This window comes from Erpetoichthys calabaricus, chromosome 4 (assembly GCF_900747795.2).
Source record: "Erpetoichthys calabaricus chromosome 4, fErpCal1.3, whole genome shotgun sequence".
Taxonomy (NCBI): domain Eukaryota; kingdom Metazoa; phylum Chordata; class Cladistia; order Polypteriformes; family Polypteridae; genus Erpetoichthys; species Erpetoichthys calabaricus.
The window spans coordinates 311,648,809-311,710,696 of NC_041397.2; the positions used below are offsets into that span (position 1 = coordinate 311,648,809).

A 61,888-nucleotide genomic window follows, 5' to 3' on the forward strand; every position below is an offset into this window, starting at 1 on the left:
TCTGTCCTCGTCATCTTGCTCTATTACACCCATCACCTGCATGTCCTCTCTCACCACATCCATAAACCTTCTTTTAGGCCTTCCTCTTCTCCTCTTCCCTGGCAGCTCTATCCTTAACATCCTTCTCTCAGTATACCCAGCATGCATCTCTCCTCTGCACATGTCCAGACCAACACAATCTCGCCTCTCTGACTTTGTCTCCCAACCGTCCAACCTGAGCTGACCCTGTAATGGCCTCATTTCTAATCCTGTCCATCCTCGTCACACCCAATGCCAATCTTAACATCTTTGACTCTGCCACCTCCAGATCTGTCTCCTGTGCCACCGTCTCCAATCCATATAACACAGCTGGTCTCACTACCGTCCTGTAGACCTTCCCTTTCACTCTTACTGATACTCGTCTGTCACAAATCACTCCTGACACTCTTCTCCACCCACTCCACCCTGCCTGCACTCTCTTTTTTCACCTCTCTTCCACAATCTCCATTACTCTGTACTGTTGATCCCAAGTATTTAAACTCATCCATCTTTGCCAACTCTACTCCCTCATCCTCACCATTCCACTGACCTCCCTCTCATTTACACACATGTATTGTCTTGGTGGTCCTACTGACCTTCATTCCTCTACTCTTTAGAGCATATCTTCACCTCTCCAGGGTCTCCTCAACCTGCTCCCAACTATCACTACAGATCACAACGTCATCAGCAAACATCATAGTCCTCGGGGACTCCTGTCTAATCTCGTCTGTCAACCTGTCCATCACCATTGCAAATAAGAAAGGCCTCAGAGCCGACCCCTGATGTAATCCCACCTCCGTCACTCCTACCGCAGACCTCACCACAGTCACACTTCCCTCATACATATCCTGTACAACTCTTACGTACTTCTCTGCCACTCCCGACTTCCTCATACAATACCACAGCTCCTCTCAGTCACTCTGTCATATGCTTTCTTCACGTCCACAAAGACGCAATGCATCTCCTTCTGACCTTCTCTGAACTTCTCCATCAACATCCTCAGAGCAAACATCTCATCTGTGATGCTCTTTCTTGGCATGAAACCGTCCTGCTGCTCACTAATCATCACCTCCCTTCTTAACTGAGTTTCCACTACTCTTTCCCATAACTTCATGCTGTGGCTCATCAACTTTATCCCCCTGTAGTTACTGCAGTCCTGCACGTCCCCCTTATTCTTAAATATCGACACCAGTACACTTCTTCTCCACTCCTCAGGCATCCTCTCACTTTCCAAGATTCCATTAAACAATCTGGTTAAAAACTCCACTGCCATCTCTCCTAAATACCTCCATGCTTCCACAGGTATGTCATCTGGACCAACGGCCTTTCCATTTTTCATCCTCTTCATCGCTGTCCTTACTTCCTCCTTGCTAATCCGTTCCTGATTCACTATCTCCACATCATCCAACCTCTTCTCTCTCTCGTTCTCTTCATTCATCAGCCTCTCAAAGTCCTCTTTCCATCTGCTCAACACACTCTCCTCACTTGTGAGTACGTCTCCATCTTTATCCTTTATCACCCTAACCTGCTGCACATCTTTCCCAGCTCGGCCCCTCTCTGTAGCCCACCGGTTCTTTTCTCCCTCCTTAGTGTCCAACCTCTCATTTCTTTAGCCTTCACCACCTCTCTCTTCACCTTCCACCTTATCTCCTTGTACTCTTGTCTACTTTCTGCATCTCTCTGACTATCCCACTTCTTCTTTGCCATCCTCTTCCCACATGCGCCCCCTTCAGGGTGGCACGGTACTGTCTGTCTGCCTCACCTCGTGCCTTTTCACTGCGTTTTTCTTTTTTATTAAATATGCCCCACACATTCATTAGAGATATTAGCCCGACTGTGTTAAGTCAGGGTGTATAATAAACGTATCTGCACACATTATACTGGCGACACACAGAGAGACAGCGGCAGGCACGCGTGTGTGAGGGAGAGCGCCGTCCGAGGCTCAGCTTGTCTCGCGTTTCTTCCCTGTGTTGCACAAATTCAGCGATTTTGACTGCAAAAATTATCAAAATGATTGGAATCATACAGAAAATAAATTTATAGCACAGACCAGTGGGCACATTATTATCATTATTAGTTTTTGTTTTTACTTTTCATGATCAGAGCCCATGTTCTCCCTGTGTCTGTGTGGGTTTCCTCCCACAGTCCGAAGACATGCTGGTTAGCTGGATTGGCGATCCTAAATTGTCCCTAGTGTGTGCTTGGTGTGTGTGTGTGTGTGCCCTGCAGTGGGCTGGCGCCCTGCCCAGGGTTTGTTTCCCCTGTGTTGGCTGGGATTGGCTCCAGCAGACACCCAATGACCCTGTAGTTAGGATATAGCAGGTTGCATAATGGATGGATAGATGGATGAAATTATTTCTACCTATATAGCACCTTTCACACAAATGGCTGGTAACTCAGTAACCATAATGGAATGGTCTGTAGCCACTACAGCGCCACACAGTGGCATGTTCTAGAATTTAGAGACCATCTCTTGAGTGACCGTCTCTTGGTGGTGCCTCACAGTAAGGAGACCTGAGGTTCTCTTCCCGGGTCCTCCCTGCGTGGAGTTTGCATGTTCTCCCCGTGTCTGCGTGGGTTTCCTCCCACAGTCCAGAGACATGCAGGTTAAGTACATTGGCGATCCTAAAATTGTCCCTGGTGTGTTTGTGTGTGTGCCCTGCGGTGGGATGGCACCATGCCCGGGGTTAGTTTCCTGCCTTGCGCCCTTTGTTGGCTGGGATTGGCTCCAGCAGACCCCCGTGACCCTGTAGTTAGGACATAGCGAGTTGGAAAATGGATGGATGGATGGATATAATACATTTGTTTATGGGTGGCACAGTGGGTAGCGCTGCTGCCCACAGTAAGGATGCCTGGGTTCACTTCCCAGGTCCGCCCTGCGTGGAGTTTGCATGTTCTCCCCGTGTCTGCGTGGGTTTCCTCTCACAGTCCAAAGACATGCAGGTTAGGTATATTGGCGATTCTAAATTGTCTCTAGTGTGCGTGCCCTGTGGTGGGCTGGCACCCTGCCTGGGGTTTGTTTTCCCTTTGTTAGCTGGGATTGGCTCCAGCAGACCCCCATGACCCTGTAGGTAGGATATAGCAGGATGGATAATAGATGGATGGATGATCAGAGCCTCTCCTGACCGCACGTCCTTGAGTCAGACAGATGTGCGTTTTAGGTGCTTCACATATTGTATGGGAACGCAGCCGATTGACTGATTCCCACCGACCTAACTTTTAAATCACTTTTGACAAGCCGACAGCTTTAAAGAAACGAAGAGAAAGACAAAACAACAAGAGACGAGCCCGCGAGACTGGCAGCTCTCAACAGGTTAACGTGCCCCAGGCGTGCCCCACCACCTTCGCTGCTCTTTATTTTCCTCTCACACATCTGGTTTGTGTTGCACAAAGTCAATTTCATGGAGCGGGCCTGCTGCTGCTGCTGCTGCTGACCTCTTTGAAGTTGGCTCCTCACTTCCGAGTATTTCACTCAAAGCACAGAGCGCTGATCTGCCAGGAGTGCCGCTGTCTGGTATAGGAAGTCGGCCTCCTCTTTTTGAAATTTGTGCTGGAGATTAAGACGCTGGCAGTCCTTGCAAGGCCATAACACCCCCCAAGCCCAACCCCGGGCGGCCATAGTCCCAGGGAGCTACAGTCGAACCTTACAGCATGTCATGGCTGACACGTCACATGACCCGTAAAGGGAGAATCCAAACGGCGCCGATCTGCGGTGGAGGTCTCCTGATTTAGAGAAGACCCCCCCGTGCTGCACTCTGATGATTTCTGTATTGCAGTTAAACCTGCAGCCTTCGGTGGACTGAGGGGTTAATCATTTAGAACAGCAAAGTTTAGGAAAGGGGCGGTATGGTGGCGCAGTGGGTAGCCCTGCTGCCTCACAGTTAGGAGACCTGGGTTCGCTTCCCGGGTCCTCCCTGTGTGGAGTTTGCATGTTCTCCCCGTGTCTGCGTGGGTTTCCTCCCACAGTCCAAAGACATGGAGGTTAGGTGCATTGGTGATCCTAAATTGTACTTGGTGTGTGTGCCCTGCGGTGGGCTGGCGCCCTGCCCGGGATTTGTTTCCTGCCTTGTGCCCTGTGTTGGCTGGGATTGGCTCCAGCAGACCCCCGTGACCCTGTAGTTAGGATATAGCGGGTTGGATAATGGATGGATAGATGGATGGAATTATTTCTACCTATATAGCGCCTTTCACACAAATGGCTGGTAACTCAGTAACCATAATGGAATGGTCTGTAGCCACTACAGCGCCACACAGTGGCCAGTTTTAGAATTTAGTGACCGTCTCTTGGGTGGCATGGTGGTACCTCACAGTTAGGAGACCCGGGTTCTCTTCCCGGGTCCTCCCTGCGTGGAGTTTGCATATCCTCCCCGTGTCTGCGTGGGTTTCCTCCCACAGTCCAAAGACATGGAGGTTCGGTGCATTGGCGATCCTAAATTGTGCCGTGTGTGTGCCCTGCGGTGGACTGGCGCTCTGCCCGGGGTTTGTTTCCTGCCTTGCGCCCAGTGTTGGCTGGGATTGGCTCCAGCAGACCCCCGTGACCCTGTAGTTAGGATATAGCGGGCTGGATAATGGATGGATGGATGAAGTTTAGCAAAGTCAGAAGTCTCCATAAACTCGCTTTCTGGCGCCTCCACAGATGTTCTACTAACTAACTCTCAGTTAGCTCAAGACGTCTACTCAGTGCTGGGCAAAAGTCATTTTTTCCCCACGATGTTCAGAGAGCTCCGAGTGTTTCTCTTTTTATTATCACAATTCCAGTGGGTCACAAGTTTACAGACACTTTATTAACTGGGCCTTTAAACAGCTTGGAAAATTCCAGAAAATGCTATCAAGCTTTTAGTCAAATAGACAATTAGCTTAGCCTCATTGGAGTCAACATGAGGTTGGATGTTAAGGCCGACCATCAAACTGCCTCTTTGCTTGACATAATGGGAAAATCAACAGAAATTAGTCAAAAAATGATGGACCTCCATAAATCTGGTTCATCCATTGTGAACAATTTCCACATGCCTGAAGGTTCCATGTTTTATCTCTACCAACAATAATATGCACGTATTAACACCATGGGACCACCCAGCCATTATACCACTCAGGAAGGAGACGCATTGTGTCTCCTATAGAGAAGAATGGACTTTGACACGGAAAATGCAAATCAATCCCAGAATTACAGCAGAGGACCTCATGAGGACACTGGAGTGTTGAAACAGACGAGCATCGATATCCACAGTAAAACAAGTCCAACATTGACATCACCTGAAAGGCTGGAAGAAACCACTGCTCCAAAGCTGCCATCAGAAAGCCAGACAGCAATGGCAAATGGTTTCAAAGATCTGACCTCGTTTGGTCTGATGAATCCAAGATCAAGCTGTTTGGCCATAATGACCATCTTTATGTTTGGAGGAAAAAAGGGTGAGGCCTGCTAGTCAAAGAACACCATCCCAACCATCAAGCATGGGGGTGCTTTGATGCTACAGGGACTGGTGCACTTTATATAACAGATAGCATGATGAGGAAGGACCCCCTCGGTCAAATGTTCAGTTGCAAAGTAGTCTTGCTTGTCCGTATGGTCCTAGAGAGCAACTATGCAAAATGTGGTGCTGATTGGTCAAAGGGTGTAGGATTGTAATACTTAGTCTGAACCAGCAGATGGCACTGTTGTGAAAACTGTAACACACAGGGGGTGAAAAGAATAGACTGGGACTCCCAGGGTCAACATGCTGGGTTCAAAAGAAGTCAGTCTAATCCATGTGGTCCTAGAGAGCAACTATGGAAAATGTGTCCAGATCTGTCAAATTGTTGTTTAGGAAGCAGACAGACAAACAGAGAGACAGGGAAACAGGCAAATAGTGAGACAGACAGACAGACAGACAGACAGACAGACAGGCAGGCAGGCAGGCAGACAGGGAAACAGGCAAATAGAGAGACAGGCAGACAGAGAGACAGACAGTCAGACAGACGGATGTAGAGACAGACAGACAGACAGACAGGCAGGCAGGCAGGCAGACAGATGGACATGGAGACAAACAGACAGGCAGGCAAACAGGTAGACAGACAGAGAGACAGACAGACAGGCAGACAGGCAAAGAGACAGACAGACAGACAGACACACAGACAGACAGACAGACAGACAGTTGGACATGGAGACAGACAGACAGACAGACAGGCAGGCAAAGTGGTAGACAGATAAACAGACAGACAGTCAGACAGGCAGACGGACATGGAGACAGACATACAGGCAGACAGACAGGGAAACAGGCAAACAGAGAGACAGACACACACGCAGGCAGACAGACAGGCAGGCAGACAGACAGACAGATGGACATGGAGACAGACAGGGAAACAGGCAAACAGAGAGACAGACAGACACGCAGGCAGACAGAGAGACAGACAGGCAGGCAGACAGACAGACAGGCACACAGAAAGACAGACGGACAGACAAACAGGGAAACAGGCAAACAGAGAGACAGACAGACAGACATGCAGGCAGACAGCCATAGAGACAAACACACAGACAGACAAACAAGTAGACAGACAGAGAGAGAGACATACAGTCAGACAGGCAGACGGACATGGAGACAGACATACAGGCAGATAGACAGAGAGACAAACAGATAGGCAGACAGACATACAGACAGGGAAACAGGCAAACAGAGAGACAGACAGACACGCAGGCAGACAGAGAGACAGGCAGGCAGGCAGGCAGACAGACAGATGAACATGGAGACAGACATACAGGCAGATAGACAGAGAGACAAACAGACAGACAGACAGACAGACGGACAGACGGACAGGGAAACAGGCAAACAGAAACACGGACACACATGCAGGCAGACAGAGAGACAGAAAGACAGACAGACAGACAGACAGACAGACAGACAGACAGACAGACAGACAGACAGGGAAACAGGCAAACAGAGAGACAGACAGACAGGCAGACAGACAAACAAGTAGACAGACAGACAGGCAGGCTGGGAGACACAGAGACAGACAGACAGACATTCAGTATATAGACTGGCGTCCTGCCCACAGCCCCCGTGACCCTGTTCAGGACTAAGCGGGTTAAGAAATGGCTGACAGACTGATATCCTCACATACTGCAGATTAGCAATCCTGCCTTTCTGAAATGACTGGAGTGGCAGACTCAGGCCCATTGCCCTTATCTCGTATTTACTGTGCATTTTCGATTCCTTGCCACTGTGGTTTACTTTCTGCTCTTCTGTGCCACCCTGGCTTGGTTTCTCCCTATTGCTCAGTGGTGTCTGATCAGCCTTTGAAGCCCCCCCATGATCTTTTGGCCTAACATTGAGAGGTTCTGAACTGCCTTTGTATTTTTACTACCAAAGCACTGAGTTGACGTAATGTTACATCCTCTAACCCAGTCAATCCAATTTAAGGCTGGTGGTAGATTTGGCACAAGCTAGGATGGGGCACCAGTCACTCGCACTCATGTAGGTCCAATTTAAAATGTCCCATCCATTGAACCCATTTTGCGTTTGAGATGTGGTAGAAAAGACACAAAGGCCAGAGAGAGACCCACAGAAATAAGTGGATGAGTAAAGGGACTGCGCTTCTGTCTCATAGCCGGGACGGTGCCACTGCTAGGCATCAGCCCAAACTACTGGGCCACCCCTGAATAACAGTGTCCATCACTGATCATTTTGACTAATTCAGACTAATCCTCGCTGTCCTCGCCCGCCTTTCTTTATACAAGACGCCAGTCCCAGGGGGGAAAAGGAAAAAACAAACCACCCCACCAGCCTGAGGAGATCCTGCCTCCGTTTAATGGCTGTCTGCGACCTCCGGCGATCAGCAGCGGAAGATTACCCGTGACCTTTGGCAGGCCGTGCGAATGAAGTGTCGGGACTTGAAAAGACAGAGTGGCGGGTTCAAATCCCACCCACCGCCGGCTCACCATGCGGCCCTCCACTTCTGGGATAAAGAGATGGATTCCTCTGCTCAGGGGGCGATACGTAAAACGTAAAGATTTGCTTTCCCTGTGACTCGAAGCCAGGCGCACATCTGGCCCGCGTGAGACATCTGGCCCAGGCTCCTGGTTCTTCCATTGGTCAGGAGACGCCTCATAAAACTGCCTGGGCTCTTCAGTAAAGGCAACTTTCCCACGGGGCGAAAGGACATAATTGGTTTGCACCTCTGCTGGAGAAGCAGACGCGAGGGAATTAGGAGGCTTTGATGTTGTACCTGACGGGACGTGTACTGCACAAGCGGCGCTTTCTCTCCCCCTCTCTCCCCTCTACAAATCACCCCCCCCCCCACAACTCCACCACTTTGGGCAGGCTGTGACCTGCACCCTTCACGCTCACTCAGAGATCACCCACAATGCATTGCCAGCTGGACAGGTAACAGTTACAAATGGCCGGGCAGAGGGGCCGCTTTCTGGCCGAAAGGCTGCATCCTGCCAGTGGTCCGGTGTTGTTTCAGATGGACATGTCAGCAGAATGTGCAGGTGGGCGGGTGAATTATACTGCGGATGCCCGCCCCACCAACCCTTTTATTTGTTAGTGTGCCCGTCCATTGATAAGCATGTGTTTCTTTTAAATAGTACCTGTCAGCGGGGAGCACAATGTGTGTGTGCTTTATATGAAGTGCGTGTGTGTGTGTGTGTGTGTGTGAGCGTCCTCGTCATGCATAATAAATGTCCAAAAACTGGACTGCCTTGAATCGCCAGCGATAACCTGGGGAGCAGCAGAAGGCGACCCTCAGGTCTAACCAACAGGACGCCCACCAAGTTTACTGCCGGGGTCTCAGCTCCACGTGGCCAAACGTTTTGAGAAGGACGCCAATATGAACGTTCACAAAGTCTGCTGCCTCCATTTTTATGATGCCAGTTTGCATCGACTCCGGAATGTTCTGACGAGTCATCAGATGAATGGCAAAGTCCGTCTGTGCCATGAAAATGAACTTCATCCCCAAAAACCCACTGCATGTCAGCCCCACCACCAAAGGACCTGCTGACGTCACTTCAGTGACAGGGGTGAGAGTGTCGACGAGGACGAGTCTGGAGGTCACTCTATCACGCTGACTGATTCACAATAGCGAGGTGAAGAAGGCTTCAGGGTGCCCAAGAAAGTCCAGCGAGTGAACAGGATCATCTCCTAAAGGTGATTCAGCTGTGGGCACCGCCAGGGCAGAGCTTGCTTAGAAATGGCAGCAGCCAGGTGGGAGGGAGGTGAAGACTTTTAGAAGATGGCCTGGTGGGTGTCAAGAAGTGGAGCAAAGAAGCCATCAGGGACGGACTGAAATTCTGGGATTGGACTGTTGGGGTCAAGTCGTTGTCTCAGATGAATCCCCTTTCTGATTGTTTGAGAAGTAAAGGTGAGCGGCGCTGCCATCAGTCCTGTGTCATGCCAACAGTAAAGCATCCTGAGACCATTCATGTCAGCCAAAGCAGTGCAGGGCTCACTCACAATTTGGCCTAAGAACACAACCAGGAATAAAGAATGGGACCACGACATCCTCCGAGAGCAACTTCTGCCAACAGCTTGGTGACCAACAATGAACAATCCAGCATGACGGAGCACCAGGCCATAAGGTGACAACTAAGTGGCTCAGGGATCAAAACATCAAAATTTGGGGTCCATGGCCAGGAAACTCCCCAGACTGTCTTAACGCGTGGGCACACTGGGCAGTTGCCCCCCACAAGCCCTCATGCTAATCTATGTATGTTGTGACTTGCTAATTGTTGTTTAGGTAGGAGGTCCCAGTGCACTGCTTTGCTCAGGGGGTTCTATAATGCTGTTAAGACGGCACATTGAGAATCCTCAAGAGGCGGGTGGGCAAACAAAAACCCACCAATTCTGATTCTGCAAGAATGGGCAGCTGCCATCAGTCAGGATTGGGCCCAGAAGTTGATTGCCAGCCTGCCAGGGCCAATTGAAAACGAAAGAAGGGCCAACACTGCAAATATGGACTGTGGGCACCAACTTCATGTCGTTGTCAGTCAAAGCCTTTGAAACTTCTGAACTGCTTCTCATTCTACTTCAGTCTACCAGAGAAACATCTGACACTGAAGACGCAGACTTGGTGAACACCAACACTTGGGTCCTTCTCCAAACGTCTGGCCACGACTGTACAACACCGGACAGAACACCCAGGAGTGGTCCTTAGAAGCCAAGGGTCTTATCCGGCCACACCGCCCGTTATTTATTATTACAAGACAAACATCGGTGTGAGCCGGAGGTCACTGCAGGTCCCTCGGGGAGTCGACGGTGCGCAGTGAAACGCTTCCTTTGGGCTTTCCGCACCACCACTGGATGGTCACATCAGCGTTTAACTGAAGGCGTTCTGCGGTGGACCGCCTGGCATTGCATGGAGATGCACACAGAAGGCCCACCTCAGGGAAAGGAAAAGAAAGCAAGTGGGTGGCGTGGGCTCGGGTTGTTCTGCCTTTGGTTTTGCTGCTACTTTGTATTGTTCCCTGTGATCATCCATTATCCTACCCGCTATGTCCTAACTACAGGGTCACGGGGGGCCTGCTGGAGCCAATCCCAGCCAACACAGGGAGCAAGGCAGGAAACAAACCCCGGGCAGGGTGCCAGGTTCCCTGTGATCATCCCTCACTTATTTGTTTTACGTCTGCCATTTTGATCAAACTGCAGTAACCTCCATGTTGTGTAGGTGGGGGTGGGCAGGGGGGGTGCGATGGGGGTAGCCATCCCATTTAATGCAAAGCACCAAAAAAAACAAGCACTCAGTGGACACAATAGAAATCAGGCTCCTCAAAAGGCAAGCGGGTCAGGTTTGGGGGGGCTCCGTCATGTCTGACTTTATAGGAAGGGACAGAGCTTCTCAGGGTGGTCCTGGACGGATTTGGTTTCCCCTCATTGAGTGTCTTCTTGGCAAAGTGCTGATGGAAAAACAGAAGAGACTGTTAGTGACAGCGCCCCCTCTCGTCCCAGAGTGGTATTGCAGGGCTTAGCTGAGACAGCCATGCATGACTACTTATACAGGCTGGGGGGGGGGGGGGGGGGGGCAAAAGTAGGTTTACAGTTGTGAGTACGCGAAACAAAGCCTAGTTTTGCATTGTTATTCATTTATTAATTCTTGTATTATTTAATGACTTGTCTCCTTATTTGTCATCCATCCATCCATCCATCCATTATCCAACCTGCTATATCCTAACTACAAGGACACGGGGTTCTGCTGGAGCCAATCCCAGCAAACACAGGGTGCAAAGCAGGAAACAAACCCCCGGGCAGGGTGCCAGCCCACCACAGGGCACACACACACACCCACACATCAAGCACAATTTAGAATTGCCAATGCACCTGACCTGCATGTCTTTGGACTGTGGGAGGAAACCCACGCAGACACGGGGAGAACATGCAGACTCCGTGCAGGGAGGACCCGGGAAGTGAACCCAGGCCTCCTTACTGCGGGCAGCAGCGCTACCCACTGTGCCACCCATAAACAAATGTATTATATCCATCCATCCCTCCATTATCCAACCCGCTATATCCTAACTACAGGGTCACGGGAGTCTGCTGGAGCCAATCCTGGCCAACACAGGGTGCAAAGCAGGAAACAAACCCTGGGCAGGGCACCAGTCCACCGCAGGGCACACACACACCAAGCACACACACTAAAGACAATTTAGAATCGCCAATGCACCTGACCTGCATGTCTTTGGACTGTGGGAGGAAACCCACGCAGACACGGGGAGAACATGCAGACTCCGTGCAGGGAGGACCCGGGAAGTGAACCCAGGCCTCCTTACTGCGGGCAGCAGCGCTACCCACTGTGCCACCCATAAACAAATGTATTATATCCATCCATCCCTCCATTATCCAACCCGCTATATCCTAACTACAGGGTCACGGGAGTCTGGTGGAGCCAATCCCGGCCAACACAGGGTGCAAAGCAGGAAACAAACTCTGGGCAGGGCACCAGTCCACCGAAGGGCACACACACACCAAGCACACACACTAAGGACAATTTAGAATCACCAATGCACCTAACCAGCATGTCTTTGGACTGTGGGAGGAAACCCGTGCAGACACGGGGAGAACATGCAAACTACAAGCAGGGAGGACTCGGGAAGCAAACCCGGGTCCCCTAACTGCAAGGCAGCAGCGCTACCCACTGCGCCACCGTGCCGCCCCTTATTTGTCATCTTCTTCATAAAGCTATTCAGTTAATAAAGCTATTGTAATAATCATAACCTGCATGTCTTTTTCCATACGAACAGCTGTAATCCTATATTTGCCCACCCCTGTATATACTGTATATAGATATATATTTATATTTATATGGGAGGGGGGGGCTGGAGCCTATCCCAGCAAGCAAATAACACATACGTATAGTACATTTAGAAGATGCTAAGACCACTTGACTTTCAACTGTAAGTGCCAGGGAGGAAGAACAGGCAGCCCTGCCAGGCTGGAGGATGATTTCTTGCCCGGATTGGGGTTGGGGGGGGGGCATAGTGGAAGGATGGAGGGAGTTGAACCTTGACCCAACCAGAACACCTTACATTGTTCATCCTGGCACAATATGATGATTGGACTGGGTGAATGTTAATGCCAGAAGGAGTTCGTTCCCCACCCATACAGCAGGTGGCAGTGTTCCTCCAGACTGAACCCAGTTGAGATACCCGCAGGGTGGCATGGGAGTCGGAATCCAGAAATACAACCCCGTTGGGAGTCTTTGGGTGCCACCAGAGGACGCTGCGGAGGGAGTCCTACCTCAGTTTTGTACCGGACCCAGAACTGGTCCCCATGACCAATGCTAATGCCTGGTCCGGTTTAAAGAACCCCACAGTCGCGAGGCAGTGGTGACACTCGTCAAGTGGACGTACGGAGGAAGACCATCCGCTTATATTTGTGTATCTTGGCTGGTATGTAATTAGAAAAGCATCGGTGGCAAATAAAACCTTTAAAGTGAACCCAGAATTGTGTCTGTGGTATGGGGCTTAGTGGCGCCCCCTTGTGGTTGCACTACATACTTTACTGTGAAATTAATCCATTTGTCATTTGTGCCCATCCATCTACACTACATAACCCATTACGTCAAACTGAAAACATGTTGTCACAAATATCTGCAAATGTAATAAAAATCAAACACCTGAAATCTCACCTTCCTAGATGTTTTCAGACCCCCCCCCCCCCCCCCCCCCCCAATTGGGCTCAGGTGCCACCTTGTTTGCTTTAATTTCTCACTGGAGTTCACATGTGCTCAAACTGGACCAACTGGGCAGCATTGAGGATGGCACACACACACGCACTCACACCTCCCTTCATGAAGCATGTCAGGACCTCAACCAGCCCTGAAGTCCACAGGACTCCCTGGAGACCACTGCCATCAAATTGTGGTGTGGCACAGAGCGGGTTTGGGGGACAAACCGCCTCCAGTAATCCAGTAGGACTTGTCGTAGAGTTGGCCACCTGGCCAGAGTGAGGGCCTTGGTTAGGGAGGTGACCAGGGTCCCAACGGCCCACTCTAAGAGACCTTCCTGGTGAGACAGGAGAACCTTCATCTCAGCAACCTCTCCATCAATCAGAGGGACAGACAGAAGACCCCCTTGAGTAAAAGGAGCAGGACAGTTGAGACGACACGCTGAGGGTGGTGGGAAAAAAGATTCTTTGGTCTGATGGGACAAAAATTCAAAAGGTCTGGCAAGGAGCTTCAGGGAAGGATGGTGGTGGCGGTGGCATCACGCTATGGGGTTGCTTCCAATCGGGAGTGGTCACAATTGAAGGACGATACAGAGGGGTCCTTGAAGAGAACCTGCTGCAGCGTGCAGACCACCTCAGAAGACAACGAGTCGATACATGCAGGCCAGACAACGGTGGAGTGGCTTCAGGGCAGGTCACTGAGTGTCCTGGATTGTCCCCGACGGAAACAGCTGTGCAGGGACCTGGAGAATGCGGCTTACGAGTTACACGGCGCCATCAAGAGTATGAGCCAATCAAAATGACAGACGTACACAGCTGGCAGACGATTGGTCCATGATGGATTAACCCTTCGGCTTCGTTCCTGTCCTTACTCCTCCCTCCCATCACCATGGTGACACTTTGACCTCTTTTGACCTCATGATCTCCTCCACTTGTACCTGTACAAACCACTAGGTGGTGCTAGAGACCTCCGTCATTCCTTCCGATTTCTGATTTGTATTTTATTATTTGCTGGCCTGGCTTGTCTCAGCCTCACGTGTAATGGAGGGTCCCGGACAGGACAAACACTTCCAGTGGTGGATTTTTCCGTTTGGGCAGCTGGCTCTTCGGTTTCCTAGAAAGACGTAGGCGGCGAGTTGGGACTCTGCAATGCTTTGAAGTGGATTGGGGTCCCTGTGTCTCCGTCTGTCGAGGAAAATGGAGAAACGCCAAGACGCCACCCGAGGCATCGTGAGGTCTGAATAAAGCCACAGACACGTCGAAATAAGTGGCACCAGGTAGGGTGGTGGACAGGGGGGGGGGGAGAAACCACCGGTAGTAACCCACTAAGCCAAGAAAGGCTTGGACTCAGGGCCATCTTACCGCATAGGCACGCTGGGCAGTTGCCCCCCATGTGCCCCCATGCTTATCTCTGTATGTTGTGACTTGCTGAGTGGTTGTGTTGGTAGGAGCCCCCCAATGCACTGCTTTTCCCGGGGGGGGGCCTGGGTGGGGGGGCCCTATAATGCTGTTAAGGTGGGGGGGGCCCTATAGTGCTGTTAAGATGGCCCTGCTTGTTGAATGTACGCCATGAAGAATTATGACAGTTAAGAAGGCAAAAAGGGGGTCCAGCCGGGTTGTACCTAATAAAGTGGCCGGTGGGTGTTTCTGTGCTCTGTAACACACTGGACTGAGGTAAAGCAACTGAGAACAAGACGGGACAGCAGGGCTTTAATCTGATGGAGTGCAGACAGAAAGTGAGTTTGGGATTTCGGAAGCCCGGCACATTTTCTTTTCTTTCCCACCTCTCTTCCTAATGGACGTTCTCGGAAATTCCAAAGTACGTTTGTCATTCATCTAAAGTTGTAAATGAAGCTCACAAGAGCGAGTGACAGTTTGCAGTACTTGAGTGAATCTGATGATCCCACCTACAAGTAGTACAAAAAAAAATCATCCCCACTTTCCCCTGTTACTGTACGCCAAAGTGAAGGGACTTTAGAGAAAGGAACATCGGACATGTTCAGAAAGTGTTAAACCCCGCAAACCCCCCCCCGCAAACCCCCCCCCCCCCCACCCCATTCCGTCGTCGTATCGATCAGGACGATGGTCTTGAGCTGTAGGGGGGAGCGAGGGGCTTCAGAGAGGAGCACTTTCTATTTGTGTTCCTCTACCATGGAAAGGCGTCTCCAGAAATGACACAGCGGACCGACTCTGGTTGGCTGGCTGATCTGTCAATCAATCAGGATTTACTTTAACTACAGAAATGAAAAGGTGTCATTTTGGATTTGGCCAGAAGAGGGCAGCAATGACCTCCTAGTGTTTAGTGGAAGCAGACGAGACTCTGAGGGCAGACGAATGCTGATCAGGGTTCCATCCATCCATTATCCAACCCGCTATTTCCTAACTACAGGGTCACGGGGGTCTGCTGGAGCCAATCCCAGCCCACACAGGGCGCAAGGCAGGAAACAAACCCCGGGAAGGGTGCCAGCCCACCACAGGGCACACACACCCACACACCAAGCAAAATTTAGAATCGCCAATGCACCTGACAAAAAGTCAGTTTGGTATAAGAGTGAAAGGCGCTATATACAAAGAAAGAAAGAAAGAAAGAAAGAAAGAAAGAAAGAAAGAAAGAAAGAAAGAAAGAAAAACTAATATTAACTCAAATCACACAAAGTCCGTTTGGTGTAAGAGTGAAAAGCGGTATGTAGAAAGAAAGAAAGAAAGAAAGAAAGAAAGAAAGAAAGAAAGAAAGAAAGAAAGAAATGAATCATGGGAGATGAGAGACGTAACCTGTGAAGCAGAAGTGTTATTAATTAAAGCAATCAGCATCCAGAAATTGAGGGACATGGCAGTACAAATCCCCCTCCCCAAAAAAAAGGCAAAGGTGGTCTCAGAAATAGAAAGAAAACCTGAAAAAGTGATTCAGACAATAAAGGGAGTTAGGGATCTTTTTATTTTTTATTTACAACTGGCATTGAAAGTGCGCTCTTGAGGAACACAGAAGCAATAATATCTTTACAGTTAGGGGATACGTAAATAAAAGACATGTGTAAATATAAATTAGGAAATGTCTTTAGAAAATATGGCCCATGTAACCTGTCCAATAGTAAAACAACTGTGTTTAAAATAACTGGGAGTTATTAAAGTAAGCTGTAGTAAAGAAAAGCAAAAATGGTCAATAAGTTTCAAGAAGGGTGTACGGGACAGAGACGTGTGACTTTACAAATAATTAAACGTTTCGCTGGTCGTTATGGGGTCCGCTTTTCGCTCTGCGCCGTCGCGTCACCTTCAGCGTCCCCGTCAACGATCGGAATGCACAGAAGTTAACTTCACGGAATCCGCGCGCGCCCCCTAGCGGGACTGAAACTTGAGAGAAGAGGATTACTTTTTTATTTGATTCGTGAGAGAGAGAGAGAGAGAGTGTCGGCTACCCGCCCCCCCAATCCACTCTCCGCCCACCCCACCTCCCTCCTCCGGTATGAGGAGACAAAGGAGTCGGGAAGCTCTGCACGTGGGTCAGCGGGTCTCCTCCAATCAGACTCTACACACCCTGACCCAAGACCCACCTCACTGGATTTGCCGATCGGTGCTAAAGGATCGCGACTCGAGCCGGTCGGCCCACCACCATCGGTGCCTTTTTTCCAGGAGGTCCCGTGAACAACTTCACCCACTTAGGAGCTGTTGCTGTGGTGATGGCCAGACAACTTTTGCCGCTGTTGCCGATCGTGTTTTGCTGTTGCCTCGGTAAGTACGCTCGAGGTGTGAAAAGTTGATTAGTGCGCCTGGGACCGTCGCAGAAAGAATAAAGAAGAAGAACTGGGCAGTGTCACCCGGCCCGGCTCTTCTACCCGAATCCCAGGCGTTTTCCAAACAGCCTATCTATCCCAATAGGAATGCGCGTGTTAAAGTGTCGTGGAATGGCCAGTTACTGTGAGCGACGAGTCGACGCCTGTGCCGATAATGATAGGGGGTACACAGTGTGGCAGCCACGTCTGAGCGAGCGGGGGGGGGGTTAGCTGGGGGCGGCGGCAGTGTATGTGTGTGTTTGTGGGTGTGCGGGGCAGTCAGTAATCCACCTCCGGATCGATATTAAACGGGTGTCGGTTCTGCTGTGCCGCATGTACGCTTGCTTTGTCGTGATTTACGTAACATGATATTGTTCGGCCCCATGCGGACTTACACAGTCAGTAGGCAATCGCCAATTCAGAATAGCAGGAAAACTACTAATAATAATGCTGATAATGTTAGTTATATAGCGCCTTTTCCATGCGTAACTCATTGATCTCACGTACACACGGGGAGAACGTGCAGTCTCCACACGAACTGCGCGTGAGACTCGAACCATAGACACTGTGGCTAATCGAGGAAGTCACCAAGACCAAGTCTGGACTTTTTTTAGGAAAATGTGAACAATATGATACGGAGTCGCAACTTTTTCAAATGGATTTAAGACAACAAGTGGTGTTAAATCATAAACGGACATTTACGACTTGCACGTGAGCTACGCGTGTGTGTGCGAATGTGGACGTTTACACACCCGAAACGGTTTACATCACTCATTAGCTGACCTTCATCATACCTCTGCATTGACGACCAAGATTGGGATCAATAACGACTTATCCAGAGGACAGTGGGAATTAAGGAGTGCTAGGGGCAATTCAGTTTATTTGTGCCTAGCGCTTTTAAATATACTACTATACTGTGTATACTACTATATATACATTATAATATGGAATGGAAGCGAAGATCTGTGATACGGTTTTGAAAACGCCATTAACAGACTCTTGGACTTGAACCCAGCATGCTTAAAAAGAACGGCACTTAAATAATAAATAAGATTTTATGATCCATCCCTGCCTCCCCCCCCCCCATTTTATATATATATATATATATATATATATATATATATATATATATATATATATATATAAAATAGGTGGCGCAGTGGATAATGCTGCTGCCTCGCAGTAAGGTAGACCTGGGTTCGCTTCCCAGGTCCTCCCTGTGTGGAGTTTGCATGTCCTCCCTGTGTCTGCATGGGTTTCCTCCTACAGTCCAAAGACATGCAGGTTAGGTGCATTGGCGATTCTAAATTGTCCCTAGTGTGTGTGTGTGTGTGTGCCCTGCGGTGGGCTGGCGCCCTGCCCTGGGGTTTGTTTCCTGCCTTGTGCCCTGTGTTGGCTGGGATTGGCTCCAGCAGACCCCCGTGACCCTGTAGTTAGCAGGTTGGATAATGGATGGATGAATATATAAAATATGTGTGTGTGTTTCCTGACCCCTTCACTTTCTAAATACTTTATTGTGTTGCAGGTTTAATTTTTAATGGACACATTTGCTTTCTTGGCCCATATGTCTTCTCTACACTCGGTAACAGATAATGACAAAGTGAAACCGTTTCAGAAAAGTTTGCAAATTTATTTAAAATCAAAAACTGAAATCTTTCATTCGTAGAAGTATTCAGACTTTGAATGAAGTATTTTGCAGGAGCCCCTTTGACAGCAGTTGCTGTAGCTTTGGGTCTCTATAAGCTTTGCACACCTGGATTTGGGCACTTTATCCCATTCTCCCTGGCAGATCCTCTCCAGTTCTGTGAGGCTGAATGGGAAGTGTCTGGACTGCCATCTTCAGGTCTCACCACACAGATGTTGTATGGGGTTTAAGTCTGGGCTTGGACTGGGCCACTCGAGGACACTTGGAGACTTGTCCTGATGTCCTTCAGCATTGTCTTGGCTGTATGCTTTGGGTCACTGAACTGTTGCCGAATACATCATCAAGTGCAGTGCCTCCCCCTCGACCACTAAACATGAGGTTTACTGGAGGCCATCTGCTTCATTGGCCGTCTTTCAGTCCAGCTGCTGCTACTCCTGCCTTCTACGTGTGGCTCCAATGATTTTTATTTCTGCTGCGTCTCCTGCCTGCACATTCGTGAAACTGACTGCACTCCACACTGCTCACTTGGTGTGAGGGAAAAAAACAAAACACCATCAACCATCTGCACTGCTCACTTCCGCCAAGTCAGTCAGCTGATCCAAGCCAATTGATTTGAATTGAGGAGTAGGTGTCATAGATCGGCCTCTTTAAGACCTTCATCATCTCCCTCTCTCTCTTCCTCATACATACACAACCACCAGGTTGCCCTTCTGACAGCGTCTCTCACCCAGACCTGTACCTACTGACAGTGAGTCTGCCTCTCTCTCTCCCTAATCACTCTCTCTTAAGCCCCGCCCACTCTCCTAAGCCCCGCCCATTTTGCAGTGTCTGACCATATGGGTGTGCCTCTGTTTCTTTCTCTCATGCCTCACTCCTGCTGACAGTGTGTGTGTATTTTTCTCTCTCTCTCTCTGTCTCTGTCTTTCCCTAATCACTCTTTCTCAAGCCCCGCCCACTCTCCTAAGTCCCGCCCATTATTGAAGTGTATTTTTCTGAGGTCCACACACACCTGACCATATGGGTGTGTCTCTGTGTATGTATGTGTGTGTGTGTGTGTCTCGCTCTCTCTGGCCCTGCTCCTTCTGACAGTGTGTGTGTCTCTCTCTCAGGTCCCATGGACTTCTGACAGTATGTGTATGAGTGCCTCTCTGTCTCTTTCTCTTACTTAAACCCCACCCCTTCTGACAGGGTATGTCTTTCTCAGGTCCCGCCTCTTTTGACAGTGTGTGTCCATCTTAGCCCCTGATCTCTATCATAGCATGTGTGTCTCTCTCAGCCCTCACCCCTTCCGACAGCGTGTGTAAGTGTCCCTTGCTCTATTTCTGTCCCTGTCCCTTCTAATAATATGTGTCTCTCTAAAGCCCCACCCCTTCTGACTCTGAGTTTGTAAATCTCTTGCTCTCTCTCTGGCCCCGCCCCTTCCAACACTGTGTGCCTCTTTTAGGCCCCACCTACTTCTTACAGTATGTGTATGTATCTCCCTCTCCCCCCCCCCCCCCCCCCCCCCCCCAGTAAAGCCTGAGTCTGTCTTCCTGATCTTTCTGATAGTGTGTGCCTTTCTCAGCTGTCACCCTTTCTGACATCCTCTGTAAATGTCTCTTGCTTTATCACTGGCCACACCCTTTCTCATAACATCTCTCTCTCTCTCTCTCTTGGGCTCCACCCCTTGCTCTGTTTTTCTCTTTCTCAGACCCCACCCCTGCCGAGAGTGTTTGTATGTGTTGTGTGCATGTGTGTGTATGTCCTTGCTCCTTCTGACTGCATGTTTGTATATCTCTTGCTCTCCCTTAGGCCCCACCCACTTCTGACAATATATGTACTGTAAGTGTGTCTCTCTCTTTATCCCTCCCTCTCTCCCCCCCCCTTCTGACAGTGTGTGTCCCTCTCAGGCCCCAACCCTTCTGACAGCGTGTGCATCTTTCGCTCTGTTTTGCAGGCTCCGCCCCAGCTGACCGCATGTGTGTGTATATGTCTCACATTTGCTCTTAAGCTCCACCCCTTCTAACCGCATTTTTGTATGTCTCTTTCTCTCGCTCTCTGGCCTTGTCCCATTTGACAATGTGTGTCTCCCTTAGGCCCTAGGCACCTTTGAGGGTAAGTGTATGCACCTCTTTCCCCACCCCCACCCCAAACCCCTTCTGACCATGTGTGTGTGTATCTCTGTCTCTGGCCCCGCCTCTTCTGGTAGTGTGTGTTTGTCTCGGGTCCTGACCTTTCTGATTGTGTGTGCTTCTCTCAGACCTTAACCCTACTGATGGCATGTGGGTAATAATAATAATAATAATAATATGCCTTATGCTCTACCTCTGGCCCCGCCCCTCCTGATCACATGTGTGTATGTCTCTCTCTCTCTCTCTCTTTCCTCGCCCTTTCTGATTGGTTGTGCTTCTCTCAGACCTTAACCCTACTGATGGCATGTGGGTAATAATAATAATAATAATAATAATATGCCTTATGCTCTACCTCTGGCCCCGCCCCTCCTGATCACATGTGTGTATGTCTCTCTCTCTTTCCTCGCCCTTTCTGATTGGTTGTGCTTCTCTCAGACCTTAACCCTACTGATGGCATGTGGGTAATAATAATAATAATAATAATATGCCTTATGCTCTACCTCTGGCCCCGCCCCTCCTGATCACATGTGTGTATGTCTCTCTCTCTTTCCTCGCCCTTTCTGATTGGTTGTGCTTCTCTCAGACCTTAACCCTACTGATGGCATGTGGGTAATAATAATAATAATAATAATATGCCTTATGCTCTACCTCTGGCCCCGCCCCTCCTGATCACATGTGTGTATGTCTCTCTCTCTTTCTCTTTCCTCGCCCTTTCTGATTGGTTGTGCTTCTCTCAGGCTCCTCCCCTTCTGACAGCATTTCACTCTCCAGGGACTTTGCTTGCCCGCCCAGAATTTTTTATTCCAAAACTGCCACTGTATCATTCTTGAACTTTGAGGGGGCTTATTAGGACCACTATACAGCTAAAATTGTATCCAGATGTCCTTATCCAGAAGCAGTGGTCAACAGTACTTTGCAGAAGTACCAAATGTCAGCCCGTACAGTTAAAATAATGGACTTCATTATTAGTGCCCAGATATATGGGGGGGGGGGGGGGTCAGGTGGTTCTCAAATTCACTCCTGGGGTACCACAGTGGCTGCAGGTTTCATTCTAAGCAGTTTCATAAATTGGTGAGTCAACCTTCATGCTAACTGGTCTTTAGGTGCAAACCCATACAACGTGAAAAGCACCTGCGGTGATAGCCCTGCTTGCCGGTCAGTCGGTCGGTCAGTCTGTCTGCATGAAACAATTCAGCTTCCATTCACCCGATTTTGTTGAAACTCTCCGTGTTTATTCTTCAAGGACGTTTATTGGGAGAGGACCGTTCTCTCCGAGAGAGCCTGAGCAGCAGCACGCCGTACACATTTTTGAGAAGACTTGGCAAACCCGACTGTGTTGAAACAGAGAAACATCCCGTGCCCCCTTAACTTGGCATTTAGTTTGCTGTTTTAATTTTACCTTGAGAGCCGTGACCTCAGATCTGTACATTTTTTGTTAAAACTTTTCCTCTTTGATTTGTTTGCCAGTCGCTTCGGATGGTAAAGGCGCACAGCTTTGTCACTCATTAACACAACAGGTGACAGTGGGGGGCTGTAATGGAGGACATCGAAAGATGTGATTTAGGCATTTTGGTGACAACCTAATTGAGGGCAGAATTCACTTGTATATTCAGAAATGGGAAATGCAGGCACAAATTATGAGGAATGCAAAACGGTAATCCGACTGCGTGCCGCTCTATGATGCCACATTTGTCAACGTAATAACGGATGTTATTTGGGGGTGTGTGTGCCTTGGTTTGGGCCGGTGTGTCATACGTATCCTCAAAAAGGTAGGTAGTCCGTGTATCTCCACCATGTTGCAAGTGAGGTTAAATTGATATTTAGGTCTCCATTTAGCTCCCGCTGCACAGTGCCCACCTCTGCCCACCGGCGGTTCACCCCCAGTGCTTTAAAAGGTATAAACATGAAGATCCTGAATGAATGAAACAGCAGAGCAGGTGTACCCGATCAGCGCTGGTGACACACTGACTGTAGTTGAGGGGTGTGGCTGGGGAGGGGTCAGTGAGTCACACCCACTTTCCCAGAGTCCCCAGCTCCTCAACCACTCACTCACCTCGCAGTGTGGTATTTGCACTTCCCCTCCCAGCAGTAACCATGTATGGCTTAGGAAACGCCCCTTTTGAATATTCATGACCATCTAAATTTGGCCATGTTCCTGAGAGACGTCTTTACTTTCACACGATATTCACGGCAAAACTTTTATGAACTATAAGAAATGTAAAAGATTACGCTAACAGGTTCGTGTTGGATAACGTGGAACATCGGGGGTCCTAATTTATATATGTGATAAATGAAAGACTGCGAAACAACGCCGTCCATATACTGTATAAAACAAAAAGAAACCAAAAGCAGGGTTAGGACCACCGTGGACCGGCTAGAACTGGTCTTTAGATGTTTCTGTCCTGTAAGGTCCATCAGTTGCTGTTTGGCCGACTTCTGGGTTCATGATTGATTTAGACTGGGAAACCTGAATAGACTCCCAGACTCCAGGGGTCTCGCCTATGAAGCCTTGCTTAGATTCCCCATTACAATTCTGCTTACACTAGAAACACTAAAGCAGCATTTCTAAAATTGTGCACACGCCAGGTCTCACACCAAATTTTTTTGATTTGGTGTATTTTGTTAATCCCTGAGGAGAAACTGTCCTTTCGCATGAACTTTGTGGGTCAGAGTGCAGAGCTCAGTGCCCAAAGGAGCAATTTTCAGGTTAAGGGGCCCTTCTTAATAAATCTCAAATCGAATTGAAACTATGTGCTCGGGCACTCACTTTTGGCCACGCCCCATCACATCCCACCAGTAACCATGTATGGTTTAAAAAAAACACGCTTTTTGAATATTCATGACCTCATGACCATATAATTTTGGCCATGTTGCTTTAGGCCACGGCCCATCACCTCCTACCAGTAACCATGTATGGCTTAAGAAACGTCCCTTTTGAATATTCATGACCGTATAATTTTGGCCATGTTACTTTTGGCCACACCCCATCACCTCTAACCAGTAACCACGTATGGCTTTAAAAATGGCCCTTCTGAAGATTCATAGCCTCATGACCATATAATTTTGGCCATGTCATTTTTGGCCATGCCCCGTTACCTCTCACTGATAACCATGTATGGCTTAAGAAGTGCCCCTTTTGAATATTCATGACCGTATACTTTTGTCCGTCGTTTTTTGGCCACGGCCCATCACCTCCTACCAGTAACCATGTATGGCTTAAGAAACGTCCCTTTTGAATATTCATGACCGTATAATTTTGGCCATGTCACTTTTGGCCACGCCCCATCACGTCCCACCTGTAACCATGTATGGCTTAAGAAACGTCCCTTTTGAATATTCATGACCGTATACTTTTGTCCATGGCCCATCACGTCCCACCTGTAACCATGTATGGCTTAAGAAACGTCCCTTTTGAATATTCATGACCATATAATTTTGGCCATGTCGCTTTTGGCCACGCCCCATCACGTCCCACCAATAACCATGTATGGCTTAAGAAACGTCCCTTTTGAATAATCATGACCGTATAATTTTGGCCATGTTGCTTTTGGCCACACCCCATCACCTCTAACTAGTAACCACGTATGGCTTTAAAAATGGCCCTTCTGAATATTCATGACTGTATAATTTTGGCCATGTCACTTTTGGCCACGCCCCGTTACCTCTCACTGGTAACCATGTATGGTTTTAAAAATGGCCCTTCTGAATATTCATAGCCTCATGACCGTATAATTTTGGCTATGTTGCTTTTGGCCACACCCTGTCACCTCTAACTAGTAACCACGTATGGCTTTAAAAATGGCCCTTCTGAATATTCATGACCGTATAATTTTGGCCATGTCACTTTTGGCCACGCCCCGTTACCTCTCACTGATAACCATGTATGGCTTAAGAAGTGTCCCTTTTGAATATTCATGACCGTATAATTTTGGCCATGTTGCTTTTGGCCACACCCCATCACTTCCCACCTGTAACCATGTATGGCTTAAAAAAGTCCCTTTTGAATATTCATGACCGTATAATTTTGGCCATGTCACTTTTGGCCACGCCCCGTTACCTCTCACTGATAACCATGTATGGCTTAAGAAGTGCCCCTTTTGAATATTCATGACCTCATGAACGTATACTTTTGGCCATGTTTCTGAGAGACGTCTTTACTTTCAATTAATAGGAGAACACAGAAAATGAAACTTGAGTGAATGTGAAAACGCATTAACTGACATTTGGTGGAGTTTAAGGAGTGGCCGGGGGGACTGCTTCCCCACCCCATAAATAGACACATTGTGGTACTCAAACTTGTCTCGGAGAATATTTTTTCCTGAATTTTGAAGCCCACGATTAGTGTAAACACATTAATCGATGAATAAGGTGCGCGATGACACAGCGGTAGCACTGCTCTCTTGTACCAAGGAGTCTGGGGGTCTCGTCCCGGGTGCTCCCTGTATAGATTTTGCATGTGGATTTGCTTCAGTTTCCTCCCACAGTCCAAACACATGCAGATTAAGTCGCCCCCGTTATGTGTGAGTAATGATCTGATATTCTGTCCAGGGGTTATTCCTACTTGTGCCCATTGCATGCTGGGATCGTCTCAGGCTGCCCCCTGTGCTGGGTAAGCGGGTTTAGAGGACACAACAATGGATACTACAATCTGTCCTGCCCAAAGCAGCTGTCGCTGGCACATCCTTAAAACAGACAGAGATACGTGGTCAGTAACGGTAGTGTGCCTCGCTGCGGTTCATGGCTGCCAACATACAAACAGCAGCCTGTCGATCTGAACAAATCGTCACACTCTGACAAAATATGAAATATAAAAGTAAAAAACAAAATGTCAGATCTGTCTCTTTGACGAAGCAAATAAATAACAGAAAACGCTGCAACGTTCACATCCAAGTCGCTAGGTTTACTGTTTCGAACTTCCTAAAAATGGAAAGTGCTTATTTTGCGGCAACTGAGATACATGGAGAAACTTCAAAACACCAATCTTGTTACTATGGTATGTGTGCGATGACGACTGACTGCCTTATACGCCCATTTAGGGGTCCTAAAGGTGTCCCCTCGGAGCCGTGCGCTGAATTGGAGCCCACGTTACAAAGGCCACCACACGGAAATCGGGCGTTGCAGGTTTAGAAAACGGATGGACGGACATCGGAGTGTGACGGACGCTTCACTGAAACACGCAATGAATTGAGATTTTCTGTTCGCTCCTCTCTCCTGCCAACTCGGACCCCCCAAAAGAGTCCGCGGAGGGCCGAAATGTTCTGTAGCTTGAATGCCGATTTCCACGCCATGTTTGTGTTTTATATGAATTGTGACTTTTGCATATGAAACGGCTTGCCAAGCATAGGCCGGTTTTAGACGTGTGACCCCCAGGTGCCCATTTTAGGGGTGCCCTCTAGTGGCCTGGATCACTCACAAGCCCAGACACTCGGACTCCTGGCACAGTTGCTCAAGAGCCCCCATCAGAGCCTCCATTGACTCCGTCTTTAATGACGTCTTGGGGACGGCCATCAGTAGTGTGCCTGTCTGTCTGCGGAGTGAGTGTCGACCTCGTCATCGAGAGGTTTAGGTGACTCTTAAGGTCTGATGACTCTTTCTATGAAGTCAGTAGACGGATTGGGAGAGCATGGGGAGGGGGTCATGAGGTCACTGGAAAAGGGGTGTGTGTGGCACAAAAGGATGAAGGAGTCCCAGTGCCCCCTGTTTGTGAGACGTGGACACCATCCAATGACCTGAGATGAAGACAGGACTCCTTTGGTGTCCATCCATCCATCCATTTTCCAACCCGCTGAATCCGAACACTGGGTCACGGGGGTATGCTGGAGCCAATCCCAGCCAACAAGGCAGGGAACCCATCCTGGGCAGGGTGCCAACCCACCGCAGGACACACACAGACACACCCACACACACACTAGGGCCAATTTAGAATCGCCAATCCACCTAACCTGCATGTCTTTGGACTGTGGGAGGAAACCGGAGCGCCCGGAGGAAACCCACGCAGACACGGGGAGAACATGCAAACTCCACGCAGGGAGGACCCGGGAAGCGAACCCAGATCTCCCAACTGCGAGGCAGCAGCGCTACCCACTGCGCCACCGTGCCGCCCATTCCTTTGGTGTCTCTTTGGAGAATCCTTGGGTACCACTGGTTTGACTTTGGGGTTCCGAATGAGACCCATGACCTGCATTGTGAAGGAGTGTCGGTTATTATAACACTATGGCCATGTGGCGCGATTACCCGAGGGTGATCCAGCTCATTGTTGAGGACCCGAATGGCTGGACCAGGCCAAGGGGATGCCCACGTAACACCTGGCTGTGGCAGATAGATGGGTGGGACTGGACCGCGGGTCTGCCTGGGGGGGGGGGGGGGGGGTCGCCGAGGTGTTTTGTCATGATGTGGTGGATGTGCAGTACCAGTGCAGGCTCCCCAAACTGACCTGACTGCCCTCTAGTGGTGATGCAGTAGTGCTAACCACAAGCCACTGTGTCCCCCCCAAATTAATAAACAGTGCAATACAAATAAATGCCCACAGTGATTCAAAAACAGAAACAAATGTGTTGGCGGGGGGGGGGGGGGTCACACAGGGTACTCTCTGCCCTAAATATGCCAGGACACAGCAGTCCAGTATGAGGTGGGCAAATATGAGGCGTTCCCTGAATCCCTGTGATGGTTTTATAATTCCCTGATTTTATATGGCGCCTTTCACCGAAGCCTCCATCCCAAGTCTGAATGTGCCTCGTGGCTACTTGGCGACAGACCCTTCATAAAGCTGTTTGAGCCAAGCTGGCACTCGCAGAGCAGCTGTCACGTGGGTTCAGGTGCCAGCTTTATTGTGGGAGGTCATGGGTGATGCGAGTGTGGCGGCACAAAATCCTGAAGGGAGCATTAATGTGCCAAATGGCGGTGGTGTCTTTGATCTGCTTGCACTTCTGCAGTTGCAGCTGCTTGTTGTGTGGGTGGGTGTCACTTGGGATGGACAAATGGCTCAGGCCTCTGTGCCCCCTCCATTGCTCTCTCAGTATACAATCTGGCCAGCCCTGTGACTTCTTTTCTGGAAACATGGCTGCCCCGTTTGGTTTGTCTCGACTTTGTCCCGCCTGACCCCCTGATTTGTGTGTGTGTCTCTGCCACAGGACGCTGCCAGGCCTTGTGTGACGACTGTTCTGCTTACTGCTGTGACGGTGTGCCACCTTTCTGCTGCTCATACTATGCCTACATCGGAAACGTGCTCTCGTAAGTACTCTGCAGACCACTGCTGGATATGCATTGAAAGGCGCTATATTCAGTCAGTAGATTGGGGTTTATTTTGGGTAAAAGTGCTTTAAACCTGACATTAGTACTGTGGACGAGACATCAGTGACAGGTAAAATGGAGACAAGGGCTTGAGTTAGTGACAGCTAGGGGGCGCCACTGAGCAAAACCAAGCAAGGGGACCCTAACATGAACTGGAGGCCAGCACAGGAGAGACACTAAGGGGTCATAAAGGGACCAGAAATCGAGGAATGAGTGGTGACCTGAATGTGAGGAGTGCAGCGGAGTGCAGAGGTGAAAGGCGCTACGAGGGGCTCGGGCGAAGGTCAAGCTGACAGGCCGTGGAGTGCTGAAGGAAATGAAGACTGGCAGGGGGCTGAAAGGGGCAACAGGAAGGAAAACAGACTGCTGGAGGGTCCAATACAAGTGGGGAAGAGAAGGCTTAGAAAGGCAACAAGTCGACAGCAGTGACATTTAAAGGTGAGGGGAAAAAATTAACAAAGAGATTTAAAATGACTTAAAGCACAGCGGACTGACTGGTGAAAGGCGCTATAGAAATGAGGGTCAGCTCTGGGGAGGGGCACACAGACAAATACAAGGTGACAGTGGAGAGTCACTTCTGAGAAGAAGAAGAATGGAAAAGAATCACTAATCGCACCTTTATTAATAGTCATAGAAATAATGACGATGATAGTAATAATAGTAATAATGATAATAATTAAAAATGGTAATAATAATAGAAAGGAATCACTAATGGCACCTTTATTAATATTCATAGTAATAATAATAGTAATAATGACGATGAAGATGATGATAATAATAGTAATAATGACAGTAATTAAAAATAGTAATAATAATGGAAAGGAATCACTAATGGCACCTTTATTAATAGTCATAGAAATAATAATAGTAATAATGACGATGATGATGATAATAATAGTAATAATGATAAAAATAAATACTAATAATAATAATAATGGAAAAGAATCACTAATCGCACCTTTATTAATTGTCATAGTAATAAGGATGATGGTGATGATGATAGTAATAATAGTAATAATGATAATAATTTAAAAAAGTAATAATAATGGAAAGGACTCACTAATGGCACCTTTATTAATAGTCATAGAAATAATAATAGCAATAATGATGATGATGGTAATAGTAATAATGATAAAAATAAAAAATAATAATAATAATGGAAAGGAATCACTAATCGCACCTTTATTAATAGTCATAGAAATAATGACGATGATGATGATAGTAATAATAGTAATAATGATAATAATTAAAAATGGTAACAATAATGGAAATGAATCACTAATCGCACCTTTATTAATATTCATAGTAATAATAATAGTAATAATGACGATGATGATGATGATAATAATAGTAATCATGACAATATTTAAAAATAGTAATAATAATGGAAAGGAATCACTAATGGCACCTTTATTAATAGTCATAGAAATAATAATAGTAATAATGACGATGATGATGATAAAAATAGTAATAATGATAAAAATAAATAATAATAATAATAATAATGGAAAAGAATCACTAATCGCACCTTTATTAATTGTCATAGTAATAAGGATGATGGTGATGATGATAGTAATAATAGTAATAATGATAATAATGATAATAATTTTAAAAAGTAATAATAATGGAAAGGACTCACTAATGGCACCTTTATTAATAGTCATAGAAATAATAATAGCAATAATGATGATGATGGTAATAGTAACAGTAATAATGATAAAAATAAAAAATAATAATAATAATGGAAAGGAATCACTAATCGTACCTTTATTAATAATCATAGAAATAGTAATAGTAATGATGATGATGATGATAGTAATAATGATAGTAATGATAATAATTAAAAATAGTAATAATAATGGAAAGGAATCACTAATGGCACCTTTATTAATAGTCATAGAAATAATAATAGTAATGATGATGATAATAATGATAATAATAAAAAATAATAATAATGGAAAGGAATCACTAATCGCACCTTTGTTAATAATCATAAAAATAATAATAAGTAATAAAAATAATAATAGTAATAATGATGATAATAATAATAATAATAGTCATGATGATGATGATAATAGTAATAATGATAATAATAAAATAATAATAATGGAAAAGAATCACTAATTGCACCTTTATTAATAATCATAGAAATAATAATTAAAGTAATAAATAATAGTAATAATGATGATGATCATAGAAATAATAATAATAATGGAAAGGAATCACTAATCGCACCTTTATTATCAATAATAGCAATAAAAATAATAATTATTGTTGTTGTTGTTTGCACTTTTCTGTTATCATTCTTTTATGAGGATTATTGAAGGTCAGATTTGTCTTTTAATAATAATAATAATAATAATAATAATAGATGTAATAGTAATAGATGTACTAGATGTAATTTGTGATTCAGTTCTATTATTGTGATCAATTTATTATTATTAATAATAAAAAATATTAATTACAAATCTCACCTTAATCATCTTTGTAACCCTAGCCTAACTCTAATTATAAAGGTGAATTTATTGATTCCTTTTTATTATTATTTATTATTTTCTACACTGATTAATCAAAGTGAGCTCTGATTCATTTTTTTATTATTCTTAATCTCGAGGTACATTAATGAAGGTTTGAATTCTTATGCATTTCCATTATAATTTTTAATACTATTAATAACTTTATGATCATTATGTTTTTATGCTGATTAATGCGTATGAGATTTGTGATTTGTTTAGATAATTAATAGTAATAATTCTGAGACTGATTTGTCAATAATGATATTTGTGATGCATTATTAATAATAATAAGAAGAAGAAGTTCTAAGGCTGATTAATTAAAGGTTCAATATACAGTAAGACACACTTCCATTACTTCGTAGTAATATAGCGTTTTTCTCATTTGGGGGGCATCTGTTAAAAGGCGCTATATAAGTTCAGACAGAGTGTTCTATAGACAGTGATGGTGTAACGATGGCGGCACAGCACACAGATGGCAGCAGCTCCATTCAGATCTGATTGTAAAGCACACCTCCATTCTCAGCCCCTCTTGTTGCGTTTTGGGGGGGGTTTCAGGTATACCCAGTATATGAAAGCAGCACTGGATGTAGGGCAAGAGACCACCCTGAGCAGGGTATCCCGTCATTCACTGGGCTCTTAGCCTAACCAGTAGCCCGTCATTGGTGATGTGGGGGTGAAGCCCAGGTGGCTTGGTGAATCGGCAGCGCTAACCGCTACACCACCCAGCCGCCCAGTAGGCATTCATACAAATGGAAATGTGCTGCTCAGAGGGGCTGCAGAAAAGAAAAGAAAGCTGTGATGTCCGATGGATGAAGGGCTGAAAGATGTTGCTGTGTCAATCAGTTCTAATGATGAAGAGGCAGTGAAAGTTGCTGTCCGTCTATAGAAACAGAAGGGCTCCCCAGGGGGACTGGACGCCAGCCCACCACAGTGTACAACTGGGCCAACCCACCCCGTCACTCACAAGGGGCCGGTTTAGAGTCACCAGTCTTTACAGAGCGCTAAGTTAAGATTCATTTGTGAAAGGCGCTATATCAAATTAAGAATGTGTCCCAGAGCTTGTGGGCTTCATACTTTATTATGCCCCCCCAAGAATCTCTTTACAAATAAAACGATCACAGCAATGAAACAAAATATAAATTGTGTTTGAGTCACGCTAGGACTTTTTTTGGGTGGTCGGTGATTCTGTTGAGCTTGGGGGGCTGTGATATCCCCCCTGCAGAGAGGAGCAGTACGGCCAGACCCCCGCACCATTCATGGGCAAAGGTGAGGATTCCCACTTAAAGAAGCTTTGAATGTGTCACCAACGTCACATCTCACGCTAACGGCCTGTAAAAAGCTGGGACCCCATAGGCTAGGATTCATATGTCCCCCAAGTGTCACTTCAGGCTGGGTAGTTCGGCTCCCACAGGGTGACCCCCGAAGTGCACTGTGCATTGCGTGTGTTGACTGTGAAAGTTAATTAACTGCTGCCAGGGGTGGCAGCCCACCCTCATCCCAGCCCACCCCCACCCCCATTCCTGAAGGCTTTTCAAGTTCCCAAGGAGATCCCACAGTGCTAACACCCCACCCCCCAGCATGAACAAGCACTTTTATGTTCCTGCGACATGTTAATTACACCCCCCCCCCCCCCAACCCCCAACCTGCCACACACACACTCACTCAAGTGCAGACCACCCAGGGCATCTGCTGCTCAAGGCTATTGTCCTCCCACTGGCTGACGCTCAAACCTGGCAGAAGATGGCCGGACCCCTGTGATACCCCACACACTGGGAGTGGAGAGAGGAGACAGCAAGTAGTTTACTTGTGCCCACCTTGGCCTGGCACACACTCACCCTCCGCGTGTGTGGTACCACTTTGGCAGCTGGCCCTGGGGTGTGTGTGAAGACCACGCGCCAATTAAGTAAACCTTGCGCTATTCTATTCAAAAAGGTGGGCATGAGCCCTGGCATGAAGGTGTGCACACTGACTCTCACTAAGCCAAAGTGGATGTGTCCCTGCTACTTACTCCATTTTATATAGCGCCTTTAACAGTAGTGAAAGACATGAAGGACTTGCACCACGTGCTCTAGTGACATGGAGGTGAATTTTCCAGTCATTGCCCCCTTCTGTGCCATCTGTGCCAGAAGTCAGCTCAGAAGTGTATTTTAGATGGCTTTGTGAAACCCTTTGTAATGATGCACTCCGTTAAAGGCGCTATATAAAAAGCAGATTGATGTACTGTAGCTTAGTACAAAGTAATGTTTTTAATGGCTGTTCTTACGTTTGACTGAAAAGCACTGATTCCACTGTAAAGCCCCCCCCCCAAAGCTTCACCGTCTACTCCTTTTGATGTCTACTTCTTCTTCTTCTTTTATTTTGCAGGGGTACCGCAATTGCTGGCATCGTCTTTGGCATCGTCTTCCTGATGGGTGTCATTGCAGGCGTGGCCATCTGCATCTGCATGTGTATGAAGAGTGGGCGGGGCTCCCGAGTGGGCGTGTTCAGGGGCAGGCCCATGCATATCAGCGCCATCAGCAGCTACCCAGGTGGGTGTACAACAGGCTCCTCCCACTTTACAAAGCACCAGAGTTGGCGTTGGCACTTTACAAGTGATTAGTGGCTTTGTTCAAATTATAACTCCATTACTTGACTTATCATCTTAGAAAAAGTCATCCCATTACTGATTGCTGGAGTTTGACTCTCTGAACCCACGCAAACCACAAACCTGCACAGCCACAGCTATAAGCAGACACAGGAGCCACGGGATTCCCGAGTCAAGCAAAGTGCCCACACTTCAAAAGCGATACACGCTAGAGCCTGCATGTTGCATGTAGTGTCACCCACCTTAATATAAGGGTAACGGTTTGTGTGTCTGTGCCTATGTGGCTGGCATGTCTCTGTCATTCCAACAGATGGCGCATCAGCCCATTAACAATGCTTTTATGAATCACAACAGAGACATATGCATTGCATTTGTCATTCTAACGGATGGCGCATCAGCCCATTAACAATGCTTTTATGAATCCCATACTAAAGGGAACACAACAGAGACCTGTGCATTGCATTTGTCATTCCAACAGATGGCGCATCAGCCCATTATCAATGCTTTTATGAATCCCATACTAAAGGGAACACAACAGAGACCTGTGCATTGCATTTGTCATTCCAACAGATGGTGCATCCCAAATATTTGTGGTACTAAAATGCATTCCATTTGTTATTCCAACAGATGGTACATTCCAAAAGTGTGTAATAAGAAAATGCATTGAATTTGTCATTCATAGCTGGCCTCACTACTGTCCTGTAGACCTTCCCTTTCACTCTTGGCTGATATCCGTCTGTCACAACTCACTCTGTACTGTTGATCCCAAGTATTTAAACTCATCCATCTTCGCCATCTCTACTCCCCTCATCCTCACCATTCCACTGACATCCCTGTCATTCACACACATGTATTCTGTCGTGGTGGTCCTACTGACCTTCATTCCTCTCCTCTCCAGGGTCTCCCCAACTTGCTCCCTACTCTTCTCTCTCGTGTTCTCTTCATTCATCAGCCTCTCAAAGTCCTCTTTCCATCTGCTCAACACCTTCTCCTCACTTGTGAGTACGTCTCCATCTTTATCCTTTATCACCCTAACCTTCTGCACATCTTTCCCAGCCCGGCCCCTCTCTGTAGCCCACCGGTCCTTTTCTCCCTCCTTAGTGTCCAACCTCTCATACAACTCATCATACGCCTTTTCTTTAACCTTCGCCACCTCTCTCTTCACCTTGCCCCTTATCTCCTTGTACTCTTGTCTACTTTCTCCATCTCTCTGACTATCTCACTTCTTCTTCACCATCCTCTTCCTCAGTATACTCTCCTGTATTTCCTTATTTCACCACCAGGTTTCCTTTTCCTCCTTCCTCTGTCCAGATGTCACCCCAAGCACCCTTCTTGCTGTCACCCTTACCACATTTGCTGTCTGGTAACTCTTCACTGCCACCCAGTGCCCATCTCACCACCTCCCTAAACTCAACCTTGCAGTCTTCCTTTTTCAACTTCCACCATTTGATCCTTGGCTCTGCCCTCACTCTCTTCCTCTTCTTGATCCCCAATGTCATCCTACAGACCACCATCCTACACTTTCCCCTGCCACCACTATGCAGTCTTCAATCTCCTTCAGATTGACTCTTCTGCATAGGATGTCATCTACCTGTGTGCATCTTCCTCCACTCTTGTATGTCACCCTGTGTTCCTCCCTCTTCCTAAAATACGTATTCACCACAGCCATATCCATCCTTTGGGCAAAATCCACTATCCTCTGACCTTCTTCATTCCTCTCCTTAACACCATACCTACCCATCACCTCCTTGTCTCCTCTGTTCCCTTCACCAACATGTCCACTGAAATCCACTCCAATCACCACTTTCTGTCCCTTGGGTACACTGTTCATCACTTCATCCAACTCACTCCAAAAATCTTCTTTCTTCTGCATCTCACACCCAGCTTGCGGTGCACATGCACTAACAACATTCATCATCACACCTCCAATGTCCATCTTCATAATCATCACTCTGTCTGATACTCTTTTTACCTCCAAACACTCTTGACATGCTGTTCCTTCAGAATAACTCCTACTCCATTTCTCCTCCCATCCACACCATGATAGGACAATTTGAATCCCCCTCCGATCCACCTGGCCTTACTCCACTTCCATTGAGTCTCACACAATATATCAGCCTTCCTTCTCTCCATCATATCTGCTAACTCTCTCCCCTTACCAGTCATACTGCCAACATTCAAAGTTCCTACCCTCAGTGCCACTCTCTTTACCTTCTGCCTCAGACACGTCTCCCTCCTCCTCTTCTTCTTCGGCCAACAGTAGCCCAATTTCCACCAGCACCCTGTTGGCTAACAGTACTGGTGGTAGTTGTTGTTAACCCGGGGCTCAACCAATCCATCCATCCATCCATTTTCCAACCCGCTGAATCCGAACACAGGGTCACGGGGGTCTGCTGGAGCCAATCCCAGCCAACACAGGGCACAAGGCAGGAACCAATCCCAGGCAGGGTGCCAACCCACCGCAGGCTCAACCAATCCGGTATGGAAATTTGTATTCTTGTCTGCATATTGATTTGGCAAAATTTTACACCAGATGCCCTTCCTGACGTAACCCTCCCCATTTATCCGGGCTTGGGACCAACATGAAGAAACACACTGGTTTGTGCATCCCCTGTGGCTGGGTTAGTGCCTTTCCCATGATGATGGTGGAAAACTTGAAATCCTAGAAGAGATCCCAAACAAGCCCGAGTAAAACGTGCAAAGTCTTAATGGGCACAGAATGCCATGTTTTATATGCTGATTTGTTTCTTCCTTCGTATCTTCTAATGCGCTTGCTCCGTGGTTTATTTTCCATTGTGATATTCCCTTTAATGCAGTGCTCTCATTCAGCCACAGGGTGCCGCTATTTCACCACAAGTTTCGTTTCTCGCCTGCGTGCGCCTTCATCAATCCATTTGAAGTTACTGCCCTAGCAGGGAGAAGCCGGACGGAGTTACTAAGCAAGACACCCCGATATGCGTATATGTTAAGAACATTAAAGGAATTTAATTAAAATGATTAGTATGTTTAATCCCAAAAACTGAAGATCTCTTCTTTAGTGTTTAAGGTTTGGCAGTAGTTTGTATTCAGTATTACTAACTTGAACTTTTTCTCTGCTTTTATTCCTTTTAAATATCTGGGAAGCACTTTGAGCATGGGAAAGGCGCTATATGAGCAAAATGTATGGCGGTTACTATTTTTGTATTTCTCCCTTACCTCTAAATCTGTCCATTTTTAGAAATAGGCAGTTCTAAACTGGCACGGGTGTGGGTGTGTGCCCTGCTATGGACTGGCGTCCTGTAATGGGCTGCACCCTACCTTGTGACACCACCGTAGGCTTCAGCCCACCACAACCTTGAATTGGATTAGGTTGTTTGTTATCATGATGAGTATATATAATATATATGGGCAGCACGGTGGCACAGGTAGCGCTGCTGCCTCACAGTTAGGAGACCTGGGTTCGCTTCCCAGGTCCTCCCTGCGTGGAGTTTGCATGTTCTCCCAGTGTCTGCGTGGGTTTCCTCCCACAGTCCAAAGACATGCAGGTTAGGTGCATTAGAGATTCTAAATTGTCCCTCGGTGGGCTGGCGCCCTGCCAGGGATTTGTTTCCTGCCTTGCGCCCTGTGCTGGCTGGGATTGGCTCCAGCAGACCACCCGTGACCCTGTAAGTTAGGATATAGCAGGTTGGATAATGGATGTGTGTGTGTGTGTGTGTGTGTATAATATATATATAATATGAATATATGAAGAGGAAAACTCTTTAATGATGGGCAGTGTGGCATAGTGGGCAAGGCTTTGGACCTAAGACCCTGAGGGTGTGAGTTCAAACCCTGCTATTGACAATGTATGACCCTGAGCAAGGCACCTCACCTGCCTGTGCTCCAACAGGAAAAATAAAAAAAGAAGAAAATGTATTCACCACTCTATCACTTATATAGTGCCTTTCACTTCCATCTTTCCATTATATAGTGTCTTTCACTTCCATCTTTCCATTATATAGTGCCTTTCACACCCATCTTTCCATTATATTGTACCCTTCACTTCCATCTTTCAGTGTTTTTCACTTCCATCTTTCCATTATATAGTGCCTTTCACATCCATCTCTCCATTATATAGTGCCTTTCACACCCATCTTTCCATTATATAGTGCCTTTCACTTCCATCTTTCCATTATATAGTGCCTTTCATATCAACGTATCAGTAATATAGAAAGTGTGCTGCAGTGGTTCAGGCTTTGACCTTTAAACCCTGAGGTTGTGGGTTCAAATCCGTCTGCTGACACGATGTGACCCTGAGCAACTCACTTTGCCTGCTTGTGTTCCACCTGGAAAAACACAAGAAAATGCAAGCAATTCTATGTAAATGTTTTAAGCTGACTAGGGAAAAAAAACTAAGGTAATATTAATAAAGCACAAACGACCTGAAAGTGATTATTATTATTATTATTATTATTACCACCAATAACTGACCTGCCTGTACTGTCTCTCCTCCTGTCTCTCTGTCTCCCTCTAGTGGCGCCGCCTCCATACAGCTATGAATTTGAGATGGACTCGCAGACTGACTTGCCGCCTCCTTACACGCCCACCCCGCCCAGGACGGTGCCGTTTCCTCCTCCCCCTCCGTATCCCGGATACTCCAGGAAGTGACCCGCCTCCAGTTCAACGTGTTCTTAATGGTCGGTGACCCAGAATCGCCCCCACCCCCTCTCCAGTCCGAGGTGGAACGAGGACACAAGGACAGCGACGGCTGATGAGACGCCTCGTCCGCTCGTTGGCGGATCGCCACCACGCACTGCGCGATCCGTTGCTGTTCTGATTTCCTCCTGCAGACGCGCAGCTCCTGATTGCCTCCATCTGTGGATGATGTGTCCGTCTGGAAGCGGGGTCTTCGGTAGTGGTGGACCTGCCAGTACCGTCTGACCAGTCAGAGAGAGAGAACCGGGCAGCCTCTGCCCTCCGCACGGCCTCTACGACAAGAAGCCAGCAGAGGGCGCTCTGGAGTTGAAGCGGGTCGTGTTTCTCCTATTGACGAGCTACAGCGCAGACAAATGGAGGACTGGAATTACTGGATGGAATGCTCAGGAGAATCTGGAACAAACTTTCTTTTATGAGGGATCGTTTGCAAATGTTTATTTACTATGCAATAAGTTGTTTTTTTTTATTATAAAATGTCTGCGTCTATTTCATGTGTTACCCAGAACTCTGTGTGCGATGTCACAAAATGAGAACTTGGGTTTGTTTCAGTTAGCGGCCTTTACAAGACCCTTCTTTATATAGCGCCTGTATTAGTGGACATTAGCGTCTGGTCTTATGCTGCCATCTTGCTTGGCACTGCTAATTCAAATCATATTGCAGTAACTAGGAGTGGATGTTTATACGCAGATTGCGGTCATTCCATATAGCGCCTTTCACACAAAAGGAAATACTATTTGATAAAAAATTTAAAAGTAAAATACTTTACTTTGGGCTTATTACTGCATCAAACTGCCTTTGCCATATAGCGACTTTCTTATGCAGCACAGCACCTTACAGCCACACCACAGCGGGTGTGTGTTCAGGGGCAGGCCAATGTATATCGGCGCCCTCAGCAGCGCCCACACATGCCTGCTTGTCACCCAAGTCCAGTTTGCATGTTCTCCGAGTGTGTGGGGGAGCTTCCTGGCAAGCACTCCGTGTTCATGTCCCGTATCCCAATGAAATTCATCATAAATCGGGTGCTTCATGTGATGGTGGGATCTGCAATAGACTGGCATCCCATCCAGGGTTGTGTCCCACCAAAGCTACTGTTACTGGACCTTTAGATAAGCAGGTTAGAAAATAAATTGACGCACTATCATGAAGACCGTTATGAAGTACTGTACAGATGTTTCATATAGCGCCCTGTTCCAGGGTTTCTTCCCACCCAAATCCATCATTACTGGACCATTAACTAGATAAGCAGGTGAGAAAATAAATGGATGGACTTTTATAATGAAGATTGTCATGAGGTGCTTTATAATACATATGGGTTGGTTCATAAAGAGCCCCATCCAGGGTTGGCACTATATGATAGATAAGATAGATAGATATGAATGGCACTATATGATAGATAGATAGATAGATATGAATGGCACTATATGAGAGATAGATAGATGGATAGATAATGAAGATTGTCGTGAGGTGCTTTATAATACATATGGGTTGGTTCATATAGAGCCCCATCCAGGGTTGCTCCCCACTAATGGTACCATTACTGGACTCGTAATTTAATAAGTAAGTTAAAGATGATCAGATGGACTTTTATAAATGTATTAGGCTTGTCTGATATAGCGCCCTGTGCAGGGTTGCTTCTTTCCCAGAACCTGCCATTACTGGACCTCGGGTGTGAGGGACGGTTGGCATATTTTACCTGCCCGGGACACCTCATTAAAATAGGAACGGGGGAGATGGCTTTTGAATGGCACTATGTCCCCCCAAATGCTACTTGGCAGCCCCCCCCACCCGGTCTGCAACGGTGCCTCAGATTCCCACACGGCTATATGGGAACTGAATTTGTCAGCTTAGCCCTGTTGGGTTCTGTGGGTGTCACCAGGGGGAGCTGCAGAGCCCAGTTTTGGGCTTCCACCATACCACCCTAATGAGTCACCTGGAAAAAAAAAGGAGCCTCACAGAGAGGAGGCGGAGTTGGGAGGAGGCGGAGCTAAAGGCGGATCCAGACAGACAGACAGACAAGAGAGAAAAGTGCTGCATTGTATTTTGGACTTTTGTCCTATGCTGCTGAGGGGAACAACTTGGGAAGCATTTCCCCATCTAAATAAATGTGTCTGTGTGTTTCCACACTTGTGCCTGTGCCTGTTGTGTCGGGTGTTGAGGAGCTGGTGTGCCCGCTGGAGGTCACACAGGCTAGAAAATGAATGGATGGATGGACTGTAATGAAAACTGCCATTAGGTGCTTTATAAATGTATTAGAGGTAGTTTGATATAGTGCTACGTCTGGGTTTGCTTCTGACCAAATCATCTATCACTAGACCTTTAATTAGATAAGCAGGTTAGAAAATGAATGGCTGGACTTTTTATAATAAAGACCACCAGGAGTTGCTTTATAAGGGTATTAGGGTTGTTTGATACAGCACCCCATCCAGGTTTGCTCCCCACATATGTTGCCATTACTGGACATTTATCTAGATAAGTAGGCTAGAAAATAAAAATGGACAGAATTTCATAAATGTGCTGTCCGGGGTTGCTTCCCACCCAAGCCCACAATTACTGGACCTTTAATTAGACAAGCAGGTTATAAAATGAATGGCTGGACTTTTATAATGAAAAACCATCAGGAGTTGATTTGTAAAGGGTATTAAATAGATAGGAAAGGCACTATATAATAGATAGTTAGCTCCTTCTACATCTATCTATCTATCTATCTATCTCTATCTATCTATCAGATAGATAGATAGATAGATAGATAGATAGATAGATAGGAAAGGCACTATATAGGAAAGGCACTATACAATAGATAGATAGGAAAGGCACTATATAATAGATAGATAGATAGATAGATAGATAGATAGATAGATAGGAAAGGCACTATATAGGAAAGGCACTATATAATAGATAGCTCCTTCTACATCTATCTATCTATCTATCTATCTATCTATTAGATAGATAGATAAATATGAAAGGCACTATATAATAGATAGATAGCTCCTTCTACATCTATCTATCTATCTATCTATCAGATAGATAGATATGAAAGGCACTATATAACAGATAGATAGGAAAGGCACTATATAATAGATAGATAGATGTAGAAGGAGCTATATAATAGATAGATAGATGTAGAAGGAGCTATTAGATAGATAGATAGATAGATAGATAGATAGGAAAGGCACTATATAATAGATAGATAGATGTAGAAGGAGCTATTAGATAGATAGATAGATAGATAGATAGATAGATAGATAGATAGATAGATAGATAGATAGGAAAGGCACTATATAATAGATAGATAGATGTAGAAGGAGCTATATAATAGATAGACAGATGTAGAAGGAGCTATTAGATAGATAAATAGATAGATAGGAAAGGCACTATATAATAGATAGATAGATGTAGAAGGAGCTATTAGATAGATAGATAGATGTAGAAGGAGCTATTAGATAGATAGATAGGAAAGCCACTATATAATAGATAGATAGATAGATGTAGAAGGAGCTATTAGATAGATAGATAGATAGATAGATAGATAGATAGATAGATAGATAGATAGATAGATAGATAGGAAAGGCACTATATAATAGATAGATAGATAGATGTAGAAGGAGCTATTAGATAGATAGATAGATAGATAGATAGATAGATAGATAGATAGATAGATAGATAGGAAAGGCACTATATAATAGATAGATAGATAGATAGATAGATAGATAGATAGATGTAGAAGGAGCTATTAGATAGATAGATAGATAGATAGATAGATAGGAAAGGCACTATATAATAGATAGATAGATAGATAGATGTAGAAGGAGCTATTAGATAGATAGATAGGAAAGGCACTATATAATAGATAGATGTAGAAGGAGCTATTAGATAGATAGATGTAGAAGGAGCTATATAATAGATAGGAAAGGCACTATATAATAGATAGATAGATAGATAGATAGATGTAGAAGGAGCTATTAGATAGATAGATAGGAAAGGCACTATATAATAGATAGATGTAGAAGGAGCTATTAGATAGATAGATGTAGAAGGAGCTATATAATAGATAGGAAAGGCACTATATAATGGATAGATAGATACTTTATTAATCCCCAAGGGGAAATTCACAATATTAGGGTTGTTTGATATAGCACTCCATCCAGGGTTGCTCCCCACATATGGTGCCATTACTGGACATTTATCTAGATATGCAGGCTAGAAAATAAATGGACAGATTTTCATAAATGTGCTCTCCAGGGTTGTTTCCCACCCAAACCCACAATTACTGGACCTTCAACTTGATGAACAGGCTACCGAATAAACGGATGGACTTTTATAATAAAGACTGCAGGGATTGCTCTACAGATGTATTGGCTTGTTTGATATCGCGCCTTTCTACTGACCATTGTCTGGATGTGCTTCACCTACTTCTGCCTGTTTCCTTTCACGTTCATTTCTGAGGTCATAATTCGTGTGTCACTTCTTTCAGTGCGAGTGTTTTATTCTCCATAAAGCTTTTGATGTCACCATAAAGTCACCTCGGTCTTTTATATAGCACCCTTCATCTCAAGCAGTGTCACCTGTCCTTTTTTTTTTGATTTTCCTATATCGGCGGTCCCTGCTTCTCAAACGGCTCGGTCCATTTAATTTCTTGTAATCTGAAATGTCTACTTCCCATAGTGCCTTTTACACTTGGCATGACCTTCGGGCATCTTGCTTTCAATCAGTGTTATTTTTTTTTATTAAATATAGCGCCTTCCATTGGGAGAACTCTACCAACAGGCTGACATGACTTATCTCACTTTGTCTGCTTGATTATTTAGTGCTGTACATCCTCTCATTTTCTGAGTCGTTTTCATCCATTAAAGGGTTTTGAAGGGTATGGCTTAACCCAGCAGTCATGGGTGGCACTCTCACATCCACGGTGGTCCCAAATTTCAGCCCCCTAATGACCTAACAGGGGAGTCTGTAACATGGGAGAGGGGGCCTGACTGAGTAACTCCTCCATCCATTCATTTTCAGTGTTCAGGATGGCACTGGGGGACAGGCCATCAACCCGGTCACATGGGGCCATTTATTGAAGCCTGATAGCCAATGTGTGGCGAGCGTACTGGCGTAAGCGCGGTTGGCATCAATTGATCCCAGTGGAGAATACACATTGGTGGTGGCTGATGTGGCTCCCCACTGTCTATTTGAATGGCACTATCTCCCCCAAAATGCTAGTTGGCAGCCCCCCCTGGGCTTCAACGGCTATATGGGAACTGAATTTGTCAGCTTAGCCCTGTTGGGCTTTGTGGGTGTCACCAGGGGGAGGTGCAGAAGCTGCAGACCCCTTGACTAGTTTAGAAAAAGCTCCATATTTATCTTTATAGGTTTCTAGGGACCCATGTGCAGGGAAATTCTGAGTTGCATGTGTTAATAAACGTGCAGCACCTCACCACGACAACCTGACCACCACACTTCTGTCTTCCATAGCTGAAAACTGAAACATTCCTATTAATTCAATCTAACCAGAACTGACCTGACCTGACACACTTTAATCCACAAAGGTACTGGGAGAACATGCAAAAGGCCCACTGTCCATATTGGACCCCGAATCCCTGAGTTGTGTGCCAGCGCTGCCAACTAATCAGTTGTATTTAACTGCAGGTGATTCTTATCAATCAGCTATCCTCAGAAAGTCATCCAGTCCTCCAATATAGCGCCTTTCATGAGGCAAACTGATGCAGCACTAAAGCTTTACATGGGTTGTTATTCCTCCTAGGGTGATAAAGAGCAGTTGTTGGCGGGTTTCAGACCCCCCCCCCCCCCCCCCCCCCCCACCAAGCTAAGTGTTCCTGAGGACACCCCTGTTTACTGTTGCACTCACTTCCACCGCATTTGCCAGAAGTTCCCACCATGCGCCATCTGCTTAGTGACTGAATCCCCGTTGAACGTGTGATCGCACCCTGAGGTGATTCACCACAAGCAGCCGCTTAGAGGATTTCGTGAGGAGATCGTTTTTAGCGATGGGGCGGGGAGACGCAAGGTGTGGGGGCGATGTATGTAAATTCAGTCTATATTATATGAGTCCATTCAGCCATCACTGGGTGTACTCAACGGTGACATTTGGGACGCACCGCGCTACATTTGTAGGAGTGGGGTGGGGCTAAGCTTTCAGCCCAAAAAGATCATTTTGTAAACTGCAGGCAAATTCTATAGGAGCAGCCATTCTGGTTCAGAGTACAGGACTGGAGAAGAAAGAAAAGGCGTAGAAACAAAAGATGTAAGCGTCTGCAAGAAAGTCAGACACAGTGATCTGCAGGACATTTCATGTGCCATCATACACAAGAAAGTTCATCTAAGAAAGATGACTGGGCCAGGTCGTGACCACCTGGCACCTGCTGGCACACCACACTTTGAGAAGCACTGGACCTGAGGGGCGTAATGCAGACTGGTCAACAAATACGTTACCTTGTGATTCACACTAAAGAGATCTGTGTGAAGCGACTTGAACACAAATACGTACTGGAGAAAAAAATGGCTGCCATCACATCATCCAGGTGGATATGGCGCATTGGTGGGGGGTGAAGTGGCCCCCCCAATGTCTATGTGAAGTGCTTTGAAGGTCCAAAAAAACGCTATGTAAATCTGTCTGTCTGTCTATCTATTATATAGTGCCTTTCATATCTATCTATCTATCTATCTATCTATCTATCTATCTATCTATCTATCTATCTATCTATCTATCTATCTAATAATAATAATAATAAATATCTATCTATCTATCTATCTATCTATCTATCTATCTATCTATCTAACTATCTATCTATTATATGGTGCCTTTCATATCTATCTATCTATCTATCTATTATATGGTGCCTTTCATATCTATCTATCTATCTATCTATCTATCTATCTATCTATCTATCTATCTATCTATCTATCTATTATATGGTGCCTTTCATATCTATCTATCTATCTATCTATCTATCTATCTATCTATCTATCTATCTATCTATCTATCTATCTATCTATTATATGGTGCCTTTCATATCTATCTATCTCAGAATCAGAATCAGCTTTATTGGCCAAGTATATGTACACATACAAGGAATTGGACTCCGGTTTTACCTAGCATTGTCCCTGATGCTGTGAGATTGACTTAAGTGTTCATGAAAGTGATGGCCTGAGGGAAGAAACTGTTCACATGTCTGGTAGTTTTGGTGTACAGTGCTCTGTAGCGCCTACCAGAGGGAAGAAGTTGAAAAAGGTTGTAACCAGGGTGTGATGGGTCTGCAATGATGTTTTCTGCCCGTTTCCTGATTCGAGATCTGTATAAGTCTTGAATGGAGGGCAGATCAACACCAATGATTTTTTCTGCAATCCTGACTGTCCGTTGAAGTCTGTTCCTGTCCTGTTTTGTGGCTGAGCCAAACCAGACTGTGATAGATGAACAGAGAACAGACTGGATTACTGCAGAGTAAAATTGGATGAGCAGCTCCTGAGGCAGGTTGAACTTCCTGAGCTGATGCAAGAAGTACAACCTCTGCTGGGCCTTTTTAACAATTGTGTTTATGTTTAGTTCCCACTTTAGGTCCTGGGAAATTGTGGATCCCAGAAACCTAAAGTTTTCCACAGCAGACACAATGCTGCTGAGTAGTGTGAGACGGGGCAACACTGGGGGGCTCCTCCTGAAGTCCACTGTCATCTCCACAGTTTTAAGCTTGTTCAGCTCCAGGTTGTTTTGACTGAACCAGAGGGCCAGCTGTTTGACCTCTCGTCTGTATACAGACTCGTCACTGTCCTTGATGAGGCCAATGACTGTCATATCATCTGCGAACTTCAGGATTTTAACAGACGGGTCTCTTGAGGTGCAGTCATTTGTGTAGAGGGAGAAGAGCAGAGGAGAGAGGACACATCCCTCCAGTGCTGACTGTTCGTGTGCTGGATGTGATTTTTCCCAGTCTCACTTGCTGCTTCCTATCTGTCAGGAAGTTTGTGATCCACTGGCAGATGGGAGCTGGTACAGTGAGCCAAGTGAGTTTGGTGTGGAGGACTTCTGGAATGATAGTACTGAACGCCGAGCTGAAGTCCACAAACAGGATCCTAGCATATGTCCCTGGAGAGTCGAGATGTTGCAGGATGTAGTGCAGTCCTATGTTGATTGCATCATCCACTGACCTGTTTGCTTGGTAAGCAAACTGTAGGGAGTCAGGCAGGGGGCCTGTAATGTCCTTCAGGTAGGTCAACACCAGTCTTTCAAAGGATTTCATGACCACAGACGTCAGGGCGACTGGCCTGTAGTCATTTAACCCTGCGATGGAGGTTTTCTTTGGAACCGGGATAATTGTGGAACGCTTAAGGCAGGAGGGAACTTCACATAGCTCCAGGGATCTGTTGAAGATCTGTGTAAATATGGGGGCCAGCTGATCAGCACAGACTTTAAGACAGGAGGGTGACACACCATCTGGACCTGGTGCCTTCCTGATCTTCTGTCTCCTGAAGAGCTGACTCACGTCCCCTTCACAGATCCTGAGTGCAGGTATGGTGTCAGTGGGGAGGGGCAGGGGCTTGGTAGTGAGTGCTGGGAGTGTATTTTGATTGGCATGGGTGAGAGGTGTGAAAGAGGGATTATCAAACCTGCAGTAGAACAAATTCAGCTCGTTGGCCAGTTGATGGTTCTCTTCAGTATGGGGCTATCTATCTATCTATCTATCTATCTATCTATCTATCTATCTATCTATCTATCTATCTATCTATCTATCTATCTATCTATCTATCATATAGTGCCTTTCACATCTATCTATCTATCTATCTATCTATCTATCTATCTATCTATCTATCTATCTATCTATCATATAGTGCCTTTCACATCTATCTATCTATCTATCTATCTATCTATCTATCTATCTATCTATCTATCTATCATATAGTGCCTTTCACATCTATCTATCTATCTATCTATCTATCATATAGTGCCTTTCACATCTATCTATCTATCTATCTATCTATCTATCTATCTATCTATCTATCTATCTATCATATAGTGCCTTTCACATCTATCTATCTATCTATCTATCTATCTATCTATCTATCTATCTATCTATCTATCTATCTATCTATCTATCTATCTATCTATCTATCTATCATATAGTGCCTTTCACATCTATCTATCTATCTATCTATCTATCTATCTATCTATCTATCTATCTATCATATAGTGCCTTTCACATCTATCTATCTATCTATCTATCTATCTATCTATCTATCTATCTATCTATCTATCTATCTATCATATAGTGCCTTTCACATCTATCTATCTATCTATCTATCTATCATATAGTGCCTTTCACATCTATCTATCTATCTATCTATCTATCTATCTATCTATCTATCTATCTATCTATCTATCTATCTATCTATCATATAGTGCCTTTCACATCTATCTATCTATCTATCTATCTATCTATCTATCTATCTATCTATCTATCTATCTATCATATAGTGCCTTTCACATCTATCTATCTATCTATCTATCTGTCTATCTATCTATCTATCTATCTATCTATCTATCTATCTATCTATCTATCTATCTATCATATAGTGCCTTTCACATCTATCTATCTATCTATCTATCTATCTATCTATCTATCTATCTATCTATCTATCTATCTATCTATCATGTAGTGCCTTTCACATCTATCTATCTATCTATCATATAGTGCCTTTCACATCTATCTATCTATCTATCTATCTATCTATCTATCTATCTATCTATCTATCTATCTATCTATCTATCTATCATATAGTCCCTTTCATATCTATCTATCTATTATATGGTGCATTTCACATCTATCTATCTATCTATCTATCGATCTATCTATCTATCATATAGTGCCTTTCACATCTATCTATCTATCTATCTATCTATCTATCTATCTATCTATCTATCTATCTATCTATCTATCTATCATATAGTCCCTTTCATATCTATCTATCTGTTATATGGTGCATTTCACATCTATCTATCTATCTATCATATAGTGCCTTTCACATCTATCTATCTATCTATCTATCTATCTATCTATCTATCTATCTATCATATAGTGCCTTTCACATCTATCTATCTATCTATCTATCTATCTATCACATAAAATTTTCGACTTTTTTAATGAGAGCGTAAAAGTGCTCCTCCCGTAAATTGACCCTTACCTTAAACATATGCAGTAAGACTCGTTTGTCTTTCCCCTTTGTGAAATTGAAAAGTTCCCCTTAAACAAGGATAAGCACGTTGAAAGGTAACGATTGTTGGATTACATTTTAATTAAGCTACTGTATATTAAATAAGAGCAGTCGCGTTCTTCAGTCTTTTCATAGGCAAAAAGAAATAAAAACGTTTTCATGCGGGCGCTTTGAACAAATTGAAGTGTGAAACGGTGAAGCCGTATTTTGTGAAACCCTGACGTGATTAGTCGAGACTGACCCGGAGAACTCAAAATTCCAAGAATCAGCGCGTTGACTCTCGGGATTTTGAGTTCTTCCTTCGGCGTCTTATTGGAGGGCATGCGCACTTCATCCGAGGGTGGTGGTGGTATTTGGCGCGGTTTCTTGGCGCTCGTCGTCTGATGGCCGTCTGGATGTATTGCCGCAAGGTGAGTCGTGAGCACTCGTAGTAAAATTCGTAGAGTGGATGACATTCGTCTCCTCGTTTTCATTGTTACGTCAGAATGCAGACAGTATAAATGGCAGTTGAAATCGGGGAGAAAGATGTGCTTCGAGAGAGAGGGTGCGGTATGGAAGCCAGACGTTTATAACGAGGTTTGTGGGAGTGGCAGAGAAGCTTTTTTAACTGGCGTTTGCTGCGCTGTAGGCGCCAGGACTCCGTCCTCCGATGTTTAACCAGCGAGAAACTGATTTGAAACTCAATAATTAGCTTTTATCAAATAAATTATCATCTTTTTGTTAGAAGTTTGTTTGTTTTTTTGTTAAACATTAAACATTTACAGAGCCTTCTGAAAGTTTTCAGACTCCTCCACGTTTATCACATTTTGTTGCGTTGCAGCCTTGCACCAAAATCATTTAAATTCATTCCCCCATCATTCAACACTCAAGAACGATGAAGCGAGAACAAGATTTTAGAAATGTTAGCACATTTATTAAGAATTAAAATATTCCATTGACACATTGATTTCGGCCTTCTTTGGGTTTGATGCGGCAAGCTTCACCCACCTGGATTTGGGGATTTTACGCCGTTCGTCTCTGCAGGTCCTCATAAGCTCCGTGGGGTCGGACGGAGACCGGTGGTGGACAGCTGTTTGCAGGTCTCTCCGGAGATGGTCAAGTCCACTCAAGGACATTCACAGAGGTGTCCCTAAGCCACTTCTGGGTTGTCCCTTTGGCTCAATCTGAGGTGCAGGGCACTTTGAGCAGGTCTCCATTAAGGACATCTCTGTACTTTGTCACGTTCGGCTTTCCCTCAACCCTGACTAGTCTGCCAGTCCCCTGATGCTGCCACACTTTTAATGGTATTGCACAGGTGATGAGTGGCACCTGGCTTCCTCCAGATATGGTACTATTGTGGTTTCATCGGATCGGAGATTCTTGTTTCTCCCTTAGGTGTCTCTTTGCACACGCCAAGCTGGCTTCCTTGTGTCATTTACCGAGGAGCGGCTTCTGTCTGGCCACCATGGCTTAAAGCCCAGATTATTGGAGTGTTGCTGTGATGGCTGTCCTTCTGGAAGTTTCTCCCATCTCGAGCTCGGCCAGAAGGACTGTTGGTTTCCTGGTCACCTCTGTTGCCCAAGGCCCATCTCCCATGATTGCTCAGTATGACTGGGTGGCCAGCTCTATAGGAAGAGTTTGTGGTTCTAGTTTGCCAATTGGCAACGCAGCAAAGTGTTATGTTAGGGTGACAAAGAGAATACCTTTGTCCAATCACAAAATGAGCAGGTGACATCAAATTTCATCATCCATTTTAGAAGGGCACGCTTGTCAAAAAGTTCAACGTTAAGCAACTGGGAGCAGGTAAAGCAGATACTCTCAGCAATGGTGGGACTCTGGCAACGTTTAGTCGAGAAGGTTGGGTCCATTTGAGAGCTACTGAGAAGGACTTCAGTTCCCAGCAGTCAACTGGGGAAGCGCAGGGGTTGATGGGAGGAAACCTGCAATTTGAGGCAGTCAGCCTTCGCTACCAGTGGTGGTCTGTCCCACACCGGACATCCAAGTGGTTAAGATAAGGGGACGTTCTGCTTGTTTGGTGGGTTGTCGTTATTGGTGTGTGGGTCCGTGAATGACGTGGTTCATCCACTTAAGATATGCATATAAAAAGTAATATTATTCTCAATACATTTACATTGATTTGCATAGCAGGGGCTTTTATCCAAAGCGACTTACAAAGGAGATCAGTGTTATCAAGTCACACCAGTCTATGTACGGTTTTGAATGAGCTCATGTATTCCACAGCACCAGAGTGAGATTTCAGGGCTCTTGCCAGCACCGAGAGTTAATGGGACCCCCTAATTACCATGGGGGTATTTTGCATACTGATGAAAATTCCAGAATTGTAAGGTATAATCGGGAATATCATCAGCTGGGATGACTCGACTTTTTTAAAAGCCCCTGTAGGCATCAGAGGTGACCTGCAAAACTGGATTTCAAGTCCACACGCCGGCGGGACACCAAGAGTACAGATAAGAGGTGACATTACTGAGCAAGCGAGACCCCTGCAGTCCCCCAGGTGACTTAAAGAACAGAGCTGCTTAACGTGCAGTCGATTTTACTTTCAACAGTTCGTTTCTGTATGCCACCCTTGGTGACTACGGACACTCGTTCGTTCCATGGACGTGGGGTATGAAGACATATAAGTAAAGTCAACACATGGCAGACACATTCAAACATTTCATTGAGAGGGGGTCACTCATAGGTGACTTCTGACTCTCAATTGTATCAGTTGGAGGAGGGATTTAGGACACATGGGCACTCGATCATGTCAATGGGTGGGCTGGGTAGGGGGGATTACAAGATGAAACGACCCCCTGCTGTCAAAGGCCCCTGGGCAGGCACCACCCAGAACTCCCTGATGGCAGATCTATGCCTGATGTGGAGCGAGGTCTTCAGTGGAGTCCCTCAGGGGGTCTGCCCTTGGACCGTTAACTTTTCTGCTTTATATTAGTGCCATGGGGCGGCACGGTGGCACAGTGGGTAGTGCTGCTGCCTCGCAGTAAGGAAACCTGGGTACGATGTCTGCATGGGTTTCCTCTCACAGTCCAAAGACATGCAGGTTAGGTGGATTGGCGATCCAAAATTGTACTTGGTGTGTGGGTGTGTGTGCCCTGTGGTGGGATGGTGCCCTGCCCGGGGATTTGTTCCTGCCTTGCGCCCTGTGCTGGCTTGGGATTGGCTCCAGCAGACCCCCGTGACTCTGTGTTAGGAAAATGACTGACCTGACATGACTGACTATGTTAGTGCCACTGAGTTACTAAACTTGTCAGATTCACAGATGGCTTTAAAACTGGAGGAGTGGCAGCAAATCGGAAAGACTTGGACAACATCAGGGGACTTGAGGACACGTCCTACTGTGACAGAATTAAAACTGTTTAGTTTCGAGCAAAGGAGATGCATGGGGACCCTCATCCAGGTCTTCGAAATCCTCAAAGGCATTAGCGGCCTTTCCACCACTGGAATTTCTTTCAGGTGCCAGGGACTTTTGTAGCTATGCCAGCGCAGGAACCTGGGTCATTTGTAGTTCCTGGTACTTTCTTTGGCTTCTACTTCAGGGCATGTACAGTTTTGAGAATGACACAAATTTTAATTTTCCCCAAATTTGCATCTTCACTGGTTTTAGATCTTTGTGTCAGATGTTTCTCTGGTAGACTGAAGTATATTGACAAGCAGTTCAGAAGTTTCAAAGGCTCTGACTGACAACGACATGACGTTGATGCCCACAGTCCATATCTGCAGTGTTGCCCCTTCTTTCTTTCTCAATTGGCCCTGGCAGGCTGGCAATCAACTTCTGGGCCCAATCCTGACTGATGGCAGCTGCCCATTCTTGTAGAATCAGAATTGGTGGGTTTTTGTTTGCCCACCCGCCTCTTGAAGATTCTCAGATTGTGCATTCTAAGATTGGGCCATCTTAACAGCATTTTAGCAAACCCCCCCGGGCAAAGCAGTGCACTGGGACCTCCTACCTACACAACCACTCAGCAAGTCACAACATACACGGATTAGCATGGGGGCTTGTGGGGGGCAACTGCCCATCGTGCCCATATGTTAAGACGGTCTGGGGAGTTCCCTGGCCATGGACCCCAAATTTTGATGTTTTGTTCCTTGAGCCACTTAGTTGTCACTTATGGCCCAGTGCTCCGTCATACTGGATTGTTCATTGTTGGTCACCAAGCTGTTGGCAGAAGTTGCTCTCGGAGGATGTTGTGGTCCCATTCTTTATTCCTGGCTGTGTTCTTAGGCCAAATTGTGAGTGAGCCCTGCACTGCTTTGGCTGGCATGAATGGTCTCAGCATGCTTTACTGTTGGCATGACACAGGACTGATGGTAGCGCCGCTCACCTTTACTTCTCAAACAATCGGAAAGGGGATTCATCCGAGACAATGACTTGACCCCAGCAGTCCAATCCCAGAATATCAGTCTGTCCCTGATGGCTTCTTTGCTGCCCTTCTTGACACTCACCAGGCCATCTTCTAAAAGTCTTCACCTCCCTGCCACCTGGCTGCTGCCATTTCTAAGCAAGCTCTGCCCTGATGGTGCCCGCAGCTGAATCAACATTAGGAGATGGTCCTGGCGCTCGCTGGACTTTCTTGGGCACCCTGAAGCCTTCTTCACCTCGCTATTGTGAATCAGTCAGCGTGATAGAGTGACCTCCAGACTCGTCCTCGTCGACACTCTCACCCCGTGTCACTGAAGTGACATCAGCAGGTCCTTTGGTGGCAGGGCTGACATGCAGTGGTATTTTGGGGGTGAAGTTCATTTTCATGGCACAGACGGACTTTGCCATTCATTGCCATTCATCTGATGACTCGTCAGAACATTCTGGAGTCGATGCAAGCTGGCATCATAAAATACTTCGTGGAATTTTTTTGCCCATGACTGTACTTTTGTTTCTACCAGAAGGTATAGTGGGCTGGACTCGGGTGACCGCAAGCACTGGCGCCATCTTACATATGTGTTAGTAGTTTGAATTTTGGAGATTTATTGGTGAAGATGGAGCGCCGCACTTCACACCGCATCACTCTTCATGTGAACTCCCCCCCCTTGAAGTCGCAATCGCTTTGACACAGTCATATTGGGGGTCTCCCCATGATACCCCTGAACACACCTTGCTTCTCACTGTGCCACTCTTCTTTGCCCGTCACATATTTTGCATAAAGCCTGCAGTTTCTATTGCGTGGTGAGAACGTAACACACAAACGTGGTCAGCATGGGAACTCCTTGGATTCCTGAAAGCGAAGTTCCTTTGGTGGGAAATCACTCAACGACAAAGCAGGTCCTGCAGAATTCTTTCATCTTGACGGTGAATCCCACACTTGAGGACACCTTAATGCAAAATAAGGGGACTGAAAGCCAAGAAGCGCTTCTTTACGCAAAGAGACGCGGGAATCGGGAACAAACTCCTGAAACGTGGAGTTGAAGGAGAAAAACCTTGAAGATGAAGCTGGAGATACGAGAACAACTTCACTAAACGAATGAACAGCAAATGGACTGAGTGGTCTCCCCTCATGTGGGAGGTTTCTTTGCTGCCCGCCCCCTGCTGGACTAACCGTGCCACGCCACGCTGCCACTTCTGTGAAAATCACCAGGACGTCGGTTTGTTCTTCTTAGCTTATTTGTAGTGGGAAGGACATCTTGTGAAGAATTCACTGAGCTGTTGTTGAAGGAGACGGTGACAGAGGAGTTTTGTCTTCGAATTCGCACGTTTTTTTTTTTTTAAGCACTGAATATTTTGTGAAATGTTGTCTCGTCTTTTTAAACATGTCCACAATAACCTTTTTTTTTTTATTAATGTTTTTGATTTGCTGCCCCTCAGTCTTGGCAGCAGACGTCAGACTCCATTTGAAGTGATGGTCTCTGCCTTCTTTGACCCATCTGAGCTGGGTGAGTCTAACGACCCCCTCATGCGTCACCTGCACCCTTGGGTGACAGCTGTGACCAGGGAGTGGTGGCCTTTTGATGTTCTAGAGGTGCATCGCAGTACCTAGAAGAGCCAGCAGGGGGTGGTGTACAGTCAGAAGGGGCTCTTCTCTTGGGTGACTTTCACGTTTTATTATCCGCCCGTCCATTTTGAATACCCGCTCAGTCCTGAACATTATAGCAGGGAAGATGGAGCCGAGCCCAGCAGTCAAAGGGCAGAGGGTGGGGACAGTCCTGGGACGGGGCGTCTGTCCATCGCAGGGTCAACACACGTGCACGTGCACACACAAACACAAGCACACTCACACAAACACACACACCAACACACGCACACACGCACACAAACACATGCACGCACACTCATGCAGACACACACACACACACACAAACACACGCACATACACACATGCAGACACACACACACACACATGCTCTCTCAAACACACACTCACATGTGTACACACACACAGACAGACGAACACACAAACACAAACACATACTCACACACATACTTACACACTCACTCACAAACACACAAACAAACACACCCACACACAAACACACCCACACACAAGCACATACTCACATACACACACACTCATAAACACACACACACATACTCACAAACACAAACACACACACGCGCACACACACAAATACCCTCACACACATGCACACAAACACACACATGTGTACACACACACAGACACACAAACACATACTCACACACATATACTCGCACACACACCCTCACACAAACACACACTCACAAACAAACACATACTCACACACACACAAACACAAGCACACTCATGCAGACACAAACACACACCCACACACAAGCACATACTCACACACACACACTCACAAACACACAAACAAACACACACACACACATAGTCACAAACACAAACACACACATACTCACACATGCGCGCACACACAAACACCCTCACACACATGCACACAAACACACACACATGTACACAGACACACAAACAGACACACGTACACACACGCACACTCACACACACACACACACACTAGGGCCAGTTTAGCAGTGCCAGTGTACCTAACCCTTCATGTAGTCATGAAGGTACGCGTGGCAGACCCTGCGGGGTCCTGTCTCGATCATCCCAGTGTGAAAGGCGCTATATAAAAATAAATTGAACTCCAGATTTTTTTCCTCAAGTCACATCTCAAAGCTGTGAGTTTATGTGGCATCAGTGAGTTTGCCCACTGTGTGTGTGTGTGTGTCCCATGACCATGTACCCCCCCATAAACTCCCACGACCCTGAAATTGTAAAAAGTGGGTTATAAAGAATGACTAGTGGGGGGTGAATTTACATTTCCTTATTTGGCCGACTCCTTTATCCAAAGCGACTTACATCATTCGAGACACAATTGGTTACCGAAGGGGTGCAAAACAGAGCAAGAATCAGCGGCTCAGCCACGGGAGACTCCAAGGGGCCACCAGTCTGGGGGGGGGGGTGTCACTGGCACTGCCAACCTGCCTGTATCGTTTACTGTCCCTCCTTATGATAACAGTAATACTAATATCTGACTTGCATGTTTCTCCAGCGTCCTTTTCCACATTTAAAGGTACATGTGGGTTCCATTCCTTTTCTTATTCCTCCAGTTGGAGTGCAGGCGGGTGAAGTGACCTGCCGAGGGTCACACAGGTGTCAGTGGTGGGATTTGAACCCACAATCTCCAGGTTTGAAGGCCAAAGCCTTAACCCCAGCGCCACCCTGCCTTTAGGGGGGCTCATCATGGTGGCCTAGTAGTTAACACTGCTACCCCCACTCCAGTGACCCCCATCAGTGAGGAGTTTGCACGTTGATTGCACGGGCATCCTTAACCATCCCAAAGACCAACGTGGAGGTGCCCTGTCTGTGCAGATGTGCCCAGGGGCCTCTCTAGGGGGTCTTAACCTCCTGTGACACACTATTACACACAGATAAAAATCTGAAAAGAGGGGTTTCACACAACATTAAAGGGGGGCACTTCTCACTTGAGGTTTTGCGTAACTTGTATGTAAAATCAAAAGGGGGGGGGTTACCACGAGTCACTTGTGGAGGTTAAATAAACAGTTTACCATTGATTGGGGGGCTACATTATATATGATGGGTATGAACATCGGGGGCTTCCTACTATTTATTGTGGATTTCTGTAACTGAAAGATCAGGGGACAAGTGCCAGAGATCAGGGGCTTAAGCCTGTGAAAAACAATACCACTGGGTGTGCCCCTTGGTGAGTTGGCATCGTACCCAGACCTCCTTCCATTTCTTCGTCCAGATAAGTGATGGAACAAGCGGGCTAAGAAAGTGAAAGGATTGGTTGGTGAATGGAAGGACTTGGCTTGTGGATTTAATTTTGACTTTTCAGAGAGGGGCTAGTCTGATGCCAACGGGCATTGCTAGCTTCAGCACTTAATTAAGGACTTGGCCAAAGGTAAAGTGGATGGAAAAGCAGTGGGTGGGGGGGGCTGGGGGTAGTCCTCATTCTCCTTTGGAGTGCTTTCAGGGTCAAAAACCAAGTATTGGGGGGGGTCCTTCTTGTAGTTTTCCATGGGAATGATGTGTGTGTGTGTGTGGGGGGGGGGTCTTCTTGGGTTTTTCAATACTGGCATTGCCAGAATGCCAAAATGGGTGGAAAAAGGGCTGAGCTTGTGAGCATTGACGGTTTAAAGCCTAAATCTGTTGGACAGGTGGGGGGGGGGGGGGGGGGGGGGGGGGGGATTGGGGTTCTCACTGATCAGGGGCTAAAGCCCCAGAAGACCCCCTCCCCAGTCCAGTGCCACTTCTGTGGGCTCACTATGTTTTTTTTATTAGTGTTACCACCGTTTCACACAGAATTGCCCACCTTACTTCTGTCAAGCAGTCGTCCACATTGCCACCAGGTGTGGTGCACCGACCTGGGCACAGGACCATTTAATTTCTGAGTGGGTCACCTGACCTGCCTGAGCGCCAGTTTAGGTAAAAAAAAATGAATTATGATAACTGACCTGAAAATTATTATTATTAAATAATAACCCCATCTGCAGTGAAGTGCACCTAGCATAGCTAAAACAGCGGCCCCTTGTGGCATTTACAGTTGCTAGGCGTTTAGTTTAAAGCCTGAAAGTCTTCTGCATTTTACTGATTGGGGGTGGGGGGGGTGTTGTTGTTTTTATTTTATTTTTTTAATTTCAGATGGCCCACACTGTAATGAATGTTATTAAGAGATGCTACTTTGTGATAGCCTTTTATAAGTCTTCGCCGATATTGTAATGGAGGTTTTAATTGTGTTTGTCAGAAGCACCCAACTGTAGTCTAGCGAATGGCTGTTAACGATCAAGGAGATGGTGGGGATAGATATTAAAATGGAAGTGTTAGCGTGTTAATAACGAGCTTTAATGACCGTCCTGCTGCTCTGCTAATTCTCATCTTTTTAATTATTCACTCCCACCTCGCGGCTTAGCCGCCCGCCGACCCTGAACAGGAGGAAACAGATGATGGAAATGAAATGATGGATGAACTGAGTGCCTCGCTGGGACGAGACGCCTCCCGCTCTAAATTCATCGCTCTGACTGTTCACTTGTGTATTAAGTACACAGAGCAAAGGCTCAATAATCAGCTGAGAGACTCGGGACAGGAAAACAATAAAAGGCGGAAATGACACTAAGGACAAGCGAGGGTCCGTCTGTCAGCCAGTGGCACTGCTGGGGACCACTCAAGCAAATGAACCCCGGGATTTGTGAAGCCATGTTCTGTATGTATATGATATATAGCGCCTTTCATCTATCTATCTATCTATCATTTAGTATTATATAGTGCTTTTCAAATCTATCTGTCTGTCATATAGTGCCTTTTGCATCTATCTATCTATCTATCTATCTATCTATCTATCTATCTATCTATCTATCTATCTATCTATCTATCTATCTAGTGCCTTTCACACTATCTATAGCTCACAGATGCCCTCTTTATTATGCCCTCGATTTGACCGTGTCTGCCCCGATACCCCCAAAGGTATGTGGTTTGTTCCTCGTTCGCCAGGTGTGACTTTCTGTGGATTGGCTCTCGCTGACCAATGAGGAAGCAGCACTGCTGGTTTTGTGCTTTTCAAGCAGGACTGGGAATGCGGAGTGTTTGTGTTCTCACATGAAGGAGGATGGACCGGTCATGCCGTGGCATGATGGCCATCCACTATATGACATTTCTTCTCAGACTCAACATGATTCAGTGTTTAAAGAAGAATTGCTGTGGGGCATCGGCCAGCAGGTATACATTCTATCAGTATGCTGGTGCTTTTATTTGATTATCATTAGTAACACAGCCTGCTAGTCATAAAATAACAGCTAAGAAGTGAATACAGGCAGCGGACTTATAGACATTTAGCCTAATGTAAAAAATGTGTGAGTAACGTGAAGTTGTGCCAAATGATCTCAACACACAATCACGTAGGATTATTCAATCACGTCTCCCATAAAATGACATCACGTGCATCTGCTGCCAGTTGATTATCAATCCACAGGAGACATTAAGTGTAAAAGGGCACACAAACTCCAGATGGCATAACACGGGAGATGACAGCATAGAGTATGCCAGCCCTGCCAGGGTGCCCGCTCATTTAGGGTTTTCCTGTTGGTGGCTCCACAGCATCCACAGAAGGGACAGCCACCGGTAACTGAAGGTGCTTATTGGCTTTTTTATACGACATTAGGATTCTACGACTTGTGTGTCTTTGTTATGTAAGTGCATATTGATTCTTTGTCATTATTTCTTTATTTAGTTCTAATGATCTATTTCTAACTGGCTGTTTTTGTTTCTCTTGTAACTCTTCTTTTATGCTTGTAAAGCATGTGAAGCGTAAATCCAGCGTTTCATGTTTTAGATTTTTCAGTACCTCTGTATGGGGCGCCATTTCTACAAATGGTGTGCCTGTTTTTGGGGACAGTTACCATCTATCTTTAAGGCTGATATTTACCATGTACCATGTATGTTGGATAATTGCTATTTAGCAGAGACGTTCACTATTTACTGATAAGTGTGAAATGTAGCCATTTCAGCTGGATATTGGCCATTTATGTATGTAGGATAGTCACCATTATATTTAGCCAGTTAAGCCAGATATTTACCATTCATCAGGGAAATGTAATATGTAGGCTGGATGTTTCTCATTTAAGTTGGATATTTAACACGTAATTAGATAATTTACCATTTTGGAGGAGTATTCCCCATTAAAGTGTGATGTTTTGGCACTGGACACTTACATTTTGGCAGGGACATTTATCATTTAAGTGTGACATTTAAGAACTGAAGTTGAATAGTTACCAGTTAGTAGATATATTTACCTTTTCAGTTAGATGTGTATCGTGTGAGCTGAATATTCAACATTTAAGGATGATATTTAACCGTTTAAGTGAAATATTTGGCATTCACCAAAGGTATTTGCCATTGAAGTTGGACATTTAATATTTAGCGGTAATGTTCACCCTTTAAGTGTGACATTAAGCCACATAAGTTGAACATTTACCACTTAGTAAGTTTATTTACCATCGAAGTTGGATATTTACCATTTAATAGGGACATTCATCCATTAAATTTGGATGTTTGACATTTAGCAGAGACATTTGACATTTAATTTGCACATGTAAGTTGGATATTTACCATTTACAAAGAGTATTCAGCTCTTAGCCATTTAAGTTGGATATTTACCATTCAAGGTCAACAATTTAGAATTTTGCAAAGACATTTTATGCTTAAGTGCAAATTTAGCCATTTAAGTTGGATATTTAACACGTAATTATATAATTTACCATTTTGTAGGAGTATTCCCCATTAAAGTGTGATGTTTAGGCACTGGACACTTACACTTTGGCAGGGATATTCACCATTTAAGCTGGACATTTAAAGTTTAAGATGGGTGTTTCCCATTTTGCGGGATTATTTAGCATTTAAGTGTGACATTTAACAACTGAAGTTGAATAGTTACCAGTTTGTAGATATATTTACCATTTCAGTTGGATATGTATTGTGTGAGCTGAATATTCAACGTTTAAAGATGATATTTAACCATTTAAGTGAAATATTTGGCATTTACCAAACGTATTTGCCATTGAAGTTTAATATTTAGCAGTAATGTTCACCCTTTAAGTGTGACATTAAGCAAGCCACAAAAGTTGGACATTTACCACTTAGTAAGTTTATTTACCATCGAAGTTGGATATTTACCATTTAATAGGGACATTCATCCATTAAATTTGGATATTTGACATTTAGCAGGGACATTAGCCATTTAATTAATGTGAATTTCCCCTTGGGATTAATAAAGTATCTATCTATCTATCTATCTATCTATCTATCTATCTATCTATCTATCTATCTATCTATCTATCTATCTATCTATCTATCTATCTATCTATCTATCTATCTATCTAAGTTGCAAATGCATGTTGGGTATTTACCATTCAAGGTCAAAATTTACCATTTTGCAAAGACATTTTATGCTTAAGTGCAAATTTAGCCATTTAAGTTGGATATTTACCATTTAGCAGGGTTACTTATCGTTTAACAGGGATATTTACCATTGGAGTTGGATATGTACTAATTAAGTGAGATATGTATCCATTAAAGTTGGATACTTGACATTTAGCAGACCATGTGATTTGCACACGCAAGCTGGATGCTTACCATTTACAAGAAGGATTCAGTTCTTAAGTGTGATGTTGGACATTTACTAGGGTTAATATTTACCAATTTGCAAAGACATTTCATATTTAAGCACAATATTGAATCATTTAACTTGAACATTTACCATTTAGCAGGGATATTCACCATTTAAGTTGAATAATTACCATTTTAAACAGCTGCTTACCATGTAGTAGACACTTTTCAGTGACTTTAAATTCCTCTTTTTCGTCTACTGGTGTCCCTCAGGGATCCATTTTGGGTCCTATCTTATTCTCTGTATCCCTGCATCCTACTGGAGTGATTTTAAGGACATTTAACATTTCTTTTCACTGCTATGCTGATGATACTCAGGTTTATATTCCCGGCTGCAACTCTACAACTGCACAACTGTCTGTCTGAACTAAGATCCTGGATGGCTAATAATTTTCTTGATCTAAATCAAAATAAAACGGAGGTGCTTATAGCGGGTCCATCAGCTAAAGCCCAAACTGGTCTTGGACTTCTCAGCTCTTTCTCTGTGTTTTGCAAACCTCAACTCCGCAATCTTGGTGTTATCTTTGACTTTGAGAAACAGATTAATTCTGTACTCAAGAGTTGCTTTTTCCAGCTTCGTCATTTAGGTAAGATCAAGCCTTTATATCTTCTAGGGATCTTCAGATAGCTACTCATGCTTTTATTTTTTCTTGCCTTGATTACTGCATCTCGCTGTATTCTGGGATTAATAAATCCCTGATACGCAGGTTACAGTTGGTCCAAAATGCTATCCGCTCGCTTTCTGGTTGGGGCAAGAAAGTCTGATTCTGTTTCTCCAATATTAACTTCTTTACACTGGCTGCCTGTCAGTTTTCAAATTGATTTTAAAATCCTCCTGCTAGTTTGTAAATCTTTACATGGGCTCGCTCTTGCCTGTTTATCTGAACTGTGTGTTTTACATCAGCCATCTAGAGTACTTAGATCTTCTGGTCAGCTGTCTCTTGTTGTCTCTCGTACCAAGTGTAAAACCAAGGGCGGGTTTATACTTCACGCGATGTGACACATGCTCCAGTGGACGCACCTGCTACACAAGCGTTGTGCTGTTTATACTCGAGCGTACTTTACAGAAATCTGGAAGAATCCAGCAGGTGGCAGTGTGAGATATCATCACGGTGAGAACAGGCTCGGCTTCCCTGTGTTGTGATTTGCCTGGAGCACCCATTAAATTCCGAGGACACCTTACCGCAATATCTCTGAAAAGGATGTTTAATGATTAAATCCATCAATCCAGGGATGTGTCCATTCCAGCAAGCATTGGGCACCAGGCTGAAACAATCCATGGATGGGGCCTCAGCAAGGGGAATACAAGCACGCACACACACACTGGCGTCATTTTAGT

At 45.6% G+C, this 61,888-nt stretch overlaps 1 protein-coding gene across 2 annotated transcripts; it reads left to right on the forward strand.

The window, feature by feature from the left end:
• The first annotated feature begins 16,579 nt into the window (after positions 1–16,579).
• On the forward strand, positions 16,580–38,532 carry cyyr1 (cysteine/tyrosine-rich 1). 2 transcript variants are annotated; one of them, XM_051926029.1, is made up of 4 exons: positions 16,586–16,874; positions 27,802–27,901; positions 32,842–33,005; positions 37,554–38,404. In XM_051926029.1, exons 1-4 carry the CDS (start codon positions 16,823–16,825, stop codon positions 37,685–37,687), a joined length of 450 nt encoding a protein of 149 aa, XP_051781989.1. In that variant the 5' UTR covers positions 16,586–16,822; the 3' UTR covers positions 37,688–38,404. The 2 variants fall into 2 exon arrangements, with proteins under 2 accessions (XP_051781987.1, XP_051781989.1); XM_051926027.1 differs by lacking the exon at positions 27,802–27,901 and having other exon boundaries at positions 16,580–16,874; positions 37,554–38,532.
• The last annotated feature ends 23,356 nt before the right edge of the window (positions 38,533–61,888 follow it).

What these genes read in the sequence shown, in the direction of transcription:
- cyyr1 (XM_051926027.1), top strand. Translation starts at nt 16,609, where the DNA reads ATGAGGAGACAAAGGAGTCGGGAAGCTCTGCACGTGGGTCAGCGGGTC. An exon ending in CGTGTTTTGCTGTTGCCTCG is followed by an intron (nt 16,875 to 32,841) that starts GTAAGTACGCTC and finishes TTTATTTTGCAG; the next exon opens with GGGTACCGCAATTGCTGGCA. An exon ending in CGCCATCAGCAGCTACCCAG is followed by an intron (nt 33,006 to 37,553) that starts GTGGGTGTACAA and finishes GTCTCCCTCTAG; the next exon opens with TGGCGCCGCCTCCATACAGC.